The 70,356-nt window shown below is 49.5% G+C and overlaps 3 protein-coding genes and 1 long non-coding RNA gene across 9 annotated transcripts in view; 1 reads left to right on the top strand and 3 right to left on the bottom strand.

The window, feature by feature from the left end:
• Positions 1 to 15,241, top strand: part of CKAP2L (cytoskeleton associated protein 2 like) — a 20,851-nt gene extending 5,610 nt beyond the window's left edge. The window contains exons 4-9 of the mRNA XM_081265375.1: positions 1 to 665; positions 2,777 to 2,984; positions 8,149 to 8,304; positions 11,045 to 11,108; positions 12,418 to 12,604; positions 13,804 to 15,241. The exon at positions 1 to 665 is cut by the window's left edge and continues 552 nt beyond it. Of these exons, the coding sequence (XP_081121501.1) occupies positions 1 to 665; positions 2,777 to 2,984; positions 8,149 to 8,304; positions 11,045 to 11,108; positions 12,418 to 12,604; positions 13,804 to 14,029 (1,506 nt within the window). The 3' untranslated portion in view covers positions 14,030 to 15,241. The remainder of the gene's footprint in view (positions 666 to 2,776; positions 2,985 to 8,148; positions 8,305 to 11,044; positions 11,109 to 12,417; positions 12,605 to 13,803) is intronic.
• Positions 15,242 to 18,796: 3,555 nt separating this feature from the next.
• NT5DC4 (5'-nucleotidase domain containing 4) lies at positions 18,797 to 28,560 on the bottom strand (the record flags this gene model as incomplete). The annotated part of the gene is given in 21 exon segments (XM_081264571.1): positions 18,797 to 18,874; positions 19,762 to 19,839; positions 21,231 to 21,320; positions 22,003 to 22,013; positions 22,583 to 22,633; positions 23,264 to 23,426; positions 23,430 to 23,434; positions 23,540 to 23,606; positions 23,865 to 23,972; positions 24,542 to 24,574; positions 24,756 to 24,839; positions 25,047 to 25,100; positions 25,279 to 25,372; positions 25,685 to 25,736; positions 25,848 to 25,877; positions 25,880 to 25,923; positions 26,033 to 26,140; positions 26,218 to 26,293; positions 26,296 to 26,334; positions 26,427 to 26,500; positions 28,484 to 28,560. Coding segments are annotated over 21 exon segments (1,416 nt in total).
• An 8,697-nt stretch (positions 28,561 to 37,257) lies between these two features.
• On the bottom strand, positions 37,258 to 51,856 carry LOC308633039. The gene is made up of 4 exons (XR_014018689.1): positions 51,502 to 51,856; positions 48,993 to 49,139; positions 48,480 to 48,598; positions 37,258 to 40,964 (listed from the first exon to the last, which is right to left on the bottom strand). It is a non-coding gene; the product is annotated as an uncharacterized lncRNA (long non-coding RNA).
• A 9,041-nt stretch (positions 51,857 to 60,897) lies between these two features.
• SLC20A1 (solute carrier family 20 member 1) overlaps positions 60,898 to 70,356 on the bottom strand; it is a 14,874-nt gene continuing 5,415 nt past the window's right edge. For 3 of the 6 annotated variants that reach the window (XM_081263891.1, XM_081263893.1, XM_081263892.1), the window contains 7 exons: positions 69,225 to 69,321; positions 66,937 to 67,056; positions 65,342 to 65,611; positions 64,675 to 65,233; positions 63,819 to 64,004; positions 62,987 to 63,071; positions 60,898 to 61,802 (listed from right to left, as the gene is read on the bottom strand). In XM_081263891.1, coding sequence (XP_081120017.1) covers positions 61,647 to 61,802; positions 62,987 to 63,071; positions 63,819 to 64,004; positions 64,675 to 65,233; positions 65,342 to 65,611; positions 66,937 to 67,056; positions 69,225 to 69,321 — 1,473 coding nt within the window. In that variant the 3' untranslated portion in view covers positions 60,898 to 61,646. The other 3 variants (XM_081263894.1, XM_081263895.1, XM_081263896.1) reach the window with 3 other exon arrangements.

The following is a 70,356-nucleotide window of genomic DNA, read 5'->3' as shown; positions in this document are numbered from 1 at the left end:
AATAAGCAGTTTGTTAGAAAAAAACACATCAATACTGTACCACTGAAGTCACAGCAGCTCTCTAGGGGAGCAAATCTTGCAAGACCAGGAGAAAAACCCTTGAGGACAGTTTCTTCTCACTTTGTGCAGACCCTTAGTCAGACTCAAGCATCAAAGAAGCCAGTGGTCAAGGACATAAAGAGTGTAAAGGCTGAAAGGGCTAAATACATACGGTCATACTCTGTTAATGAACAGGAAGCAAGACATACCAAACCCAGGGTATACCCCGGCTTACACCAGGGAGAACTTCAACACAGACCTGCAAGCACCAAGCAAGACAGGAAGTCCACACAACCTTGTTCTAGACCTCAGGCACCTTGTGGACTGCACAAAACAAGAGCTGTAAGCCAGAAGCCCCACCTGATAACTGGCAGGCTTAATTCAGTTGTTCCAAGCACTCCCAACATAAGAGCAAATGGAACCAATGACAATAAGTACAAAAACTTTGAACAGAAAGCACGGACTGTGGACTCCAAGTTGAAGAAGGCTTTTCCCCAGAGCCATTTTCTGAACAAGACAGCTCCCAGAACTCAAGCTGGACTCACAGCCATTCGTGGGAGAGAAGTCCCAAGGGGGACCCAAACTAACCCAAACACCCAAAAGAGGGTGACAGCAGAGGACCGAAGGTATGTTATTTTACTTCCAAAATTTTGCAGCTTAAGTGAGAAAATTAGACAATTGACCATCAAGAATACTTGGTCAGCTGGGCATGGTGGGGCATGTCTATGATTCCAGCAGCTCAGGAGGCTGAGGCGGGAAGATCCCAAGTTCAAAGCCAGCCTTAGCAACTCAGTGAGACTCTGTCTGTAAATAAAATATAAAAAAGGGCTGGGGATGTAGCTCAGTGGTTAAACGCCCTTGTGTTCAATCCCCAGTACCAAAAAAAAAAAAAAAAAAAGAATAAAGAGTATTTGGTCAGGAAATAGACCATAAATAATAACTTCTAAGTAATTTGTAGCTACATCCTAAGATGATTTGGAGCAACTATAACAAATATCAAGTCTTGAAAGAACTAGTGATACATACATGTTATTGATCATTCTCTATAATTTTATACATGCTTTAAAATGTTCTTAAAATAGTTGAAACACAGAGAATGGGTAAGAAACAGTTGAAGATGTAAACTCTTCACACAGAAGCACCTGCAGGGACCGAGCAGTTTCAGGCAGCCGGGCTAGTGGGAGCTAGGGTGGCAAGTCCACACAGGCAGAGGGAAGATGGTAGCTCTTTGTTAAAGAGACCCTGGTTGAGTCAGTATGGTTATCAGAGAGGCAGGAACGGCAGCGTCCACGGGTCTGAGCAGATCAGGTTTGGAGAGGGAGCTCAAGCCCAGAGGAGCAGCTGTCAAGTGGAGTTCAGGGGAAAGCCAGGATCTCGAGTTGCTGGGGCTTGGCACTGACATACACGGATGCTAGAAGCTGAGCCAGAGGATTTTGTGCCTTTGTTGCCTAAGACCAGACAGTCTCGGGATGTGGCTGAACCTCCCAAGAGAAGCAATTATGTATATTGGAGCAGAAAGTGAGTAGATTCCTGGCAAGAATGAAAGGAGTGTAGCAGGAGGGTGAGGGCAGGATTTTGTCTTGGGAGACCAGAAGACTCTTTGCCTTCCTGCAGAGACAGAAAATAACACCCTTTAGATAGAAGTGTCAGGGGAGGTACTTTCAGTGGTGACATCTGAGCTGAGACCTAAGGCTGGTGACAGGCAAGCTTTCTGAGCAGAAAGATGAGTGCAAAGATTCTGAGCCAACCAAGGTGCGAGTCAGGGTCCCTGCCCTCAAGCTGCTAGTGCAGATCAGAAAACAGGAGTCATAACAGCAGTCATAAGATTGCATGTGGCATGTTGAATACTTAATCACAAAAGGACCAGAGACTGTGGAAAGTGGGTGAGTCACTCACTGTCTAGGACTCACTGCAGCGGACTAGGCGCCAGGAGAGCGGAGAGCACCCGACTTTGCCCCTAGGGATTCAGCCTCTATCGCTGAGTCCATGGTCAGTGTGAAGGCATAAGGATCAGCTACGCAGTGGGTTTTACAAAAGGGCTGCAGAGAGAGACCTGGGCTGAAAGGTACATTTGCAAATCACAAATACATGGTCATAATTTAAAGAAGCTAGAGACCCTCCATCTAAACACTAGAGTCTACATATGTTGGCACATCCCCAAAAGTACCATATCACCTGCTTAGAAGCAGGAGGGTAGAATGTGAACAGTGGAGGAGAGCGAGGGTTAGGACTCAATGACATCAGAGAACAGCTGCATATAAAGAGTCCTGAAATCACATATCTAGTTCATAAAAGAAAGGGAACTCCGTAGTCAGGAGGGGGCTGAGGACCTGAGGGAAGTGGGGCACTTTGAGCACCAAGACCCTGTTGAGGTACAATTGTTGGTTTGGTCTGGGTTGAGAGACAGCTTAGTGGGGAGAAATGGAGTGCAGAGTCAGGCTCTCAGCTGGAGGATGTCTCAGGAAAGCACGCATCTGAGTTGGTGTGTAGGTAAATGGAAACCCTAGAGAGCAACAATAAGAATCTTAGCATTGAAGACTAAATCCTCATCATCCTGTCATCTGCCTTCTGCTGGCTGGGAGCAGCCAGGTGCTGCCAGTGCTAGGTGTAAACTGTCCCTGACTCCATTCTTCTGACTTTGTAGTCGAAGGCGTAGACAACCTGATCGTATATTCTAGAAGCTAGATGACATTTTGTTTAAATGAAATCATCTCTGTCCCCTTCAATTGCGTAACAGGAAACAACTGGAAGAATGGCAGAAATCTAAGGGAAAAATCTATAAGCGGCCTCCTATGGAACTTAAAACAAAAAGAAAAGTAATAGAAGAAATGAATATTTCATTCTGGAAGAACATTGAAAAAGAAGAGGAAGAAAAGAAAGCCCAGTGGGAGCTGTCCAGGAAAATCAACAGCACTCTGACCCAATGCCTGCAGCTCATCGAGGAGGTGAGTGAGCTCCAGACACAGCAGAGACCCCCTCACCCAAAAGAAACCGAGCTATTCTCTTTAATACTTTAATCCTAGTGGCAGTAACAACAATGAAGAGCACTTAAATGGTGGCTCTTGTGTGCCTGGCTCTTATAAAGCACTTTCCTTATCTTATCTCATAGGATCACCATAAAGACTATTATGATGCCCACTTTGCAAATGACACTGAGGCACAGAAAAGTTAGGATACTAACCCATAACCCAAGCAGCATGGCCCCGGAAGATCCAAAGGAGTTTCAACTCTGCCTTCTCCGGGTATCAAGGTCCAACAGTAAACATTTAATATTTGGACATGCAGCTGAATCAAAGGGGCCAGTTGTGACTAGAGTGTCCTAAACACCCTTGGTAGCTAGAAATGGCATCTGCATGTGTCTTGGGTTCTACAGAGAAAGGTAAAGTAGGTCGCAGGCAAAGGGTATGAGCCTAGGAGGTTCCCTGAAGGGAAGATGTTAATGAAAAACAACAGGGACTGGGGCTGTGGCTCAGTGGCAGAGGTCCCAGGTTCCATCCCTGGTACCAGGGTAAGTACGTGAATGATGACGGGGCTGACTTGTAAACAAAGGTCCCTACCAAAGCAAAGGGACTCTGTCCATTGGTTGGTAATATTGTTACAGGGAGAGGGCTCAGAAAACACTCCAAGACCAAATTTGAAACAAATTAGAGAGTTTTATACCTGACCAGGGAGCTTCTACCATGCCCAAATGGCCTTCTGACAGAAGTGCACCAGGCTGTCTGTGGTTCCAGTATTTAAGGAAGAAAATCACATCCTATGGAATCTGCAAATTGCAAACAAGCAGGGTGCAAGGGCTGAGAAAATCAGTTAGCAGAGCAGAGTCAGACAGCACATCCTGGGTCCAAGTATATTTGCAGGGTACAAAGTGCAGAAAAATAATATTTTTACATTTGAAGAAACTTAATGTAACAATTTTCACATAGGAACCATAAAGATGGAGTCATTATGACTATAGCTGCTTATGCTTGACTACAGTTATTTCTATTTCTTATACTTAACAATTGTCCTACTGGCTTATGCTTATCTGTAATTTAACTTATATTTTATTACCTGTACTATTTCATTAGTCTATATTTTCTAATCTGTAACCTATTTCTTATAGATTAACTCATATCAGCATTTGTAACTCAGACCATAACAATGTTGGGCATTAATAAAAAAGGAAACCTTAAGGTTAGTGTTCTCACAGCACCAGTTCAGCGTTAGCTATTGCTCTTTGTGGAATTAAACTTCAGTTCTTTTTTGTTGTTGTTTTGCTTTTCCTTTCATTATATTTTTTAAAAAATGAGTACATTATTATAATCATTTCAAACAATACTCAGACAAATGACCAGGCCTCCCTGTCACTCTTACACCTGGCAAGCTGCTCCCTGAGCCACCCCACTCCAGTCACCTGTCTGGGCAGCTGTGTGGGTGTGCTTGGTACGGGCGGAGAAACGAAGCTCTAGTTTCTGCAAGTTGCAGTTGCTTTATTTGATATTTTTGTCTTTGTTCTTCGGTCACTTTTCTTTTTCCTAGTCTTAGTATTATGCTGACTTTGTTAGATGAGTCGGGCTTTTCCATTTCTCTCTATGAAAATAGTCTGTACAGGGCTGGATTGACCGAGTGCTTTCTAGCACATGTGAAGCACTGCGTTCAATTCTCAGCATCACATAAAAATAATTAAAATAAAGGTATTGTGTCCATCTACAACTAAAGAAAAAAATTTAAGAAGAAACAGTTTGTACCTGAAATTTCCTTTGAACTTGCCACAGTATCATCTGGACTGTGCTGCTTTGGGTGATAGTCTTTTTTTTTTTTTTTTTTTTTTTTTTTTGTTAATGTCTTTTTACTTTTTTCTGTGGTTATTGGTCTGTTTAGGTTTTGTATTTCTTGAGCCAACTGTAGTAAATTTTGTGCCTTTTTTGAATCAGAGTTGCCAAAGATTTCTCTTGATTTTTTTTTAATATTTGTTTTTTAGTTGTAGGTGGACACATTTATTTTATTTTTATGCGGTGCTGAGGATTGAACCCAGTGCCTCACACATGCCAGGTGAGCACTCTTCCTCTGAGCCACAACCTCAGCCCCTCTGTGATAGTGTGTATTTTGAATTTTTTGATTACTCTTTCTTGAACACCAGTGTTTGCATCTATTGTATTTATTGTCCTTTTTCTAGCTTTTTAAAGTCTAGATAATTTAACTCAGCCTTTATTATTTTTTTACAAATATGTTTAATGCTATGTATTTGCCTCTAAATTTAACTAATACTCCATCAATCAGGGTCAAGTTTCCAAAGCAGAAAACACACCAGATATCTCAATAAAAAGACGTGGGAATCGGAGATACAATATTATCAGTGCATTCCTAGGAGCAGAACCTAAAGGAGGATCAATGTGAAAGTAGCTCAGCAGGAAGATGTTTCCCAGGAAGGGGGCTGGGAGAAAAGGAATGGGAGGGCCACAGTGTGGAATCAGGCTAGCCTTTGGAGGGGAACCTTGGCACTATCTCACAGGAAGCTCTGGCTACAGGGAAAGCCAGGCCTCGGGGTCATCCTGATGGGGTGGAGCGGAGGCTACCCAGGGTCATCCTGATGGGGCAGAGCTGCACTATTAGTACTTGTGTGGCCATCTGTAATGGTAGTCCTGGGGGACACATACAAAAAGGCACAGGGTGGCTGTTGGAAGTAAAACACACTGTGAGCCTGGGTGCCCAGAGCCCTCAGGGCCAGAGGGGATGTGGGTGCTGCCCACAGTGATGTCCTCTGCTACACACAGGGCTGGCAGCAACAGGAGCCTGAGGTGACAGTGGAGTGACTGCAGGAAGCAGCTGGCACCCACTGGCTCCAGGAGAACAAGGAGGTGGAGACTGCAGGGGAAACCAGACAAGGTGCTTTCCCTGCTCTCTCACTCAACAGTCAGCAGAGCAATTTGGGGACCGGACATTGGGATATGTCCTCACACAGCTTGCAGGTACTAGCTCTGCAGCCGACATCAGCTGGCTGGCCTCCAGTTCCCTTCTGAGGCCTTCTCCCTGCAGGTAGCGACACCTCCCACAGTTGGAGAGCTCAGCACTGCAACACTGCTCACCCTGGGCTAATGGAAGCCAGCTGGAGTCAGGGTTCTTATCACTTCTGAGTGGACTAATTTGCTAGAGCAGCTCACAGACCTCAGGGAAATACTTTACTTACTTTATACTTCAGTATTTATACGTAAATATTTAATTCACAATCCTCCTGCCTCCAACTCCTGAGCTGCTGGGATTACAGGCATGCACCACTGCACCCGGCCCCCATGTGTATTATTCTTGATGGAATTTATTAAAATTTTCTTTGTATTCTCATCATTCTTAGTAAATGCTTTAGAGGTGTTTTAAAAGGATATATAGTCTATTTGTTTACTCTATCTGTTGCTTTTTGAAAGAATTGTGCAGAAGTTTCTCTATAATTAGGATTAGTCATTGTCAATTTGTATTTCTGACAACTTTTACTTTCTATTTTTCATGACTATATTGTATGTACATAAAAGATTCATGGCTTGCTTTGATTTCTCTTCTGTCTAATGTCAATCTTGCCATACCTGCTTTTTGCTGCTAGAATTTGTCTAGTAAGTCTTTTTCCACCCCTTTATTTTTAAATCTTTCTGAGTTGATTTATTCTAGAAATGCCTCATGAATGTATACAGCTGAAATTTTTTAACCAGATCAAACACTGTGCTTTTGAAAGCATATTTAGCCCATAGACACCTGTTATGATTACTCACATGTTTAAATTTAGCCTGCCATTTTATTTTGTAATTCAATTTATATAAATCCTTTTTGTTTATTTTTCCCTCGTTTCTGTGTTCAATATGGTTTTATTTCATAAAATAATACATTGAAATCACAAAATAATGTTGTTACTCAAGTCCTAGGCCAGAATCCCAACACTGGGCTCCCCACAAATCAAGTCTGGCTACTCACCCCAGAAACCAAATGGAAAATGTAATGATGAAAAGCAGGAAAGGGACTTCAGTCAAGACAAGGGAGCAGCGTTCCCAAGCCTTGTCTTCCTGACACAGCGTTAGGTCTACCTGAAGGGAGAACTGGGGCGGGAAGAAGAGGCTGTGTAATTGAACACTCTCATCACACTGGTCTGTTGATCATCACTTCAGTTTTAGTCACATGGAGGCCTGCTAACGTCAAGGAGGTTGCTGCTGCTCAGGGAATCTCCACTTGCTTGCAGGGTGTTTACCAGACCTGAGGTCCTGGGGCTGGGAGCGGGGTTGTAATTTGGTACCCATGAGGCTCTTGCTCCTGCTGGGGCAGGGAGCAGCCTCATCCTGGCTCAATCTACTTACAGGTCTCCACTGTTCTCAGAAGGTGTAGAGCAATGGCTGAAGATGTCTAGATGCTGCTGCTGGGGTCTGGACCAGGATCCTGACACAGCTGGCCTGGGCTTCTGGGCATGGCCACTCCCGCCGCCTCCTGGACCCCGTCACTGCCCTGCTCTGGGCACACACCAGAAGCCCACCCCAAAGTTCCATTGTATGGAGTTAACCCCACAAATTCCCCTCACACACACATATACAGCCTGCCCTGTGCCGTCCTTCATGCTGCTGTCAAGAATAATAAGGAAATTCCAGCCACTGTTCACTGCTCATTCTTAGAACTATGTAGGATTACGAATATGTAAGAAATGCTGATTGCAGGAAGGATTGGTTTGGTTTTTGCACTGCCTAAACATGTAGAACATACTCCTTCTCTTCTGCTATGATAAAGGTTTTCTGTCCACTTCGTCTCATGTAACTTAAAATTTAATGATCAATGACAAAAATCACTGAAAATACAGTTTATTTTTTTAATGTATTTTCAGTTGTCAGTGGACCTTTATTTTACTTATTTATATTGGTGCTGAGAATCAAACCCAGTGCCTCACACATGCTAGGCAAGTGCTCTGCCACTGAGCCACAGCCCCAGCCCTAAAAATACATAGATCTCAGTGGCTACACATGTATCCAAAGTATCATACATACATTGTACCTCAGTTAAAAAGTTCAGGAAAAATTAGAGATAAAGCAGACATCTGCAAACCTTCTGTGGTATTAAGAGATGTGAGAGTAACTGAAAATCACCTCAGCATTTTCTGTTTTGCAGGGTGTCTTTTCTAATGAAGTATTTACCATATTATCCAGCATTCCCGAGGCTGAAAAGTTTGCTAAATTCTGGATCTGCAAAGCAAAGCTACTGGCAAGTAAAGGCACCTTTGATGTCATCGGGCTCTACGAAGAGGCCATTAGAAACGGGGCCACGGTGAGTGTCTGTCTTGGGTGGGTGACCTGCTAAGCCTTCTCCTGTGATTTCTGTTTGCAACATGACAGCAGTATAATGTAGTGTTGAACTTCTAACTCACCTCACAAAGTTATAATTAGGGTATGCAGTATAGTGTGTCCTTGATAGACACATTAAATAAAGTGTGTATTTCAGAGAATGCAGAGACACCAATAGAATCAGTTTTCTTATCATGTGACCATGTCTCATTTAATGCTAACTGTAGAAATGAGCAGTTATGGAAACTAATAGCCCAGAAAGTTAAAACATCAATATACAAGGCTTACAAAGAACTTGACCAGAAAGAACCTGAAAGTAAACTTAAATCAGCACATTCAGTGTATAGCAATAATTCAGAGCCATTTCATGAAAAAAAACTTTTGATTCTAAAACCTAGGAAAAGAAAAAACACTATTATATTTTTTTTTAAGACTGCTTCTAATAACCTCATTTCTCTTGTCACTCACTGTCATTTTCCATTTCCTGCCCAGTCTGTAATTCCTATTTCCATGCTGGTTTGGTGTTTCATATGCTCACAGTGTAAACAGTCAAGTAGTTCAGTAAGTTTCGTACAAGACTTCTCTCTCCCTCCCTTCCCGGTTCCTACCTCCCAGGACAAACTGATTATCTTTCTGTTTTTACCTGTGAAGCTTCAGAATCGTGGTTTTCAGGGTTAGGCTTGTGTACTTGCGGCTGTGTGGGACAAGGAACTGGGCACTCTTCACACACTGCAGGGGCCCCCCACACCCACACACTCAGGGCTCTTTGCCGTCCTTCACACTTCCACGAGAGCAGTGTGCAAGCCTCAGGCACTTTAGCGATCACACTGTGATGCACATGTAAGAAGTACCTGACTGTGTGCACCCTGGTTGCTTTGACTCTCAAGCACGACTTCTAGTTTTCCTAGCATTAGTTTTGCTTAGTTTTCAAAGTATTTATTATGTAATTAGTTTTCACACTTCTAATTTTCTAAATTCCTAAATACTTGGAAAACACTGACTAGTCTGTTGGTCTCTTTTCTTAGCGAGCGTCTGTCTCCTCCAGGCTGGATGCGTTGCTCCTCACTCCTGCTTTCACCTGCATCCACTTGGGATCCTCTTCACCGTCCCCTTGTCCTGCCTGCACTGGGCAGAGCTTGTCCTCCCCACCCACCTCTTCTCCAGGGCTTTGCTTTCTCTCTTATGAGTTGAGTTTTATTCTCTCTTGTTCTCAAAGATCTATTCGGACTCTGCTGCAGTGGGGCTGTTTGCACATGTAAGGGCCGGGTTTCATGAGGCAGGGCAGAGTTCTGGATACTTCACCACAGGGTGATGGCTGCATTGATTGGTCAGAGAACCTCAGTATCAGTACCTTAGGTCTTTCTGTTTAAACAGGTCAGATTCTCTAAAGAGGGCTCTTTGTTCTCCTCCCCCAGAGGTAGAAATCTTGTGCCGGTTTTGGGGAGAGTAGAGCCAGGACCCTCAACTCTCAACCTAAAAGCTCCCTTTGTCCCTTATTCAGTGGTCAGGCACCCTGAACCTTGCGTGAAGTCCTCCAGGGACTTGGAAGCTAGATCCCCAGTTTGCTGTCAGGATGAGGTGGTGGTGCAGTCACTAACTTCTTGGAACTCAGGGGTGCAGGGTGGACTTGAGTGGAAGCTCCCTGATCCTCCTGGTCGCCCCACCCCCACCCCCACTCCTGACCTTTCAGAGGCCTGTGGTGTGAATCGTGTTCCCGAAGCTAGCCGCTGGCCCAGGGCAGACTCTTAAGGTGGTCTGGGCTCCTTCTCTTCCTTCCTTCTCCAGCTTCCAGAACCTGGTTACCACTGACTCTTTCCTATTCCTTGTATCAGTTGGCTCTTTTTAACCCCTTTGTTATCATTTTAGCAGTTTCAAAAGAGATTAGAAGTAAATGTGCATCCAGTGTACCACCCTAATCCGAATCCTGCATTCAACGAGTATCATACAATTCAGACTCCTTGCAGTGTATTCTGCATGTTTATTCCTACCTCATTAAGCTTGGCTTACTTCTATTTAGATTTGTAAAAATGTACAGAAAGCTTACTTCCATGCTCTGTTGTAGTATTTTACTTATTATTAATTTGATACACAGTCCCATGTTTTTATGAAAAAGTACAGTTCATTTTATGACTTTCTGCTTCGTGGAAAAATGTTTTCATTTGAAAAAAAATTAAAGCTATCCCAGGAAGTCACTTTTCTATAAAGGTTTTTTGGTTTTTATATTTTTTTTTAAGTATGTTGTTTTGCCAAATTTTAAAAAAAGAAAACAAAGGCAGGGGAAAGTTGCCCAAAATGCTAGCAAACGCTGTCTTTGGGTGACGGGAGCAGGAGTGGGCTCACCCTTAGCTCCAGTTCTCTGGAATGAGGCGTGGGACTTCATGAGGAAGACAAGCCTCAAGCCAAGGCAGCACTAGGAATGTGCGCTGCATTTTCTCTGTCTGTGGTTAGAGTCTTCAGTGGTGTGATGCATGTTCAGGGGAAAATAGCACTTGGTTCATAGAGAAGGTCAAGTGTGCCGGCACTTAACCAGCATTCTCTCCATTCCTTCATTTTTCTCAGGAAGTTTTAAAACAAACTTTGTAGGTGTTATCTATAGCTAGACAAGAAGATTTTAAAGGAAACATTTTGATTATAGAAAGTTTATTTGATGTTGTCTAAAGTTCCTTAGCTCATTTTTTCTGAGTATGTTTGACAGTATTCATTTATTTTCTTCTTCCTTCCAGCCAATACAAGAGTTGCGGGAAGTTGTTCTTAATATTTTACAAGAATCAGCCAGAACCACAGAAGGTACTATTACTTCTGCATTTAAATTCATTTCCTCTAGCTGTACAATTGCCATCCAGGAGCACATAGGAATAGAGCTTCGTGGTCCCCTGAAACCTCTCCCTTCTGCCTCTGCACGGCCTGCCCTTCTCAGCATCGTCATCAGCTGGTTGGTTTCTGTTTTCACAAGCAGATGCTTGCCTCGTACTGAGCAAAGGTGGTTCCCACCAGAGAACCAAGATGAATTGCCCTGCTTCCTGAGGCCCCAGGTCAGGGAGACAGAGGGCAAAAGGGAGAAGGCCCTGGGTTTCAGTCACAGGGTCAGTGCTAATGAACCCACCACCGCTCAGTCATCCAAATTCATGTTATCTCTTCAAAAATGGGCATCTCAACATCTCTTCACTTCTTCACTTAGCTGTCCATTCACAGGACCTTCTGTGTAAACCATTGTGCCAAACACAGTGAATATAATTGCTTATAATACTTGTTATGTGAATGGAAAGAAAAAGCATATCTTTCTTATTATCTCAGAAGGTAAAAAAATTTTCTTTAAGAGTGGATTTTTTTTTTTTTTTTTTTTTGATGGTTCTGGGGATTGGACCCAGGGCCTTGTGCATACAAGGCAAGCTCTCTACCAGCTGAGCCATATCCCCAGCCCCAAGAGTGGATTGAACTGGCGACCACCAAGTGGAATGACAGTGAAGTAGCCTACTACTTTAGGAAATAGAGTAAATACACTCAGTAGGAGCCCAGGAGGGACGCCAGGCAGCGTCCTCCCAAGTAGTAGAAAGAGGGAGCAGGACTCAGTGCCCCTGTTGCCTGCAACTTCTCTCCAGGCTCAGCCAGGCTCAGCATCTGCTGTCCCAGGCTGAGGGACCTCTCTGTGTTGATCGTGGTGACTGGGTATCTGAGAATTCCACAGAGACAAGACAGTTCTTGCTCACAGTCTAAGGTAACAGCCTTGTGGCAGTCCTGGGTAGGAGAGGTCAGGGGCTGAGAGAGCTAGCTAGCATCAGTGAATCGAGAAAACTGATCTGGGGTGGTGTTGGGTGGAAAAGCAGGAGCAGTCCCGAGAGAGCTCTCCTAGAGTGGCTAAGAGGTTGGAAATGTATGTGGTCAGGGTTGAAAAGGTCTCGAAGTGGCAGAAATCCACAGCTGGCTAGGTGTCACAGGGTATGGCTGTGGGGCTCAGCAGGAAAAACTAGTCAGAAGACCTCTTCGGATCAGTCACAGCTTGTTGAACACATGGAGTCCACGAGGACCAGGGGGCATCATGGTATATATTAGTGTCCAGCTGCCAAGTCTCACTTTCCTCCCTGACCCTCATACACAGGTGTTAGCTCTGATGCTTTAGTTGCTGAAACTAATATCACTTCAGTGGAAGAGCTGGTCAACAAGATGGATCCTGGACAGCCCTTTCCTGCAGAAGAGAGGGACCAGGCCACGGCAGCACCCCCAATACCCCAGGCAGAGCAGCATGGTCACGCTGGCATCAAATTACAGATCGCCCCCATCCCAAGGTATGCCCTCCAGAGCAGGCCCAGGGTCACAGACCCCACCACCTGGGTCACTTCACCTCCACCAGGCTGGATACCTCTGTCTCACCCGAGGTCCAGCCACCCACTGATGGAGGGTCTGGTCTTTCTCTACACATACCATGCCCCCACCCCTGCTGAGATGCACCTTGCACAGGGGAGCGCACTGCCGGTCGGGAGGGTACAGGAATGGAATCTCCCCTTCCCAGGACAAGCCTACCTCTTCTCTCCCCTGCCCAGCATTTGGGGGTCCTTCCTACCTTCCCACTAGCCTGGTGCAATTGTGGGGAGGTGGGTGGCCCAGGGTCCAGGCAGAGGCAACTCTAGAGCCGTGTAAGAGGCACTGAATAGCCCACTGAGAACCGGAGGGCAATTGAGTGGCCCCACTGGAGCCCGCCAGAGTAGTTTGCTATTTTAACAAGTCTGTGAAGGGTCCGTGTCGGGGTATCGACTTCACTTCCTAAAGAGAAAGCCCAGCATCATTCCTCTCCTCACAGTCTTGAGAGAATCCCAAGCAAGAGCACCAGGGCCACAGTGCTTGCCTTAGTTCCCTGGAAAGCATCACTGGGCCTCCACCTGGCCTAACCTACTCTCCTGGACACAGTCTCCCGACCGCTGCCCACTCATGGTGGATAGCAGATGATCTGAAAGCCACCCGTTGCTGGTTCAGAACTCACTATGAAAACCTAAAATAATGTGATCAGTCTCTGTGAAAGGACCTCCGCGCCCTGTCCTTGGGTGCTGCTCACTAGAGCACACTCACAGGAGTACAAGAAAAATGCCCGTTTGTTTCTCTTTCAGTTTGTAGTTTGGCCACCATCCTAAAAATTGTTTTTTGAATAATTTACTGTCAAAGCTAGAAAGAATCTTAAAATATATCAGACCAACCGAGTTTGGTGTTAAGCTCTTTCCTTGAAACCTGGTGACTCTTTTGAAAGTTCGTGGGGTAAACAACAGCCCCTGCAGAGTGGTTCCCATCAGCCGGGCCACACTGCGCCCTTAGTCCCCTAACGCCCAGTGCTCACTTCACCCAAGAGCAGGTGGCACCAGAGGCCCTGGAAGTCAGGAAGAGCCCCTGTAGAAGGAGAGCTGCTCTGGAAGCGTCTGTTTTGTTATGGAGCAGGAAGCACAGGAGAGCAGCGGGGTTCTTTTAAAGGTTTTGACAACATCTCTTGCTCTCGCAGAATAAACGGGATGCCCGAAGTACAGGACATGAAGCTCATCACTCCCGTGCGACGGTCAGCCAGGATCGAGCGCGCCATCTCCCGCTACCCAGAGATGCTGCAGGACCATGACCTGGTGGTGGCTTCTCTGGACGAGCTGCTGGACGTGGAAGAAACAGAGTGCTTTATATTCCGTAAAAATGAGGCTTTGCCTGTGACATTAGGGTTCGAGATGCTTGACTCATAATTTCTTGACTTTTTTTAAAAAAAGGTATGTCAGAACCTCCATGAGATAAGAAATGTCCTTGTCCAGATGACCTGAAAAAAATGTATGATGGTGAGACATCATGATGGTGCAGATCGTGGCCTCTCGGAGCCGGGAGTAGCACCTGCCTTACTCTCAACTTCATATCCTCCAGGAAGGTCTGGGGTGTTAGGTGCCCTGAAGCACGTGAGTTTTAACTCTATTTGCCACCATTTTGCAGCATACATAAGGTTCACAATGTTGAATGCTGGTTACTCTACAAGTGTTGAGAGCCATAGCCTAGTCGGAATGGCCCCTGGCATTTTTCCAGAAGTAATGGTTGAGAGGTGAGCCATTAAGATGATATTGGATTGAAACAGGCTATGTATTCAATTGTATATAGACCCCTGCTGTCCGACTGGGACGCTTTGGAGAACTTTGGAGTTCTCGCGGGGATTCCTGGGGAGTTCGAGTTGGTTGGTGAGGTTCCAGTGGAGGGAGTTCCAGTTGGTATGTGGTGTCGCTGGAAGGACCACGTGGGTGGCGTTCAGGGGAGTTCAGAAATAAAGTTTGTTCCTGCTTGAGTGGCTCGTGATTTGTGCTCAGCCAGACTGCAGCATACAAGTGTGGAAAAAGTTTGCACTTTACCAGTCTACTTTAACCCTTGTAGTTACTTTTATCTCAAGGGTCAATGCCACAGTGTGGTGGACTTGCCCTTTGGTGTCCACCTCAGCAGGGAGGGCAAGTTCTTGCAGGTGGAAACTGAGCTTTGAAGCTTGCTGGCCAGGCTGGACAGCCGGGTCCCCTGATGCTGCAGATGAATTTAAAACAGGACGCTGTACCTGTGCTTAGAGACCCTAAGAGGCCTCTGTGGGTGAGCCTCCACTTCCCCACCTGTTCCTGCGGCCAAGGGCAGTTCTTGTCCTTTCTGTGCCAGGTCTCCTCAAAGAAAGCACAGTCCTGGGTGAGTGGACATCTAGCTTTTTATACCCAAACCTAATTTTGCATTTGTTCTTCAGATGCTTCAAGTGAAAACGGTGTGGGGGGGACACTTATTTCTGCACTCAGCTTTTGCTCTGCCGTGGACGGCTGGCTGGAGGAGGCAGTATACAATTCCAGAGAGACTGTACAATTCGCTTTTTCTTCCCCTGGGCAACTGACCTGGGGAAAGTAGAATCAGAGTCATTATGTAAATATAATGTATAGAAAAACCTATCGGCGCGTTTTAAATTTTAGCTTTCTTGATATTTAATTATCTCTAACAAAAAAATGAAATTGTTTATTCTTGCTTATTTATTAATCTTATTTATTGTAGAAAACGTATGGAGGCTTGGGAGGAAGATTGGAGGTGGTCTGGGGAACACCCACTCAGCTGGCCTGGGGCGGGAGGTGGACATTTGCTGCCCTGACCAAGGGGCTGACCGTCAGCCTCAGCAGGACTGGGTTTCTTCATTGGAGGGAAGCAGACCTCTCTCTGAGGTCAGGTGTGTAAACTGGGCCGTGAAACCCCATGCCATCAGACTGGCTTTCAGTGAGAGGTAAATTGTCACCACCACTGAGGTTCAGGAACCCCATGGCCTGGCTTGGCTGACCTCATGACATGTGGCTGTGCCTGTGAGGCCAGGAACGCTCAGCAGGTGTCCAGGCACACAGACCTGCACAGGGCCCAGAGGAGCGGAATGCCCCAAGCCTCCGGGCTCTCGGAGTCTGAGGAGCCTACTTGCTGGTGCAATTCTTCATGTGTGGCTCCTGGAAGGTTTGTCCTTGCTGCCAGGGACCCACTGCCTGCTGGTTTCGCGTCGCCTCAGAAGCAGTCTTGCTATTAAAGCTCATTTCAGAAAAGCGGCTCCCTCTTCACTGCCAGCTCCTTGCAAGATGTCCCTTGCCCCTCCCTGGTGCTCACTGGCAGTGTAGGTGGAACTGTTGGCATCTAATAGGGTCCAGATCCCAACGTGACAGGTTGGAGACTGAACAGCCTGACCAGACGGGGTCGTCTTCTACCAAAGGATGTGGAGATGGCTGGTGCCTCAGCAACCGCAGGGGACCGCACCTTGCTCTCGGCTGCTCATTGGGGAGGGTCATGGGGAGAGGCTCATGGGAATGTGTGCCTGTGCTGAGTGCCAGTCTCGTGTTGTCTAGGGTGGTAGTTTAGAAGAGGTGAGTGTAAAGTGAATTCTAAAAGGTGATGACCAGGATGGTTATGGGCAGCATTGCCATTCAGAGTGACCATGAAGACACGAGGAGGTGTGCAGCAGCCCTCCTGTTAGCATCCTGCACGGCGGGCACTGAGTCTACCCTCCCCAAGCTGCTCCTCGTGAGAGCACTGGCTCCCTCAGGACCACCTCCCACACAGGCCAGGCATTTTCAGAGGAAGGGGCTGTGGTCAGGGGGGGCATGTGACCAAGCCTGGACAGCCAGAGCCCACATCTCCCCAGCCAGGAGCATGGACTGGAGGTGGGCAGGTCTAGTGAGAACCCGTGAGGCCTCACGTCCCTAGCATTCGGTGGAAAGGATCCTTGGTAGAGTTGCCGACAAGATGGTAGCCTTGAGTTGGGATTAGCCATCTGATGACCACATGACAGGACAAAACCTGCCGGAAAATAACTAGCTTCCACACAGGGTCAACTGCGAGCCGGAGAGTGAGCTTGTCAATGACATAAATTGGCTGACTGTTCCTGGAACTGGGGACCCTGCATTTTTCTATTACACAAGCCAGTAAATCCCCTTTTTTCTTAAGACCATTCCATTTAGTCTAATTTTTCATTAGGTGACAATGAAAACTCCTGACTAAAGACACATACACACACCTTACACACTCCACGGATGTCTCCACATTCTCTCAACACCTTGGTGACAGAGAGGGAAACTAGCCAGACAGTGAACGCCAAGGTGATGACTTCAAACTTGAGGCTGCTAAGTCCAGAGCTTTTAGCTCCTGCGCAAGGACGTGAGAATGGGCAATGGGGCATGGAGATCTGAGAGACCGTCACTACTCCCCTTTGGCCAAGCAGGAGTCATACAGTGGCCTGGTCACCTCCTACCATGGGATCATGACCCAGAGTCACTCCCAGACTGCTGGGAACTTGAGGCTGGAATTGTATACTGGTTCAGCTGCTGAAGCCAGCCCCCTGTGGAAATGTACCTCCCAGCAGCAGCAGGAGTGATGCAGTCAGGGCTGCAGTGCCAGGCTGGGTCACATGTCCTGTGGCTCTGCCCTCCCTAGGATGCAACCAGTCCATATGGCCAGAAGCGGCTGCCCACCAGCTCACTCACAGGCATGGAGTGGGGAGAAAGGAGGGGGAAGGTGCACCTCTCCTAAGGCCACAACTTGGAAGCCTGACACATCATTTCTGCTGCGATGGAGGGGCCAACATTTGGTCACATGTCCCCAGCCATCTTAAAATATAGCTTGGAATTGTGTATCAGGTGGCCTGTTAAAAATCCTTCCAGAAATGGGGAAGCCACACACACCTTATTAACTAAGGGATAGAAAAATGGGATATAAATGTGACATCAGATTTCATAAAGAAAACCTCCATCAAATGAGTGGCCCCACATGGAAGTGCCTGTCCCACTCTCCCGCCCTCTCTTGTCCCAGACAGGTTCCCAGGAGCTGAGAATTCTAAGCCAGAGCTCCTTGAACTTCCCCCACCCCTTCCCACAGTTCTCCAAGCAGACCCCGAGTGGTGAACTAGGTACTTCTTCATTCAAGAAAATGTGCAGCACCCTATGGGTGCCAGTGATAAGTGGTGAGCCAGAAGGGCCTGACCCCAGGAGTCTAGTGGGGACTCAAATTCACAAATGTAAACAGTCAAGTCCTGAGAAAGGTCAGTGGGCCAGGGGAGAGCAGGTATAGCCCAAGAGAGGCAGGGACCCTCCCCTCCTCTAGTCTCCTCCCTCAGTTCTCCTTCTTTCTCCTCCTCTCCTCTCCCCCTCCTCCTCCTTATTCCTTCTCTTCCCTTCTCTCTCCCCCTCCCTTCCTGTCCCCCAAGTCTCATCTGCTGACTATCCCTCAGTCCTCTTCTGTATTCCCTCTACTCAGGGCAGGAATTCTAAGGGTGGATTTTCGTAGTATTGGCTCCTGGACACTTCAGGAAAGACCTGAACTGAGAGCTGTGCAATGTTCCTGCTCAAATGCCCTCCTCCAGCCCCCCAAGAGGATCTAGTGTTTGAAGACACAAGGCCAGAGCCGCCTGGTCCTGGCCGCAGAACCTTGGCCCGCCAGACCTGCACCCCTCTTAATGCACAGGACCTGCTCAGAGGGGACACACGGCGCTGGCATGTCTGAGGACAGCAGCGCTCCCACTGCAAGAGAGACTAGGGAACAGCAGCACGAGACGCCTCCACCCCCGCGCGCCCCCGCGCGCCCCCGCCTCGAGGTGCGCCCAGCAATTCCCAACACGGAGGTCCATGCTGAGCCTCAGGGGACGCAGCCCACAGCACCCGGGACAGAGCCACAGTAGGAGCGAAGTGCAACCAGTCAAGGGCACAGAGCAGTGAAGCAGTCAGGGCTCCTCCGCGTTTCCAGACCCCGGCACCGCGAACTGGCCGTCTGGAGCGGGGCTGGGGGAAGGTCACGGAGGCAATCTTCAGCCAGTCCGGTTTTATTCTCATTATGTGACAGTCGAAGTGATAGAGACACTATTTTAAAAAAGAAATAAAGACGCTGGCCGGGCCCCGCAGCTCAGGGCTGAGCCAGACAGGTCTCCACGGTCTAAAACTGCCCGTGGGGAGGCTTCGACCAACTGCCCCTCCCGCTGTAACTCCCGGCTATCTGGACAGCAGCTCAAGCCCTCGTCCAGGACGGGGTCGCCGTCGCCGCCCGCCGGTCCGCGGCGCCCTCTTGGCCTGCAGCCTTGCAGGAAGAAGAGAGCGGCCGTGGACCTTTCCGCCCAGTGGCCCCAGCCAGGGCTAAGGGGCCGGAGGGACCGCAGCCCGTGCTCCCACCGCCCGAGAGCTCGGGACTGGTAGCCGGGAGCGGGTCTGGAGAGCTTTTTGACACACTGATTACAGAGCGCATGCGCTGGGCTGGGCTTGAGCAGGCAGGATACCGCTCCCCAGACCTCTCTCCATGCCTCTCTGCCTTCTGGCCATCAGGGGGCGCTCGAAACACGCGGGTGAAAGAACACATTTTTAAGATGTCACCTTTAAGCCGGGTACCGCCCAGCTTAAAGGTGACATTTTAAAAATCAAGCTGGACAGCTGGGCTGGCAGCAAGGACCCTGCACAGGGTTCGGGACCACGACTGCCCCTCATGATAGCGGTTGTCTCGGCCCATACATCAAATGATCTGAAATACGGGTCCTCCCTGTCCCCAAAGGCCGCCTGGAGCACCTGAGGGAAAGGTTTGTGGGGGGATGGGCCAGCAGCTGTCTGCAGAGGTGCAGGGCACCAACATCAGCTCAGCCCTCTTGGGCAGAACCTGTGGCCTGTCGTCCTAATGCCCCATTTTGAAAGTCAATATTTAAATTTCCCCCCTTTTCTAGTCTAAATTGAAATTCATAAATAATTATCTCCACAATTTCAAATTATCAATTTAATGCTCTAACTATAATAAATGAAAAGAAAATCCATTTATAATAATATGTATTTCTACACAAGTATTCAAGAATGACTCCAGTTGGAAACCAAAAAAGCCCCTGTAGATTTCTCAATGCTCCAGCCCTTGGTAGCCCCAGGCCTCTGAGGTCCTCAGCCCAGCAAGGCAGCACCCCCCACCACTCCCGGCCACTCACCCTCTGCCTACAGGAGAGCAAGCAGAAGGCAGGGTCCAGACTGGCCTGTTCTTGCTCCATGATGGTCTCATGAGGCATCTGTAGGGACAAACACAGGTGGAGATGGAGCAACTCCCTCAGTGGGAAGGTGCCCAGGATTCCTCAGGTATGCAGAGTCCCCAGCCCACAGCTGCAAAAGGAGCCCAGGAGGGTCAGCAGGGGGAGGAGGGTTCTGACCACTGAACCTGACTATTTCAAGCCAGCACCATCAAGGTCAGAGTTCTTTAAATGACTCACCTGGCTACTCGGGGGCGCCCTTTCTTCTCTCTGGTCTCTATTATGCTAACAGCACAGGTGGTTACACCTGGGAACCCCCAACCCTGTGTTGCCAGTGGGAGCCCTCCAGCCCAGCCCTTCTGGGAGACACAGCCCAGTGCAGGGGACGGAAGAGTTGGACAGCCCTGGATTCAAATCCAAGCCCTGTGGTCTCTCTGGGTGATAGCAAGTGTTGTAGATCTGCTCTTTGATTTCACCAGTGGTATAATGAGGATGATAAGACTCTCTTTGCCGGGATTTGGGGGCAGGGGGTGCTATGGATTGAACTCAGAGGCACTCAGCCACAGAGCCACATCCCCAGCCCTATTTTGTATTGTATTTAGAGATAGGGTCTCATAGTTGCTTAGCGCCTCCCTTTTGCTGGGACTGGCTTTGAACTCATGATCCTCCTGTCTCAGACTCCCGGGCCGCTGGGTTTACAGGTGTGCTCCACTGCACCCAGCTGCTGGGATATATTGAGCAGAATATTTGAAGAGTACCCAGCCCAGGGCAGGAAATATAGCCAATTCCCAGTAAATGGTCCCATCTTAAACATCTGGAAGGCAACTGGGGAAAGAAGGGATAGGGAATCCCGAAGACCACTCTGCAGTCCAGATCCTTAGCCACAGACTCTGCATCTTAGAAGAGGGAAGCATGATGGCTGGTTGGGAGACTGACATGTGTGCGCTCCCTCACTGCTCAGCTCCTGCCCACTGCCGCTAGCCACCCCTGCTTCCCGGAATTTAGCCCAGGGGCATGCTTGGTCTGGGGGTGGTCGGGGGAGTTGCAGCCTCTACTGTACTACCTGCTGCCTGCTCCTTGGAGGCCACCCTATGCTTCCGGGGGTGGAAGCAGATCTTCCTCCCTGTGACTGGCAGCATTACTACCAAGGGACTGGTGAGGAGGTGGGTCTCCATTTAAAGCAGGGGTTGAGGTTGGGCCTGAGGAGGAGGCTCTCCCCAGCAGAGTCAACTTCTAGGCAAACTTAAATCTTGTGTTTTGTTTTGTTTTTTGTTTTTTTAGTTGCAAACAGCTATCTGCAAGGTTTTGAATAAGGTTTCCCTTATGTCTGGAAGATGGGGACTGAGTCTGGGGAAACTTGCACACTCATGGCAGGGCTAGGGGGACCAATGGGTTCTTCCCAGGAGGACCGGGAAGATTCGGCAGAGACCTACCAGTTCCGGGACGGCCCTAAACAGCGAGTTGAGTGGGAACCGCAGGACATTGAGGCAGGTAGCAGTGTAGAGGTCCCCGTAGCGCATCAGCTGGCCAGAGAAGAGGGTCGGGCGGAAGCCAGAGTGGAACAGGCTGCCTATGGTGCCCTAGCACAGGTCCAGCTCCTGGGTGAACCTCTGGCCAGAGGCAGCACATGAATGAAGACCCCAGTTCACCTTGACCTGCACCCCCATGGCACTGGGTGCCCACCCTCAGGGCAAGCACCCCTGCTCAGACCAGGCCCTCTCTCACTCTCTTTTCCTCCCTTCTCTTTTCCCAGGACCCATCAGCTCACTGGTACTAAATCACATTTTCTCACACCCCATCTCTGGCCAACAGCAGACTTGGATCATAACTGGGGAGGTGGCCACATGAAGACCCAGCCCAGCAGGCAGGCTCTCCTAGAGAAGGGGCTGAAAAAATGGCAGGACAGAGAGCAGAAACAAGCCTGTGGACTGAGCCCTCCTCAAGAGCACGCCACTGTCGTTTCAGTATTGGCCAGCAGGGGATGCGCTGGACAGCAAGGCCAGATGGCACTGGACAAGGTTGAGGAGACTCAGACAATTGGGCTCCTGGGACTCCTCCCCTACTGGGCTGGTCCCCCTCACTCACCACCCAGCGCTTACTTGAATCTCCTTCTTGATGGAGTTGATGTTTTGCAGCCCACAGATGCTTCCATACATATGCCTGGTACAGAGATGGCCATGTGACCTGTGGAGGAGGGGAACATACCTCCCTGGCAGCTGTGGAGGGGCAAGGATACCCACAGGCATCCAGTGGGGGTGCAGGGATGGGGTGTGCACGTTTGTGAGTCCATGCTGGGTAGGTTGGGAAAGGCCTAGAGTGTTAGGGTCTGTAAACAAGTCAGGATGGCGCCTGGCATTTTGCCAGAGGGAGTGGTTTGTGAAGTAACACCAGGGAGCCATTAAGTGTGGAGATTCCTTATTGGTTGACTGCTGTATCTAGTTTCTGTTAATTAAGATAAGCTGTGTGGAATGTATAAATACCCCTCGGTCCTACAATAAACGGCTCCCACTCCTGCTGTATCAATGTACACAAGTTGTTCGTCACCCCCCCCCCCCCCGGTTATTTTGCTGCAGCCGGACTGCGGCACTAGAGGTCTCAGAAGATGAGTATCTCAAGGGGTCAGCAGGTCCCATAGTCCAGTCTACTAGGGAAGCCCAGCCTGAAACACAGTTGGTTTTCCAGAGCCCTTGGCTCACACGTCACTGCCAGGCCTGGGCATGGGACCCTAGCTCTCCACCCCTCTCCTCCCAGCCTCCCACACCCCCAGAGAGGCCAGGGCTCTTACTGGTACAGATCAGCAGGTGTGTGTCCAGGCTCTTCAGCTGCTCTGACCTCTCTGAAAACCAGACAGGGAGCAGTAGGGTGAGTGACAGCCGGGGTCTGCCAGGCCCCAGCCAGGGGTCTCTGCTCCCCCACCTGTAATATCATGACCCCTTAAGTCAGATTAAGATTTTGCCCAGAGCAAAATAGGGATGACACAGACTCCGTAGGACAGGTGATCAAGACATCCAGGGAGTCAGGTGACCTTCATGAAGTCACAGGGCAATGACTCAAACCCAGCAAGGCTCAGAACAACAGAACAAACCTTGTCTTGCTCACAGCACCCCTGCCCCAGGGTGACTTCAAGTACTTCCTGGGTGGGAAAGCCTGTGCCTTCTAAACCCAAAGGCCTCGGGCAGAGGGAGGGCGGTGTGAGGAAGGAAGTCCCAGCTCCGGAAAAGCCTCACGGATCTGGAGCAAGAAGATGAGGAATGAGTCTCAGCTTGGTGCCCACCACCTGGGTGACCTTGAGCAACCTGCTTTACCTCTCTGGTCTGTTTCCTTGTTTTTAAATAGATTCACCTTCATAAACCACAGAGTGGACAAGATTCCTGGTCGCCACCAACCCCCCAGAGGAAAAGGGGGAAGGAGGTTGGGCAGCGTGGATGACCAGCACCCTCTGCTGGTACTGGTCTCTGTGGCTCACCCTTCTCTCGGGCCCAGATGCCCAGCTCTCGGGACAGCTCAGGAACCACCAGGCAAGTCCGCCAGCCCTGCTGCTTCTTGGATTTGACGATGTCCCCAGAGATGTGGTCCCCAATGTACAGGATGTCCTTCCCCCGCACCCCAAGTAGCTCGCACACCACGTCTCACGAGCCTGCCCCACAGAGGGAGGACACAGCTCCTTCCCTGCTGAGGCAGCTTGGGAGATGGACCCTGGCCAGGGTGTGCCTGTGGGCCATGGGCACCGCGAGAGCTGTACCTCCAGAGTGGGCAGCACAGTGCTGGGGGGGCCCAGTGTAAGTGCCCACGCGGAGCTTCCCTGAGTCCTAGAGGACAGAGGTGGGCCTGAGCCAAGGAACCACAGCCCCTGTGCCGGTCAGGAGGACTGAGCAGAGCTGGCAGGAGCAGCCTCGGGGGCAAGGGCAAGGGAGGAAGGATGCTGTGGGGCCCTGAAGTACTTCCGTGCCTTCAGGGACAGACAGGGCAGCAGAGGGCAGTGGACACATACAGGTCACATCTAAGAGTGGGCAGTCTCCCCTCCAACCACCTGTCAAGGTAGACAGGACTTCAGCACCTGCCATTATCATGTTGACCTGTCTCAGGACCATCCCCTCTGCAAAGAAGCAGGGCTTCTGTGTGTCCACCACAATCTGGTTGAAGTAGGACCTCCAGGGCAGGGCAGGGGGCGAGGCCTGTGCAAACCCAGGGGACACACACAGCCTGGGAAACTGGACCCTGCCAATCCCCCATGGGAGCCTCAGGCAAGATGAGACATCTGTGGGCCCAGGAACCAGGAGACCTTCCCTTACCCAGCACCCAACCAAGCTGGGCTTCAGGAGGGGGGCCAACCGGTGCCCTTGGAGGTGGGCATTGGGCATTGTGGGGGTCTTAGATTAGCCTCCAGGGCTCCTCACAGAGCAAACAGAGAGGCCCAGGGACATGTCCCACACAGAGAGACGCATACACAGCAAGGCCCAGCCACACCCGTGTCCAGGGTTTGAACTGGTTTCCCTCCCCTGGCCCTCCTTACTCTCACCTCACCTGCCCTAGCCCCCCCCCCAAGACCTCCCCAAACACCTGACTGCCTCTTTATGACCCCCAGGGAGCCGAGAATAATCCTGCCCTCACCCACCGGGAAGCTCCAGCAAGGCCAGCCATGGATATGACCACTCACTTGTCTGCCCCTACTCGGAGGAGGCTGGACAGAGGGGAGGCCTGCCCCCCCCTCGCCCAGCCCCCTAGCCCAGCCCAGGATACTCACCTCACCAGCAGCAAACAGGTAAGTCATGATGGCCTGGCAGGGGCAGGCCATGGTCAGGGCACAAGCTTGGGCGGAGCCAGGGGGCCACACCTGCCTCTCCCCTCACCTCACTGTGGCCTCCTGGGGCCACGGGTAAGAGACAGTGGGATTGTTCATTCCTCCGAGGTCGTGACTCGGGCCCGAGGTGCCAGTGGGAGTGGGACAGCACACTCACATCCGTGTACTGGTAGCTGCCGTTGGTGGCCAAAAACACCCTCCCAACCTCCTTTATCTTGCCGAGCAGGACAGGGATCCGCACCTGGCAAAGATGGACGCCTTTCTAGGGTTTCAGCCCCCGGGAGCTGAACAGCCCACTCTCCCAGAGCAGGTGGGCTCCAGGCCGGGGGACCCTGAGCAGCAGCAGATCAGAGCTCCGTGTAACCTCTAGGGAGATGACCAGGGTTGGGCGGCATGCGCCCTGGAAAAGCAGGAGGGCAGCCGCAGCCCCAGACCTGTGGCCACTCACATCCTGCTCCACGTATTTCTCCAGGTTGTCCAGGGTCCTCTCTTTGAGACAGCCCTGCAGGAGGCGCAGAGCTTCCATACAGCCTGCCCGTCTCCACGTCTGCAGGAGGGGCTGGGACCAGGCCACCGTCCTCAGTGGGGGGAGGGCAAAGGCGGCGGAGACTGGGGGCCCCGAGGTTGCCCAGGAAAGCCAAGGGAGGCAGGCAGAGGTCCTGGGGTGCTGGGCCACTCACCGACTGGTGGACGCTATTCATAGCTTCAGTCACATCCTGGAAGAGGCTTCGGAAGGACACGAAGAGGTTCCCATGCTGATAGCCAGTGTCACAGCTGGGACAGGCCAAGAGAGGACAGGGGAGGCTGGTAAGCAGGCCCGAGGAGACCACCAACACTGACCCTGAGTGGCCCCGCACTGGGCTTACGTCCCAGCCGTTCTGAAGGGACCACTGTGCTGAGCTCCCCTGGGGCAACACAGGCCACAGGCTTGGGTGCCCCCTGCATGGGCCTTCCTCCTAAGCTCCCAGAGTCCCCCAAGCCCTCAGAAGGGCCTCTGCCCCTTGTGGGGCCCCCTTTGGGGTTTGGCTGCTGGGCAGCAGCAGTGTCCTACTGGTCACCCCAGGGCTGGGCAGGGCAGGGACACACTTGGTGTATCGGGAGCAGCCAGCGAAATAGTCCACCAGGCAGGCATAGGTTTCTGGGACGGAGAAGCCAGTCACTCCCGGCCCAGGGAGTGAGGCAGCCGCCCCCAGGCCAGAGCTGGCAAGGACGCGCGCCCCCCCCCCCCCACACTCCCAGCAGCTCTCACCAGGCAGGTTGAAGAGCATGTTGTGGACGTGAAGCGCTGACGGTCATCCCTTTGTATGAACTTGCTGGGGTCAAAGCTTAGACCTGGGGAGGAGGGGGCTGGGTGCAGCCAACGCTCCCTCCCGGTACCTCCCAGAGGGTGGCCTGGGCCCTGGCCATCCCTTCTATACCTCCAGCCACCCCCACCCCGTCCCTTTCTCTGAGAGGAAGGTGAAGCTATGAGCAGCCACCAGCATGTCCCCATGGCCATGCACCTTCAGCAGCTTCCCATAGAGTGCCTCAAACACCAGTCCCCTGGGGAGACGGCATGGGGACTGTGGGAGGGGGTGCCAGGGCTGGCCACAGCCTCCCACCTGGCCAAGCTCCCTCACCTGGTGGGGAAGGAGGGGTCGTAGGAGTAGCGCAGGACCTCATGTGGGTACCCAGTGCAAACCAGGCGCTCCAGCACAGCTCAAAGGCCAGCGCCTTGCAGGCGGGGGACTGGTAGGCTACAGAGGACCCGGGCAGACCCGACGGTTGGTGCCTGGCTGCCTGCCCCTCTGCCCAGGCCTCAGGTATCCTGTGCTCCAGCCCCTCCTACCAGCCAGGGTGCAGTCCATGACGAGGCCGAGGCACCGGATCTTCCTCAGCGCCAGGCTGTGGTGGACAAAAATCCTGGAGGGGGAAGGGTATGTTGGGATTCACCCAAGAGTCCCTCAGAGTCCCCGACCCTGCTGGTGGAAACCCATCAGAGGGCCCCGATACCCCTGCAGTGGCAGAAATAAGGGGGAGGTGGGTCAAACCGGCTAGGGCTCCTTGGGCCCAGAGTGTCCTAGGGCAGGCCAAGCGTGTGAAAGCAGGCCGGAGCACGTGCCCATGGGTCCAGATGTGAGCAGGGAGCCATGCTGCTGCTTCCCATGGAGGACACGTCATGCTCCCCCACTCCCAGGGGTGAGGACACACAGCTGTCAGTGTGGGAGCGTGTCACCTCCGGGACTGGAGCCACTGTGTCCAAGGTCAACAGGTTTGGTCAGGGGTGAAGGACAAAGGCCCCTGTGGAGGCAGGAAGAGGTGGGGACTCCCTGTGGGGTGTCTTGTCAGTTTCCGCCTGACAGGGGAACTGCTGGGACCTCTGGAAGGTCTGTCTGTGGGGGTCTCTTCCCACCTGTGAGCTTAGAGGAGCCACTGTGCCACTCTGCCCTGTGGGGGTCCCAGGCCCAGGCCCCCACCAGCCCCTCCCAGTGCCCATCTCACCTCTGGTACCAGTTCTACATCGGGTCTGGAGAGGCCAGGCCCTTGGAGCCCTGGCTGGGCTCCTGCGGCTCTCCCCTGGCCACAGCGTCTACAGCAGCCATGACCCTGAGGCAGAGGCAGAGGTCCCTCCCCAGCCTCCCGCACACTATCAGCGGGGCCCAGCCGCTGCCCTGTCCCTCAGAAGCCTCGGACCCCACTGACCAGCCAGTCCCACTCTGTGCTCCCAGACCCCTGCCCTCCTCGAAGGGAGGAGCCAGCCAGACAGGAGGGTATCTCCTCTGCTCTGGAGGGTGCAAGAGGGACCAAGGAAGGACAGCTACTCCAGGCGGGCCACCCTGCATGTCTGGGGCTCATGTGACCAGAGACCTCAATGGCCTGGAAAGTTGAGGCATGTTACAAATAAGGCCGAGGAGTTAGGAGGCAGGACCTGCCGTCACCCCAGACCCCACGACGAGCTCGGACTCTTGTTTCCACAAAATTGTGACACATCTGGTAATCAACTCCAAGCTCAAGGCCAAGGCCACTTCAGAAGAAGTGGCTTCTAGAAGCACGAGGAGGGCTTCAGAAGTGGCCGGACTGCTATCTCAGCATCAAGGAAGCAGGGCCAGAGGAGGCGGGGAGGCAGAGTCCCAGACAGCCCCAAGGCCCCCAGCACCACCTGCCAACAAAGCAGCCAGTCCACCCCCAGCTTCAGCGTCCAGAGGCCTGGGTGGGGAGAAGGGAGGCAGCCGGGCGTGTTTCTCCCTCCAAGATGGCCACACTGCGGGAAGTGAGGCACTGTGAATGGATAAAAGTCATGGGGTGGTCTGCAGGACGGCCCTCCTCGACAGTGGCAGGCCAGCAGCTGCCAGGCTGGGAGGGAAGATCTGGCGGCCGGAGACCGGGCCACTGGGCAGGTGCCTGCATGGGTGGACTCAGGCAAGCAAGGAGGGAGAGACGGATGGATGGATGGACGGCAGGCTGTACGTGGCAGCCTTCCCTGGGAAGAAACAAGCTTCAGAATCCGAGGGACCGTGGAGTCCCTTCCACCCCGATTCTGTGCCGATTGCCCACTCCTGCTTCCTCTTTCAGAGCCTTTCCCACGCTGCACAGTTCCTCTTCGTGTCAGAAAAGAGACAGAAGAGGGACGTGTGGTTACAGGTCACCAAGCAGTCCTGGCCCCACTGCGACAAAACAGCAGGTGTGACAAGTACAACCTGCTTCTCCTGTCGCTGGACTTGGGGTGTCCCTGGGACCCTCCATGCACCTGAGGGCAAGGAAGCCATGCCCTGGTGTTGAAGGACACACTGTCCCTCAGTGTTCCTCAGGACACTTCTCCAGGGACTCCCTGGGTTGTACCAGCCATGCTGGGAGTTGGGAAGGGCGTCACTCGGGGCCTGGAGTGACCTGCATGGGCACTCCCACCACTCCTCCCGGTGTCGCCGGTCGTCACAGTGGCTGAGTCTCCACTGGGTCGTCACTGGCACAGTCTCTGCTGCCATCTATGAATACGGCAGACTGCAGAGTCCCTTGAGTAACTGAGGGTGGCCAGGGAGGACCCTGAGCTGTCACAAGGCCATCTCTGAGGCACGGCCACAGGTGTGGGGCTTGCTGAGCTGGACACTCTCGGGGGGCGGGGGGCAGAGCAGGACTGAGCCCAGGCAGTGGGGGCGACTTTACCAACTAGGCAAGCCCTGCTCTGCCCACGGCCCTGTGGGGAGCCATTCTGACATGTGATTGGGTGACTCCCGTTAAGGGCCTGAGGCACTCTGGCTGTGTCGGAGTTATCCCGACCCTTTCCTGATGAGAGAGCCCATCCGTGTGGGGGTGTGCGTAACCACTGACCCTGGAGACCCAATCACTGACCCTGACCTTGGAGTACAGCCCCCCCTCAACCTTCATTGGATGGAATTCTCCCCTGAATCTCTTGTCCCCCCAAATAAAAGGCTACTCCCCGGCGTGTTCGCTCTCTCTCTCTCCTGCTAGCCCAGAGTAATCCTCGCTGCCCTGCTGGGCGGCTTGAGGCGGGGACCAGGGAGGCGAGCTGTCTCGGACCTAGCAATATAAAATAAGGTACTGTCTGTGTGTTTTATTTTGATCTCTTCTAACTAACTTAATGCCAGAACCTCATTAATGAAACCACTGCGCAGGACGCGTGGTAGAGGCCCCTCACAGAAGTCCTTGGACTCCTCAGGGTTGTGAAAGACAACGGGAGCTGGGGAGTGCCCTGGATCAAAGGAGCCATGACAGAGGAGTCCAGCAGCCATACCCGCCCCAAACCACAGCCAGTGGGCAGGGGGCAGCACCGGCTCTGCACACGGGGCAGGAACAGGGAGGATCAGGCGAGGGACCCCACCGCTGTGGCAGTGCGAGAGGCATCCCTGTTCTTGGGCCACAGTCACCAAAGGACTAGGGTAAATGTCACCATGTGTGTCACTCACCTTCAGGTGGTTCAGGACAAATGATCCTGCATACCCACACATGCACATGTGCACACCTGTGGGGTATGTGTGCACACACGTGTGTGTGTGCATATGGGCTGAGGGTGAATGGTCAAACAGGACAAAATTAACTCACAAACTTTGGTCAAGGATATAAGAATGTCTCTCTGCAATTTTTATTTTACAACTTTTCATAACTTTGAAATTATTTTCAAATTTAAACACTTTAAAGAGAGTCTGTGTTCCAAGAAACCCCTTGCCCCCCATCACTGGAGCTCCTCCCTCCCCAGTCCCCACTCTGAGCTCCTGGTGCAGCAGCTCTCTCTGCTGAGGGCAGGGGGACACAGGACCAGCCTGCCCAACTCCTCGGACTCCCCCGCGGGGACTGTGCCTGAGAAGTGCCGGGTCCAGCGTGCGCTGCCTCTGCACCCAGCTACCTGCACTGAGAGAGGTCTCCAGATCAGGGAGCAGGTTTGGGCACGGCTGTCACCCCACGCACGTCCTCCAGCTCATCCACGGCAGCCTAGCAAAAGGGGACCTTGTCCAGGGGCTGGAGGGGGCTTCAATCCCCTTGAGCTTGGAGAAGCAGAAGCATCCCCAGGAACTGTCTTCCAGCCTCCTGACCCAGGGACAGCTGGCACAGGGAGACTGAGGTGGGGACCACCACGAGGTGGGGACACCAGGAAGTCTACCAGAGGAGCGGCTTCGACGAGGTTCATGGGGATTTCCCGTAGCCAGCAACGGAGCCAGGGCACTGAGGCAGAAGGACCGGGACCGCAGGGGACAGCAAGCAGGGGCTGGCTTCTGGGGCCTGGTCTTACATCTTCCCCTCTGGTGTGGCCACATCACCAAGTGCATGTTCTGGGGGACAGAGAGGGGCAGGCACAGGGTGACCAGAGGTGAATTCCACTAGCTGGGAAGGGCCTGGAGCCAAGTCAAGGCCACGGGGCACCCTGTCCCAGAAACAATTCTGCCCCGCCCAGGGCCAAGGTTGCCCCCTGTGTGGGTGGGGCTGGACACGGAGGGAGAGATCCAGCGAACCGTGCTGGGGTTGCCATGTGAGCTTAAGTGTGCGTGGGATGGGGTGGGGTGTGCACGCACATGTGTGAGCATGGATCTATGTGTGTGCAAGTGTGCACGTGCTGTGTGAGGGTGCAGGTGGGCACGCTGGCCTGGGGGGCAGAGGGCCTGCTGGTCAGGCTGGAGCCCTGGGGCCTGCCACCTTGGTAAAGGTGGGGTAAACAGGGGACAAGGATGCCACCCACACAGCCTATCCCTGCTATCCTAGGAGAACACAGATTGGGGACAGGGAGGACAAGGCTGCCCTCAGGCCATCACCCCTGGGCTGCCCCCACCCCATCACCTTTCTCTTTTGGGAGAAATTGCCCCCTCCCCAGATCTGGGGCCTTATTCATCCCTGGCTGGGAATCAGAATAGCCTGTGGTCAGCGGCTACTCCACCCAGACTGGCAGTCTGGGGGCCTCAGGACAGGCCTGAGGGCATCAGAGAGGCAGCCTGTCTGGACCTGGAGGAATGTGTCAGTCTGGCCCAGGCGGGCAGAGGGCAGGAAGCTGCAGGAAAGCCCAAGGCAAGGTCTGGGCCAAAAAGAAAGGCCATAGCAAACCTGCCGGGCACCCCTTAGGCCTCGCCAAGGCAGGGACATCTCCCAACAGAGACCCCCAACTCACCTCCCTGTAATTGGGGGCACACAGCTCCGTGCCAGGATTCCAGGGTTGGGCAAGGCGAGCACAGGCCAGAGCACATGGTCCCAGGCAAAGTGACGCTGCATGGGAGTCCGGGAGACTGTGGACAGGCCATATCAGAAGAGCTGCTGAAGAGCCTGACCTTGACTCTGCAGGTGGTGGAGGGTGTGAGGACCTAGTGTGCTGTTGGGAAAGGCGCCTCTGGTGTGGGTAGGAGGGACTGGGGGCCAGCTCTGGCAGGAGCATGGAGAGCTTGAATGAATGCCCAGAATGGAGGGCATCTGGGCAGAGTCCTTGGGTTAATCAGGACTTGGGGAGGCTAGAGAGGGAAGAGGCTAGGGTGCCGAGGAGCCCGAGTCTGAGGCCACAGCCCAGACACACCAGCAGGAAGGAAGGGGCCTGGGTAGCAGAAGGCACTGCTCCCGAGCTGGGGAGGCCTGGGCTGGGCAGAATTGGGAGACGCAGTGCTAAGATCCCCGATCTGAAACTTTGGGACAAGATATGTCTCAGAATCCAGCATTTGCTAAGTGTAAGAAGTACCAAGATCTGCTGTATGAGTGTGTGACCACACCCTTCACAGTGCAGCCCTGCCACTCCACAGCCAGGGGATGAAGACTCGTGCCTGACACTGAGGGTCACACACAGCCAATAAAGACCTCATGTCCGGGGCAAGCGAGGTTTGCCACCAGGGAGCCTGGAAGACCTCCCGGTTTGGGGATCTCAGTATTGAGGATGAGGGATATTGCATTGGCACCTCTGGTCGCCAAAGACCCTACAACAGGAGGCCCTTTGGGAGAGAGAGAGCAGGAGATGAGGACAGAGCCTGCGAGTGACCAGGTTGGAGTGGGGCGGGGCAGGACAGGTCCAGGAGGAGAGAGACCAGGCAGGGGCACAGGACAGAAAGAGCAGGAGGGTCACCACCCCAGGAGCAGGGGCGAGTGCTGCAGAAAGGCCAAATAGGAAAAGGCCCAGATGACCCCCTCATGTGGCCACAGGGGACATGGGGTGAGGAGGGGCAGGAGTCAAGGAGGAAGAAGAGAACAGCAAAGTGGTAGCAACCCATGAAAGGTCCACCTCTCAGGAGTCTCAGCAGGAAAGAGCCCAGGAGGTAGCCAGAATGACAGGCGAGGCACCCAGCAGGTCTGTGACTGGGACCTCAGTGAGGCCCAGAGGCTGCAGGAAAGACTGTGGTGACAGGGGACGGTCACACACTCATGACGTCTTCACTCACAATCATCCCCCGGGGGACAACCTAAAGGCCCACCAGCCCCAGAACAGTAAAGCACTAGAGAAGAGCATGCGCTGTGGGGTGACAGGGTCCAAGGGGGCCCTGTGGGGGACGGGTGGCCAAGGCAGGGCAAGGCAGTGATGGAGAAGGGACAAGCCCGGTGTGCTCCAAAGGCCATGTGGTGCCACTCAGGGTTCACAATGACGATGGTAAATGGCGAGTTTTGAAAGTGCAGGGTGCCAAACTTTTGTCCACAGGTCTATTTCTATCAGCCCCTCCCCGACTGTCCCCAGTTCCTTCCCCTCACTCCGCTGCAACTCCCTGTCCAACACTGAGGAGGCTCCTGCACTTGAACATACCACGCCCCGCCCCCAGGGCCAACCTGGACAGACTGGAGGGAAGCCACTCGGTCACACCCGCACAGCCACGCCAGACTCCTTTCCCCGGAGGCTCTCCAGGTGCTTGTGCAAATTCAACTTCTGAGAATGCTCCCTGTCCTTCCCTGCTCACCAGCCACTCTTGGGGGTGAATATGTGTGAAACAGGACATACCCACCGAGAGCCTGGCACAGCAGAACCAATCATGAGCTAATGAACTGTTATGGTTCCCAAATGGCTAAGATGTCTCCTTCACAAACTTCATTTTCTCTTCAAGAGAACAGACATGCTTCAAGGACCTTGTGAAAGAGCATGGGGATGGCAGCGCACAGGTTTCTCAGACTCACACTGCGCTGGAGCAGCCCGTGCCTGCCTGCTAGCCTCAGAGGACCAGACGGGGAGTCTCCCGGGCCCTCAGCAGCTCAGGCCCAGCCCTTTGCCAAGATTCTAGGTCGGCAGGAGGCTGACCTAATTAAACACTCAGGCTTATTCCTGGACCAGGAGTCCCAGTTAAGGCCCCTGGGCAGCTACCGCACAGAGGCACAGCCCCAGAGGTGACCGAAGTGATTCTTAGTTTTTAAATAGCAGTTGCTTATTCCTGATTATAAAAGCAGTACATATTCATCATAGAATGTTTGGAAAATATGAAAAATACAGAAAAGAAAATGCCAACCAAAGATAATCGCTATTTTTGCTTATTTCCTCCTGGTCTTCTTCCTTTTTGTACATATTGATATATTTGACAACTGAGGGGGTGTTCATTCACACAAGGGAGGGAAAATAAACCAACTTACAAACTGCAAAACCCTGAGTTTGTTATATGAATTTGGACCATCACATATATATAGTCCCATATCCTGTTTATTTCACTAATATTTAATGACTTCATAATATCCACCATATGGAATGTGGCATAAAATATTTCCCCTGTGGGCTGGGGATGTGGCTCAAGGGCTGGGGATGTGGCTCAAGCAGTAGCGCGCTCGCCTGGCATGCGTGCGGCCCGGGGTTCGATCCTCAGCACCACATACAAACAAAGATGTTGTGTCCGCCGAGAACTAAGAAAAAATAAATAAATATTAAAATTCATTCTCTCTCTCTCTCTCTCTCTCTCTCTCTCTCTCTCTCTCTCCCCCCCCTCACTCTCTCTTTAAAAAAAAAAAAATATATTTCCCCTGCCATGGGACATTTAGGTACTTTCCAGAGTTTCAAATAACTCTATGAACAACCTCTCTCTTTATCTTTGATTCTCTTGAGCTAGATTTCTACAAATAAAGTTGTTGAGGACACTTTTCATACATTACCAAATGGCCTTCCAAGAGCTCGTGGAAATCAACTAACCAGGTGTGGGACACCCCAGGCCCACGTGTGATCCTGTCCTAACAACCAGAGCTTCTTTACCAAGCAGGTGGTAGATCCGGACCAATTACAGAGGCAACTGTTGGAAGGTAAGCCAATCCTCAGAGCCATCTGGGACTTGTGACTAAGCAGAGCTTGGCACTGTCTGTCAGCATTAGTCAGCCTTCACTAGGTTAGGCTGCTGCAACAGACAGTCCCAGGTTAGGGGGTTACACATAAGGTTCATTTCTCAACCACATTGCTCAGAAGATATGAGTCAACTGTGACTTTTATTCCATGTCTTCTTCTGAGGCCCAAGCTGAAGGAAAAGCCCAGCACCTACCTACCTCATTCTCAAGGTCAAGGTCAGTTACAAACTAGAAGCCTCACTGGCCCTCGAGACTTTCACTTGAAAGTAGCACACTGGGCTGGGGACGTGGCTCAAGCGGTAGCGCGCTCGCCTGGCATGCGTGCGGCCCGGGTTCGAACCTCAGCACCACATACCAACAAAGATGTTGTGTCCGCCGAGAACTAAAAAACAAATATTAAAAATTCTCTCTCTCTCTCTCCCCTCTCTCACTCTCTCTTAAAAAAAAAAGAAAGTGGCACACATCATTCCCCTCTCTTCCCATTGCCCAAGAGAGTCAGGCCTGAGGCACAGCAGTGTGGGGAGGGAATACAGGCCTCCCACAGGGAGGTGCTGCAGGTCACATGGTGTGGCTCAGTGGTAGAGTGCTTGCCCAGCACACCAGAGGTCCTGGGTTCATCCCCATCACCAGCAAGGAAATCAGAATGCTCTCACCAAGCGGCCCAATAACACCCGGGAACAAACGCACAACCAACCAACCACAGCTACCAACCAACCACAGTGGGAAACAAGGCTTGGTGTCCTGGTACCAAGCCTGACACCAGGAATGCTGGCAACCACAATCTCTCTCCATGCTGGACGATCCCATGCACCGGAAACCTCTTTAGCCCCTGGGCAAGGGGACTGCCCAGGCTTTCCCTTCATGTGAATACATTTTTAAAAAATGCATGAGATGTGTGTGTTTATGAGCATATATTTACAAGTAGCTCCATCAAAAATGGGAAAGGATGGCTGGGCGCGGTGGCGCACGCCTGTAATCTCAGGGGCTTGGGAGGCTGAGGCAGGAGGATCTCAAGTTCAAAGCCATTCTCAGCAACTTATTGAGACCCTGTCTAAATAAAAATTAAAAAGGACTGGGGATGTGCTCGATGGTTAAGCACCCCTAGGTTCAATCCCCTGTACCAAACATATATTAACAGATAAAAATATGTTAAATATTTTAAAAGGCAAAAGTAAAGCTTTGTGTATAATGGGCCACCATTTACTATTAAAAGGGGAGACTACATATACACATATATACATATGAGGCTTATTTGTTTGTAGATGTTTCCCAAAAGACCAGAAAGAAAGCTGGAGACAGCGCCTGTTTTAGGGAAGAGAACCAGGGAGGAGGGGCTGACTTCCCACCAGGCACTCTGCTTTATAGCTCATGATATTGTTACCTTTCCCAAAAAAAGTTCTTTTTAATTTAAATTCTTTTAATTGTCCTTTCCCACTGATGTCCTGTGGTCTATTTTTTCTCCATTGCTCCCAGATTGGGACATGCCCTGATTCCCATACCTAGAGCCTGAGGAAGCAGAGTTTCCAGAAAGCCCTGGAAAACGCAAGAAGAACTACCAACAATTGCAAAGCAAAAAGAAAGCTCCATCTGCCAGGTACGGTGGACACCCCGTGATTCCAGTGGTTCAGGAGGCTGAGGAAGGAGGATTGTGAGTTCAAAGCCAGCCTTGGCAACTTAGGGAGGCCCTAAGCAACTGAGCAAGACCCTGTCTCTAAATAAACTCTAAAATAGGGCTGGGGATGTGGCTCAGTGGTTAAGCATCCCTGGGTTCAATCCCTTGTACCAAAAAAAAAAAAAAAAAGCAAGCAAGCTCTGTCAGGCCAAGCCACCACACATGGTGCACACACTGGCTCCCGCCTGCAGGACAGGCCGCTCTGGGTAAGGGGAGGTGGAGGGAGGGGCTGGCTCACTCTTGCATGAGTCAGTCTCATCCCTAGGAGGAGGTGGAGAGAAGGGTGGCCAGGAGGGACAGAGGGATGGCAGCAACATGCCAAAGGGGGCCAGTGCTGGGGACCAGGACCCTCCACACACGGGCCGCCCCCTGAGCCATTCATACCAGACCCCTCCCCTTATCCCCCCTCCGCCACACCTTCAAAAGAGTCTCCCAACCCCCCCCCCCCAGTGGGAAGGGGGCGGTGGGCAGCTCCCTTTGCAGAAACCCAGAGGGCTGCCACTTGCCATCTGCAGGTGAGGAACAGGGACAGCACTGTGGGCAGGAGCTGGAGGCCACACTCCTCAGAAGACGTTGGGGATACCGGGGAGCGCCTCAGGTTTCTAGAGACATGGATCAGGGTTTCAGCCCGGGCGGGCCTCCAGGTCTAGGCCCACAGTGGTCACTGGGTGTCGTATGGGGAGTGTCCTCATCTAAGTGGCTGCACCGTCAGCACCCTGCTGCAGGGACAGCTGGGGACACTGGCGTCCTTGGAGGCCTCGTACAAACCCTTGCCAGAACCAAGAGGCTTGGGGAAACGTGTGGCACAGCCCACTGGGCACTCCGTCACCAAGGCATTGATCTGGGCAAGCAGCAGGGTCACCTGTTGGAGTGCACAGGGGAAGAGCCATGCGCAGAGGGACAGGCCCAGGTCACATCGCCAGAACTTGAGGTCAGGGAAGGCTCAGTGAAACAAAGACCATAGCACTGGGTTTGGTGAACTCAGTGGGAACGCAGGACCTCTAGGGGCTTTAATGTCCTCACACACATCATGAATCCCCTCCCGGGAAACACAGTGGAGGGCATCTCTCAAATTCCCTGGACGACAGAATCGTTCATTTCAGATCCGTTTCCAGATCTAGCCTGGGCTCCAAAGTCTGCCCCCAGCTGTTAACTGTGGAGCCCCGGGCAGCAGGACTCAGGGCTGAGGGTCCGTCACATCCTACTTCACAATCTTTCATTTCATGTCTTTAAAACAACAAGTGTGCATCCCTTTTTAGATTCACAAACCTGTGGTAGACAGGACCCTTTGGGGACAGACTTGAGAGAAGAGGCATCTTAGTTGTCTTGTTGGATATTGTACCCACAATGCCCATAGTGACTGGCACGTGGTGGGTGCTCACTGAACGTTAGTCAGATGAACCAGCTCTGAGAAGAAGACAGAGATAGAGACGGAAAGACGACTCAAACTGAAAGGACTAGCCAGCACAAGGAAGAACAGGCTCATGCTTTTAAAACTGAAGAGAAAAGAGGCGCTGAGTAGAGCTTTAAAGTGATGAATTAAACAGCGACATATGGGCTGGGGCTGGGGCCAGAGGCAGAGCGCTCGCCTGGCATGCAGAGGCACTGGGTTCAGTCCTCACAACCACATGAATGTAAAATACAGATATGTGTCCACCTAAAACTAAAAAAATAAAGAAAGAAAAAGAAAACGCCAGGGCCAGGGGAGACCAGGCCAAGAGGTCAGAGCCAAGCCCAGGCCCAGGAAGACCACTGACCAGGACCGCCATCCAGAACCCACCGGGGACTCTTAACCCAGCAGCCAGCTCTAAAGTGGGCAGCAGGCATGATGGACACCTGCCAGACCCGAGGAGCCGCGCAGGTGGGCGCAAAGGCCTGAACACCACAGGCCAAGGAAAGCCAGCCAGAGGTAGGCAGCAAAAAACACTGGCACGGGACGCCCCTGCCTGCGGGCAGCTTCCAAAAGGAGGCCAACAAGCCCCGGCAAGGGCGTGAGCCCCAGGGCCAGGGCTTGGGAGCCCCCCTGCCCGCCCCAGGGGCTGCTCAGGAAAACCCACCAGCCGGCAAAGCCCCACCTGACATGCTGGCTGCGGAGCCCAGTGGGCGCTAACCCGTCCGTCTCCGTTGGCAGAGCACGGAGCCCCTCAGAGGCAGCCTCAGCTCTGACTCCAGACAACCTGGAAGACAGGCTGCGCGGCAGCACAGCACCGTTCACACCTTTCCCAGCAGCAACACAAGTAGTGGGAGCCAAGGCAGCAGGGCGGGGCAGGGCGGGGCAGGAGCGCCCCCCCCCCATGGAACACCGAGCACACGCACACACACTGCGCACGCACCATGCACACACCACACACCACCACGTGCATACCATGCACACACCACCACACCACACACCACCACGTGCATACCATGCACACACACCATGCACACGCCACCATGCACTCGCAACCGTGTGCACACCATGCACACAACACCACACACACGCCACTGCGTGCACACCATGCACACACCCACCATGCACACACCATGCACTCACCACCACACACATGCCACCGCGTGCACACCATGCACATGCACACCAGGCACACACAGAAACTATACAAAGGACCATGTCTGGATTACAGTGGGTTCACAGTGGAAATAATTTCATTTTCTCAAGAGTCAAATATCCTGTTCAAAATTAACCCAGGCTGGTGAAAGGGGTCTTGCTAAGTGGGGAGAACTTTCTGGAATCCCCAACTCAAAGTCCCAGCATTCACTAACTGAGCCATCAGGCTCACGTTCACTTCTTTCCTGGGCACTTCCATCATCCCTCCAGTGACCCACCCTCCCTCTACCTTCCCCTCTCTGACATGCCCATTCACTGCCCACCCAGGCAGAATCACAGGACCAGCCTGGCGTGGTGGCTCACGCCTGTGATCCCAGCAAGTCGGAGGCTGAGGCGGGAGGATCCAAATTCAAGGTCACAGCAGGGCAGGATGCCTCTCAGAGGTAGAATGCTCCTGGGTCCATCCCTGGTACCAGAAAGGAAGGGAAAGGAACCACAGGACCCGAGAGAGATGAACCACATCACTCAGGGCTGAATGGTTCTGGCATCTTCTGAATGACACTCAGAGACTGGGGATCTGAAGAGATAGCAAAGCAGTTTCAGGCAGGGGAATGGCAGGTCTGGGCTGGCTCTGGTCACAGTCTCCAGATAAGTGCAGGGGAGAGGGAGGCCTGGGACAGGCCGAGTGGGCCTGCTGCTGGGGTGAGCATCTATGAAGCAGCTAGGCAGCAGCCGAGGTGGCCCAAGGCAGGGGCTGTGCACAGCAGGCCCCGAGATGGCCCCAGGCAGGGAGTATGCACAGCAGGCCCCGTGGTGGCCTAAGGCAGGGGGTGTGCAGAGCTGGTCCTGCAGTGGCCCAAGGCAGGGGGGTGTGCACAGCAGGCCCGGAGGACCTGGGAAGTGGCTCCTGTGCTCACAGTTGCTGCCTGGTTGCTGCAGAAGCCAGAGACCAAGTCCAGGCTTGCTGGTCCCTAGCAACATGAGCTCTGCCGCACCAGTCCAGCCACAGGAACTGGCTGGTGTGCGTCAGGTGTCTCTGGAATGTGTGGGCGTGGGCCATGCTTCTCTGGCTCCAGCCTCACGCCGCACCATCAAGTCCAGCAGAGCCCAAGTCCTCTGACCTGGAACAGGCAATTCAGCAGGAGGAAGGTGAGTAGGTTCTGGGAGCTCAGAGGACAAACACCTTCTCTCCAGTCCAGTAGCGAAAGGACTGACCTCCAAGCCTGTTGCTAGCAATGTGATTTGAATTGCTCAGTCGTTTTTTAAGTGGCTAAAAGATATTGTGCCACACTGTTAAGTTCCCAGCACCATTTCCTCGAATTTAGCCATTTGTGGGTTCCACCAAGGCTCCCAGCTCCCAGGAATGGCTAGTCACAGCGGCACAGGACGTGGAGAGCCCTAGGGACATGGTTCCTGTTTGTTGGACATTTCTCATGACAGATCTCTTGCCGAGCCTCATTCTGCACGTCCACCCATGAGGCACGTGGGACTCGGCAGGAAGCAGCCCCTGGGAGGCCACCCAGTCCACTAGGCCTCCCACCAAGGTGTCAGGGACAGGAACTCTTCTCCAGTTGGGCTGAGCAATATCCCCTCTTACACAGTGAGAGGACACAGCACTGTTGGAGTTCCTAAAGCCCACGGGAGAAGACGTTCTTGAGAAGTCACCGTCTGTTCACCGTCAGCCGTCAAGACAAGAAGGCAGAGTGCTGGTGTGCAGGATGGACTTGGCTCCTATCGACCTTCAGAGCAAGGGGACAGCCATTGTGCACTCACGGAAAACACGCATGTCTTGGTCCCTCTCATGTGTATACATGGCGGGGACAGAATCATTAAACCCAACAGCCGGGTTTCTTCACCACCTCCTGGGGAGGAAGGGCATTTCACAGGGGACAGAGCCTGATGGGAACCTAGAAGAGAGAGAGAGACTTTGGAGACACCCAAGGGACGGCATTTTTGAGGAGTTTGCGGAGTGTATCTCAGAAGGTGATTTTCATCATTTAGGGACACCCAGCAGCTGAAGCCCTGTCTGAGGAACCCATCTTCAGGAGTCAAGAGGTCCTCGCAGCTGGCACCCAGGATTCAGAGCAGCTACTGCGGGCTGCAGCTACCGGCACTGTGCCCTTCTAACCAGACCCCTGGACCTCGGGGCGTGGGGCTGCTCTTGCCTGCAGAGCCTCGTGACTGTGAGCAGCCAGGGTCTGCGAGCACCCATGTTGTCCAGCAGGAAATACCTCGACCATGGACATGAGCTGCACGCTCTCCTTGGCACTCTCAGGGGACCTTCACGGAGACCCGGGGAGACTAGGCCAGTTTGGAAGTGGGGCCAGGTCATTTCCTCTGGCCATGTCACTGTGCTCAGGCAAGAACAGGAAGCCAGGTTTTACTCAGATTACAGACGACCTATGTCTTGGGCGTTGTGACCATGGAAGGAGACTTGTTCCCAGAGGCTGTCCCTGAGAAAAGAGGAGGATGGAGAGAAGAAGGCATTTTGCTTTGAATTTTTTCTTTGAATTCTTTTTAACCATATTCATGTATTATTTTTTCCAAAGTTTAAAAATACTTATTTAAAAAAAGAAATGTAATGTCTACAAGCATATCAGTGTCTACGTAAAAGATAAAGTAAAATATTCATTTTGGCAAAAAGCAGAGCCTTTGGAAGAGGCAGGTGGTAAGGACTTGGTAGTCTGCTAACATCAGCTGGGAATCTTAATTTGGTGAGCTCTCGGGACCACGTGCATGGCTTTTTGTGTATTTTTTCCCCTTATTTGGCATGTCTTGAGGTTGTTCTATGATACTTATGTGATAAATGATTACTTTTAAGTAATATTAGACAACAGCAGAAGAGGTCCTCTGCTCTGCTCTTCAGCAAGGATGGGGTGGGGAAAAGCCCCAGTCAGCAGGGAGAGGCAGGAACTAGAAAACCCAGCACGTTCCTAGACCTCCAACGGCCCTGAGGGTCATGCCATTGGTTTAAAAGACCATCTGTTGCAAGGACAAACATAAGAGAGACATTGAAAAACTGTGCAGCCTGGGAAACTTGGCAAGACCACGTCTCAAAATGAAAAGGGTTGGAAATATCATTGGTAGAACACCCCAGGTTCAGCCCCCAGGACCACACACACCAAAAAACCCCAAATGTGGTATGCCCATACGATGAAATGTTATTCACCAACCAAAAGGGAAATACTCAGTGCCCTGGGCTTACTCTCCAGTAAAAGAAAGGGAGAGAGAGAGAGGAAAAGGAGGGGGGAAGAAGGAGCGGCAGAAGCAGAGAGGGATGACAAGAGCAGAGGGAAGCTGGGGAGTGATGAAACTTTCTCCTGATTGTGCTGAGGTTTACAATTTTTAGTCAGAATGGAAGTACTTTATTGTACGTGAAGTGTACCTCCATAAAGTTGATGTTAGAAAATAATGGAAGAGCACGATATTGGCACATTATATTGTTATATTGGGTGCATGCAAATATGTGGCAACAAATCCCATCATCATGGACAACTATAATGCTCCAATAAAAAAAGTGTGGAAAGAAAAAAAAATAAGTAAGTAAGTGGAGGAAGGGTTTTGAGTGGGAGCCTGGCGTCAGGTTCACTCAGTGTGCAAGCTCAGTGGCACTGAGGAGTGGTGCAGCCGGGTGACCCTCGTTGGGCCAGCTGGATCCAGGACACACTAGACTGAGGGCCACTCCTAGCATCCGAGAGAAGAGCAAACACAGCTTCTGTCCATCTGTCTCCCCACAGCCTTGGTGCGGGCACCCAAGGAGCCCAGGCCAGCTGGGCAGGTGATGTCACTCTCCTCTCTCAGCCCCGAATGCAGGTCCCAGGCAGCTGGGAAAGGGGGTGACATGCTCACCTTGATCCCTGAGGAATGTCCACTGCCTGTCACAGAGCCTCGTCACTAGAGAGCCAGCTGTGTGGGCCGTCCAGGGGTCCACTGCTTCAGATTCAATGTCTGTCGCCACAGCAAGATGTAGGGGACAGCAGGTGACATGGGAAGCTGGCCAGCCCTGGGCAGTGGGAGCAGAGTCCTGCCTGTTCCCGGCTCTGGGTGGGGAGAGAGGCCAGTGAGGCCCTTCACTCACTGTGTCGCGCCTCACCCTCGGGCAGCAGTGGAGAGGGAAGCCAGGCCCCATGCACCACTGATCACAGGAGCCTGGGATGAAAGACCATGCAGCCCACCCCAACCACCACGAGCACTTACTTCAAAAGGCAGGAGAGGCCCTGAGCAGAGGATGAGAAGGCACTGAGGAACCCCCAACCCTGGTACAAAATGCAAATTAGTCCAGAGGGGATGCATACAGCAAGCTCCAGCTGCTTCCGCCCAAGGGGGTTCACATGTGTCGGACTAAGAAGGGGGCTCTGGGCTGAGGACGGATAATATTTTATCCAGGGAATTGAAAACAGCAAGGGCAGCTAGGTATGGTGGTGCACGTAATCCCAGCAGCTTGGGAGGCTGAGGCAGGAGGATCTCAAGTTCAAAGCCAGCCTCGGCAACTTATCGAGGCCCTAAGCAACTCAGCAAGACCCTGTCTATAAATAAAAAATAAAAAGGCCTGGAGATGTGGCTCAGTGGTTAAGTGCCCCTGGATGCAATCCCTAGTACCAAAACCAAAAAACAAACCAGTAAGGGCGCTGGGTGAGAAGAGTCTCAGAATCTCCAAAGACGAATATCGGTTGCAGCTGGGTCAAAAGAAAATGAGTAATGAGTACTCTGATCAGTCAGAAACATGTCCCGCATGTATGTGTCGCCTCCTGTGTTTAAACTCAAACACTTAACCTTCACAGTGACCTCAAAGATAAGAAGCACACTATCCAGGCTCAAGTTCAGCTGGAAAACCTTACGCCCATTCAGAAAAGCACTTTAAATACAATCCATCCATTAATACTGCCTGACAGTGTTAGAACTGGCTGTGCTACTAAAATGTCTTTGTGATGTTTGCGGAGATGTCCTCCGAGTTGCTGTGCTGCTGGGACTCCATTGCCAGTCCCTCCCCAGCGGCTCAGCAGCAGGCTGTTCAGGTGTACGTGACCCTGGGCTTACAATTTTGTCTATGAAGCTGAGAGTTGATGGTTGGGCAGAATCTTCTTCTGTAAAAGCTGATGAAATTCATGATCACCTGGAGGAGGTGGCTGGTCCAGGGAGGACTGTGGCCTGTCAGCCTTCCACAACGGGAGCTGTGACTGTGGGCAATGGGAGGGCCTCAGAAACACAGCCCCACCCTGCAAGCAGGAGGACGGAAGCTGCAGAGGCAGAAGTGAAGGGCATGCTCCAAAGACTGAAAACCGAGACTGCCTCAGACTTCTTCCTTTGAAATCTTAGAAGAGCATTCTTTTCTTATCACAAAGCAGCATCTTCTAGAAATTTCCAAAAATTGCAGAAAAACAGCAAACAACAGCCCACGATGTCCCCAACTAGAGAGAAGTCTACCAACTGACTACCCTTTCCTAAAGAGTCCTTTTTCCATTCCTGTGAACATATTCCACACTTTTTTCCTCTTACAAAAATGTGACACTATTACAATGTCTTCTAATTTGTTTTTCCTCTTCTGAATAAATTGCAAGCATTCTTCCAAGGCAGGTGCCCCTCCGCACTTTGATGACAGTGTCATTAATGCCTCGAGCTATTCCATTAAGTGGACGTGTGACCAATCCCTGGTTCTGGGGCACTTAGGTTTTTCTCCAGTCTTTCTGGGTTGACAATGCTACACTGATCCCTCTTGAAGGGGTTTGGTTTGGCCTTTGGGGGTTTTGTTTGTTTTCACTTTCATGATTATTTCCTTTTTAAGGCTGTGATATCGACAACCACTCTTCCAGATGTTCTACCTTGATACCACCCACCAATACACAGGGTAGCCATTTCTTCAACCCACCCTTACATAGAGGTGATTTCATATTTTTTTCTTTTCCAGTTTAATAGGTAACATTTCTGATTATCTGCTTACCAGAGAAAATTGAACATGTTCATGGCTGGCTTGCCATATATATTTGTTTTAATAATCTTCCTAGTTGTGCATTTCCTTTGTTCATTTTCTTATTGCACAGTTTTCTTAATTATTTATAACAGCTCTTTGCATTGAGAAAATTAATCCATTGTCTCACAGGTTATAGCCCTGGCTGGTTTTTTATATTGCCTGTATTGTCCTTTTGCATAGTTACGGAGTAAATTCTGTTAGTATTTCCCTCATCATTTCTTTTTTTTAGTTGTCAATGGACACAGTGTCTTTATTAATTCTTGTGTGGTGCTGGGATCAAACCCAGGGCTCACACGGGAGTAAGCACTCTCCTCTGAGCCCCAGCCCAGCCCCTCCCTCCTCCTTTCTGCACACCATGAGGATAAAAATGTGTATTTTCTTCCAAATCTCTTTAAAGACCTTAAGGATTCCACTTATTAAAGTGTATTTTTAATAACTTGAATCATTTTAGCTGCAGAGGGTTCTGAGGCCTTTCCTCCTCTGAGGTGATTCACCAGCTCTCGATTCCTCCCAGGGTCCCTCAGAGTGGCATGCTTGCCATGGGGCTGGGTGGCACTGTTGTGGGTGTCTGTGCATCGCAGGGGGTAGCAGCACCCTGGTCTCCATCACACCTGCTGTATCCCCCGGCTGTAACAACCAAACCACCCCACCCTTGAGCCACGTGTCCCCAAGGAGGCAAAAGATGCCCCCATTGAGACCACTGACTGGAAATGCCACTCACCCCACAGTACATTCTTAGACATAAGGTATGCTTGGTTCTGTTCCAGAACTTTCTACTCAGTTCCAATAAGATGACGCCTACTCTTGAACTCGTAGTTCCAAACAGTTTTTATTGTGTGGTTTTGTATTAACTTTTAAATCAGTTTACATTCTTGTTTTCCCAGCCGCTCTTTCTTTTCTAATCCTCCACAGAGTAGACTTAATCTCATGGAACCTGGGTGGGGTGGGGGCACCTTTGTGTCCCTGCTGCTGGCGGGTGGGCTGTGCACATGGGAGGGGCTGGCAGGACAGCTGCTGGAGGCTGATAGAAGGGAGGGCACCGGACAGGGCCTGGGAACCCTGCCCAGGATCATCCAGTGAGACCAGAGGAAGGAGGACAGAACAAGAGCAGGACGAGGGCTAGGGCTCTGAACCTTGGTATAGGTGGGAAGGGGAGACAGGCGGGGAGGACAGGACACCTGTGACCATCCACAGGTGCTTAGCCTTCTGTCGTCCCTAGGGCCTCACACAGCCCTCTAGGGAAGCAACCTTTAAGCCCCAGTAAGTAGCACGACTGCTCGATCCCCGGGCACAGGGAACATAGGTCCCATCTCTGCCAGGGAGAGCAAGATGAACGGGTCAGGGCTACCTCCCCAGGCCCACGCCCAGGGCTGGCACTGGGATAGTCTTCCCAGGAGGGCCTGGGCCTGGGGACTGACTTGTCTTCTTTAGTGTCAGGGTTTTGTCTCTGTTAAACAGCCCAGGTCCAAGTAGTGACCTCATCCCAGGAGTACCAGTTAGGATGGTTTCAGCTGCAAGCAACAGAAAACACAAACCTGCTTAAACAATAAAAGATATTTATAGGCCCATATGACAGAAGAGCCCCCAGGGAGGCTTCATCCAGCAGTTTAAAGAGATTACAGGGCTCACTTCTTTCCATGGCTCCTTGGCAAAGGCTGGGACTCTGTGCTTCTCAGATGGATATAAAAGTGGCCGCAAATTCTTTGCTCCAGAATCCCAGCAAAGGAAGGCGCAGGGGAGGCTGAGGCAGGAGGATTGCAAGTTCAAGATCAGCCTCAGCAAATAAATGAGGCCCTAAGCAACTTAGTGAGACCCTGTCTCAAAATCAAAAGTTAAAAAAAAAAAAAGGGCTAGGGATGTGGCTCAGTGGTTGAGCACCCCTGTGTTCAATCCCCAGTTGAAAAATAAGAAAAGAAAGTAAAAAAAATAGAATCCCAGCCAAAATCCAGCGAGTCACCCTGGGCAGACCAGAGTTGTTCACACATCCATCCTGGAGGACAGAAGCACTTGTCACAGAGCTGGAGTCACTGAAGTGCCACTAGAATTGCATCTGCTGAGAAAGGAAGGAAGGGATGTCCCGCACCAGACTTGGTGAAGGTACACAACGGAAACACGCTGGAAATACTTGTGTCATTGGAGACAGTGCCTGCTTTGTCTTCAGTAGATTCACAACATCATGTGTCCTTACAACATCTTTATAACTTCTTTCCAATCTCAGGTTCCAAAGGCCCCATCAGTCCTGGGGCAATGCTAACAGGTGGAGGCAGAGCAGATATATGTGACCTACATCAGGAACTGGAGCCCCAAAGCCAGGCCAGGCCAGGTTCCAGCAGTGCGTTCTGGCCAGCCCTTCAGTGCTCTGAGGGGCAGAGGTCATGAAACAATGTTTTGTCTAGGAAACAATTTATAGCTATTATAGAAAAAAGTACCCTGGTGACACCAGCTGGCCTGCATAGCCCTGCCCTTCCTGAGCTGCTTGGCAGCTCCAGGTGCCAGGACGAGGCTCAGAAGGGAAGGAGGAAGGAAACAAGCCCTCAGCCTGTGTCAGCCCAGGGGCTTTGCAAAGGCAGTACCTGGAACCGCCTCCCTATCTCTCTACAACACGCATTGCATCTGCGAGTCCCAGCCCCTTCTAGTCACCCTCCCTCATCAAGTAGATTAGTCACTGGCAGAAAGTTCTGTACGGTTGTGGGGGTGGGGTGCTAGGGCAGATGAGCCCCCTCTTACACAGGCTGGGGACCCCAGACTTGGGACCCCAGGCTTGGTGCTGGGCTCCACGTGCCCTGGGTTCCCTGCACGATCAGGGTGGACGGCACTGCCACAGCACAGGGTGGCCCAGGGAAGCCAGCACTGCAGGCCAGGTGCTCAGAAAACAGCAGCTTGTCACCCTTAAAGCCATGCTTGCAAATCGGGCTCTTGAGTCCATCACCCTTGGTTCACTCATATAGAAAATCTTAAAAGCACAAGACTCCAGCAAAGAAACCCCAGAAATAAGGGGTAGAGAGACATTGCTACCAAGGACAAAGCAAGACTAAGCTCTTGGGCTTTGTTTTCATCTTCCATCACCCCCTTATTTCTATTGGCTTTGAAGACCCCAAAGCACAGGCCACCAGTTCCACGGGAGGGACGCCCTCCTCTGTGCACACAAAGTGTCTCAATGGTCTTCTCTGTCCCTGTGGCGTCTGGATCTTCTGCTGGCTGCTGGCTTTACTGGAGGAGCCGTTGCCCAGGCGCATACTGAGTTGTCCCCTGGTCCTGAAATGGTCTCCAGGCTCACTCTGGGAGGGCGCTGCACTTGGCACTGCAGGCTTATTTTTCTAGGGCTTGGAAATGCTCCTGCTTGGCTGGCTGACTGGCTCTGGAATGGACGCCAGACGGACGGTCCCTGCTTTGCTTCCACTTTCTCCACCAGCATGAGGCCGTCCCCTAGCGTGCAGGCTGTGTGACCTTGGATTGCCTTCCCAACCTCTAGCATGCCCGAGTCTTCTCATCCTCAAGATGTGAGTCCCTGCGCTGCTGAGGAGTGCGGGAGGTGAAGCGTGTGGGCCCCATTAATGCCACTCACGACTAATTTGCAGCACCCTAATTACTGTCTGATTTCCCTTTGGCCAAACCATCTAAAAATTACATGGAACAGGAAATCTAAATTGCATCTACCTGTTCCATAATTACATATTTAATTATGAATTAAATATGCACTCCAGAGAAGAACACGAAAAAATGAAAACTGTGGTCTGGGACCCGTGAGCTGGTGACTTCTAATGGACTGTTTTATAACATGGGGAGAGCGCACTCAAAGAGTTGTCATAGGTGGATTTAAAACTTTGAAATGCATGAAATACACCTATTTCGTGACATCTGTGAGGATCCAAGCGTCTTCCCTTCTGCTTGGGCCTTAATTAGACCTCCACCGGTTGTTACATAAGCAAGCATTTACTTTTGCCCACATGGAGGACCAGCAACTTGGGAAGGGCCCGGCTCAGCACCCTTCTCTGCTCACCTGGCGCAAGGTGAGTCTCGCCTGGAGCCGAAGCGTCAACTTCTAAGCTGGCACTCTACACACTGGTGAGTGGAGCTGGCTGCTGGCTGGAGAGAGGAGGGTGGGACCTTGGCTCCTCCCTGGTGATGAGCAGGGACAGTCAGATCTCTACGATAACTACCTCTCCCCAGAGCCAGCATTTATGAGAAGGGAAATGAGAACTGCCACTCCTAGGGCCTGGACTTGGAAACTGGCAGTCACTTCTGCCAAACTCTAGGAAGCAAAGCATCGGGAACCTATCTAGCTGTAAGAGAGGAGGCCAGATCCCCTCTGTGGAAAGAAGGTCAAAGCGTCCTGAACCTGCCTGGCATCCTCCCACACCGGTCTGGCATATGCAGTGCCACTGACACGCCATTACCAGCCCTTCTCGCCTCGGGCACTTTCTCATATTCTTCTTGCCCAGCACCCATATTCCTTCCTAGGCCTGGTCCTCAGCCCACCTCCCACCCACTCCCACCCACTCATCCCTGTCACCAGTTTGGAAGCTCTCCAGTCCTCAGTGGCTCCACCGTCACCGAGAGCTGCAGGATCCAGCAAGCCCAGGTCAGAACCAGCCCTCTGTAGTGTCTGCTGTGGCCAGGAGCGATGAGCTGTTTGATTCCTGACACTCAGTTTCTGCACCTGAAATGAAAAGGCCGCCTCAGAGATGGCTGAGCAATGACTTTTGGCAAAACTGTTAAAGTCTGTCAATACCAAATGTTGGCAAAGGCACAGAACTGAGACTTACTCACAGAGGACAAGGGCAGCGACTGGGTGAAGTCTCAGATGGATTTTGCAATATTCAAGATTAAAGATGAGCATGTGCCATGGTATGCAAAGCTGCTCCTAGATCACTCTCACTGGTGCCCACGGTGACCCACTAGGAATGCTAATGGAGGGGCCCCGGGCAGCTCAGCGGTAGAGCAGTAGCCCAGCATGCAGGAGGCCCTGGGAGGCCTGGGTTCAGTCCTCAGCAGGGGGAAATGCGAAGGAAGCAGTCTTTGTAATTGCCTACAACTGGAAACCATCTACATGTTGGCAACAGATAACCAAGAGCCCTGCGGTCATGTTGAGCCAGAGCCCCAGGTGATGACACAGAGGAGACTCACAAGTACAGAGTGAAGCCAAAAGAAAGCCATGTGCAAGACATGATTCACGTGTGGCTTCAAGTCTTGCACAATGTCATAGGTTATTGACGGGTAGGTGTACATGTGTCCAGTCAAGAGAAAAAATAATGAACACCAAACTCAGTCTGAAATTGGACAAGGGGAAAGCAATCCAGACCCTAAAATCTGAAGTTGTATCGTGGGTACAGAGTCTGTGTTATTTATTCCTTTAATTTGCTTTCGACTTCTTGTTTGGTTGGTGCTGGGGATTAAAGCCAGGCACTCTTGCATGCTAAGCATGTACTACTGGCCACATCCCCAGCCCTCCTTATTCTCTGTACCTTTCCTATGTCTGAAAGATTTCACAACAAAAAGTTTTGGGTTTTTTGTTTTGTTTTGAGAGAGAGAGAGAGAGAGAGAGAGAGAGAGAGAGAGAGAGAGAAATTTTTAATATTTATTTTTCAGTTTTCGGCAGACACAACATCTTTGTATGTGGTGCTGAGGATCGAACCTGGGCTGCACGCATGCCACGCGAGCGCGCTATCGCTTGAGCCACATCCCCAGCCCAACAAAAAGTTATAAAGACCTACTTTTTTTTTTTTAGCAGTGTTACAGCTTTTTTTTTTTTTTATTTTTTTATTGGTTGTTCACAACATTACAAAGCTCTTGACATATCATATTTCATACATTAGATTGAAGTGGGTTATGAACCCCCAATTTTACCCCAAATGCAGATTGCAGAATCACGTCGGTTACACATCCACAATTTTACATAATGCCCTATTAGTAATTGTTGTATTCTGCTACCTTTCCTATCCCCTACTATCCCCCCTCCCCTCCCCTCCCATCTTCTCTCTCTACCCCATCTACTGTAATCCATTTCTCTCCTTGTTTATTTTCCCATTCCCCTCACAACCTCTTATATGTAATTTTGTATAGCAATGAGGGTCTCCCTTCATTTCCATGCAATTTCCCTTTTCTCTCCCTTTCCCTCCCATCTCATGTCTCTGTTTAATGTTACTCTTTTCTTCCTACTCTTCCTCCCTGCTCTGTTCACAGTTGCTCTCATTATATCAAAGAAGACATTTGGTATTTGTTTTTTAGGGATTGGCTAGCTTCACTAAGCATAATCTGCTCTAGTGCCATCCATTTCCCTGCAAATTCTATGATTTTGTCATTTTTTATTGCTGCATAGTACTCCATTGTGTATAGATACCACATTTTTTTTATCCATTCATCTATTGAAGGGCATCTGGGTTGGTTCCACAGTCTAGCTATTGTGAATTGTGCTGCTATGAACATCGATGTGGCAGTATCCCTGTAGCATGCTCTTTTAAGGTCTTCAGGGAATAGTCCGAGAAGGGCAATAGCAGGGTCAAATGGTGGTTCCATTCCCATCTTTCCCAGGAATCTCCAAACTGCTTTCCAAATTGGCCGCACCAATTTGCAGTCCCACCAGCAATGTACAAGAGTACCCTTTTCTCCACATCCTCACCAGCACTTGTTGTTGTTTGACTTCATAGTGGCTGCCAATCTTACTGGAGTGAGATGGTATCTTAGGGTGGTTTTGATTTGCATTTCTCTGACTGCTAGAGATGGAGAGCATTTTTTCATGTACTTGTTGATTGATTGTATGTCCTCCTCTGAGAAGTGTCTGTTCAGGTCCTTGGCCCATTTGTTGATTGGGTTATTTGTTATCTTATTGTCTAATTTTTTGAGTTCTTTGTATACTCTGGATATTAGGGCTCTATCTGAAGTGTGAGGAGTAAAAATTTGTTCCCAGGATGTAGGCTCCCTATTTACCTCTCTTATTGTTTCTCTTGCTGAGAAAAAACTTTTAAGTTTAATTAAGTCCCATTTGTTGATTCTTGTTATTAACTAAAAGACCTACTTTTTACCTAGTATGTAGCACAGTGCTTAAAAGGTGGCAGAGGCTCATGGAAATTGTGATGTTGTCCCTTTACTCAGACTGTCCACACCTTGCTATCGTCTCATCTTCAGGGTTCTCTCCTTCATTCCATCCTTCAGACGGAAAGAGGCGTTTCCCTTTTTACCAAGCTCAAACAAGCTGTGACCAAAGTCGTGGAAAGCACCTTGAACTTGGTTATCTGTCTGAACCAGGAGAATTCAATTAGGCGTTGAGAATAGTCATTAATTTTGAAGGTGAGAAATAAACCTATAAACTAGGCTTGTGGTCAAACACCAACAGTGGATGGGCTTGGAGGTGCCGATTTGAAAGCAGGTCTTACCACATCCCCAGCTCTACTCCCTCCTTCCTGGCCAGTGGATCCGCCCCATGTGACCATCCGGGCTCCTGTTTCAGGGTTCTCCACCCTGGAAGCACACTGTTCCCCACTGGAGCTTTTAAAATCTTTTTACACCCAGGCCACACCTACACCAATCAAGTCATGGGGCCCTGGGTGGGAGCCAGGCCTGAGCGACACAGGGGGGGTCCCTTGTGCAGCCCAGGCTGAGAACCACTGGCCCACCTGGTCATTTGGAGAGTGGGCAACGGCATCCATAGGATGATCACACAGGCTCTGAGTGTCATGCGTCATTGCACAGGGCAAAAGATGATTTCAGTGGAGGGACCTGCCAGGAGCTGCCCCCACACAGCTTCCAAGCCGGCCTTCCAACTCTGCTGTTGATGCTGGGCAAGGCTCTCTTGGTGCCAGCTGCTGCCAAGGAGGAGTGAGACCGCAGGGCTGGAGGAAGGAAAAGTGCACCCTTCACCGGCTCCTGTTTGGAAAAGCTAGTCTCGCAATGTCGCCTCGCCTAGGAGTGACAGTTTCCCAGCATGGGGGTCACTGTGAGTCTTGTGTGCAGTTTCTCAGTTCTCACAGAACCAGCCTGTTGGCCCCTCATCACCTCCCCTGGGGCAGCGCCCTGCCATGGGCTGGCCCAGGCCTACAGGCCTCCACCGAGCCCTTCACAGGGGCCCAGCTCAGCCTCACGTTTCTCCAAGCTGCCCAAGTCTTGATTCCAGCCTCTGCACTTGGTGACCACAACATTCATGCCTGAGCGGTTATTTCTTGCCACTTCAGTGACCTGGTCATGCCTAGTTAACAAGCAGCATTCTAAACTCTAATGTTTAGCTAAAACATCTGACTTCTACCTCCCGACTGGATCCTGGCACAGAAACGGGTGCTGGGAGTGGGGTTTGCACTACTCTGGCTGTACACAGCACTTGAGGACAAGCTGTTTCCTGCCCGCCTGGGTAGCACGATGTGGTCAGACCAATAATACATTGACCCCTTGGGTCCTGCTCTCTGTTTTTGTTTGTTTGTTTTTTAAAGAGAGAGAGAGAGAATTTTTTAATATTTATTTTTTAGTTTTCAGTGGACATAACATCTTTGTTTGTATGTGGTGCTGAGGATTGAACCTGGGCCACACGCATACCAGGTGAGCGCGCTACCTCTTGAGCCACATCCCCAGCCCCGGTCCTGCTCTCTGAAGGTGCCACCACAGGCTGAGGCTGGAATAGGCAGGAAGAGCCCCCTAGCTGGGTGCATGGCACATGCCTGTAGTCCCAGTGGCATAGGAGGCTGAGGCAGGAGGATCAAAGCCAGCCTCAGCAACTTAGCGAAGCTCTAAGTAACTTAGCGAGACCCCACGTCCAACAAAACATAAAAAAGGGCCGGGGATATGGCTCAGTGGTGAAGCACCCTGGGTTCAATCCTAGTACCAAATAACTAAAATAATTTAAAAAAGAAAGAAAGAAAGGAGAGCCTCTTTGTACTGTGGTGGTCAGGGAGCCATCAGAACAGCACGGGGCTTCTTGTATCTGTGAGAGAAAGTTCCTCTTTGTTCTTGAAGTTTTTTGTCACTCCCAGTTTAAGGTAATCTGAATTAATACAGGGTCATACACTCTGGTTTTCAAAGCAATCTGCCAAAATTAAATCTTTCATTTCAGACTTAAGATATGAAGTTATAGTTTAGGAAAATTACTTGTCACACGGGTCAGGAAAGACACCTTAGGGCATCAATGACAAGTGGAATACTACCATGTCAAGAAAAGTAACATGCCTCTATTTGAAGAATGAGGACAGTTAATACACACCTTTGAAGAGGTGTTCAAAAAGGCACTGTACACATCACATGCATCATTTTATTTAATCCTCATGAAGTCCTGTGACATGAGCACTGTTATTTATCATCACCAATCTTTAAATGAGAGAACAGAGGCTTAGAAAGGTCAAACAACTCAAAGTGCTGGAGCTGGAATTGGAACTCTGGCTCCAAAGTGCATGCTCCTCACTACGCCGCGACATCGACATGGGAGGCAACCCACTGACTCCTAAGATCTCTGCTTCCAGGGGAAACAGACTTCACAGCCTGTCTCTGTGTAGACAGTGATGGGGTAGAACGTAGCAGAACCACTCCAGGAAACCCCAAGGCTCTAACACAAGTGTCACTCACCCTATGATCCCACGCAGGAGTACTTTCAAAAACCCAGGAAGGCCACCCACACTAGTCTGATGGGAACCCTGCCAGAAGTCAGGACTTCAGCTAAAAGACAAGAACCTTGCTTGCAAATCACAAGGCCTGGCCTGCACAGCCACCAACGGGCTTGCTGGCGAACGTCCCAGCATCTGGCCCTCCAAGAAAACAGAACTAAAATCCAGTTCAATAAATATTCCTGGGAGAAGAGATGGGGTCAACAGAGACTGTCCAACAGGGCTGAAGTCAGCTCTCCATGGACCTTGCACCCCGCATGGGCTGCCCGGAGAGTTCCAAAGACCCGCTCGTTACCCTTGGTGCGAAACTCTGAAGTACTATTCACTTGAGGAACAGAACTGACAACTCAGCTGCCAACTATTATTTTGCAAGCAGGACACGACTAGTCGAAAATGATATTTTTCCAATTAGCACAGTGGGAAACATGCGGAGCCATCCAGCAGCCTGCAATTAGAGAGCTTTCGCTTGCTTCTAGAAATAGAACCAACGGGAAGCGGAGACCTGCTATCTAGGTCTTTAGCAATAATACCCTGAGAGGACAGATCTTGCTACCGTCTCAGCCATTCCCAGGAAACAACCTTCTTGCTCCTTTTAATGAGTAGTGTTCTGCACCATATCAGTGTTCTGAAGAGATTAGGAACTACCTCTATGTGGGGCTGGGGCGCAGCGATAGCGCACCTACCTAGCACGCATGAGGCACTGGTCCGATTCTTAGCACTGCATATAAATAAATAAAGGTCTATCAACAACTAAAAATATATTTAAAAAAAAAAAAAAGATCTGAATAGAAGGGGCTTTCACAAAAGCCCAGTCATCAGAAAGGCGAGCTCTACCGCCAAGGCACAGCTCCGGTGCTGTGCTATAGTATGCACCTAGACTCTGTTAATAAAGTCTCCAAAGTCTCCTCTGCCATGAAACCTAGTTTGGTATGACCACCTCTGCCATCTCCAGCTCCCGGACTCTTTCCTGCTCTTCATATGTCTTGCTGTCTCAGGTGGATGGAAGGTTAAAGACTTCAGATCTCGGGAATAAGTTCAGTAACCTTGAGAAACTTGGAGCTAAACAGGATTTGATAAGAGCCAAGAGAAAACCACTGGCATTAAGATATTTGCTGATGTTCTGTACTCCACACAAACATGACAGCAGAAAGCAGCTTTGATGAGCCAGGCACCCCACACACCAGGTTGTACAGGGAGCACCATCACCCGGCTTCAGAGCAGTCTTACCTGTCACCTTTGGTCTTTAATCAGCTTTCTATTGCCTGAAGGTAAAAGGGGGAGGCAGAGTCTGAGAGAAGATCCTTTTATTTCCTGACAATCTGGAAATGTACTATTGAAAGCACTCTCTTGGCCCAGTTTAGCCCAGCCTGCAACATCTAGAGCAACTTGCAAGTAAGAAGTGCATGACTGTGACACCCACGGAGGCTCAGCTACCACATCGGGCGAACCAGGTGACTCAACACTGACACGCTCTAGGAGTAGAACCATCTAGCTTCTGGACACAAGGGGGCTTTCCCACTGAATACAGGCTTCATCTTTCAGAAAGAAAGAACCTGCAAGTCTGAGTGTGCACATTCAGCATAGGCCAAACTCCTGGGATGTCCAAACTCTTCAGAATGTCTCCTTTGGTACTAAGGCTGGGCAGGAGGGAGGGCCAGCAGTGTTCCTTCATTCTCTACTTCCTACACCCAACTGTTAGAGGTTTTTTCCAACATAAACATTCCAATAAATTTTATTTATTTATTTATTTTTTAGTTTTCGGCAGACATCTTTGTTTGTATGTGGTGCTGAGGATCAAACCCGGGTCGCACGCATGCCAGGCGAGCGCGCTACCGCTTGAGCCACATCCCCAGCCCTCCAATAAGTTTTCTATAAATATTACTAAAACATCCATAGTCAAGAATTCCTGGGTAAGACAGATTGGAACTCTGACCTTCCCTCTCTCTCAAACACCACCAAAATGGCAGGAGGGAACATGGCAGAGGCATAGTGAACAGCAAAGGGGCAAAATCACAAAGCTAGACAGGTTGGAAGCAAACTAGTCAGACCGGGGAGACTGAGGCCATGCTGGTCACTGGCTCAGCAATGGGAGACCCAGGTGGAAGAGATGATGGAAGGTGGAAGCAGGAAGGACAGGCAGGGTGCTTGCTCATTATCAGACAAGTGCTTTTAATGGATGCAATATTTTTTTTGGCGGGGCAGGTACCAGGGATTGAACTCAGGAGTACTCTGAGTTCAATCACTGAGCCACATCCCAGCCCTGTTTTGTATTTTATTTAGACAGGGTCTCACTGAGTTGCTTAGCACCTCACTTTTGCTGAGGCTGGCTTTGAACTTGTGATCCTCCTGCCTAAGCCTCCAGAGCCCAGGAGAGGACAGGCATGTACCATCTAACTTCTGGACACAAGGGGGCTTTCCCACTGAATAAAGGCTTCATCTTTCAGAAAGCACCTGGCCAATAATGTTTTAAAACACTTTTAGACATATTCTGAAGAATCTTATAGGCAAGAAATCTGGGCTGGGGCTGTAGCTCAGTGGCAGAGCACCTGCCTTGCGCATGTGAGACACTAGGTTTGATCCTCGGCACTACATAAAAATAAACAAATAACATAAAGGCATGTTGTCTGCCTACAACTACAAAAAAAAAATTTTTTTTTAAAATCTGGAATTTGCTTTAAAATAATCTAAGTGTGTGAGGTGGAGGAAATGGATGAAACAAGAATAAAGTTGATTTTCCTTGGGAGCCTGTACTATGTGGGGGTCATTATATTCTTCTGCCTTTGTGTGTACTTGGAACATCTCCATAATGAATCTTTCCTAAAGCAACAGCAGTCAAGCCCTGGTATCCCCAACCTCAAACATGTCTCCCATGAGCGTTCAAGTTTACTTTATAAGGGTACAAGAGTAGGTCCCTCATTGGAAAACAGCAGATGGAGCTGAGGAACACACAGGCCTCCCCACTTTATGAGGAAAGTTGGGGCCCAAGAAAATGACCATGTAAAAGCTAAAGCCTGGGGGCTGGGGATGTGGCTCAAGCGGTAGCACGCTCGCCTGGCATGCGTGCGGCCCGGGTTCGATCCTCAGCACCACATACCAACAAAGATGTTGTGTCCGCCGAGAACTAAAAAAAATAAAAAATAAAAAAAATATTAAAAATTCTCTAAAAAAAAAAGCTAAAGCCTGCAAAGGGATCGCTAACAGGAGAAAAAGCATGGCTTTACAGTGAACATAATATTTTTGTTAAAACATTAAAAACCATATAGGGAAATGAAGAAATAGTAAAACTATTTAGTCCCCTGTATTTAAGACAATGTAAATACTGGCATCCAGTGTTTCTGGGTCAGCTCCCAGCATTCTGCCCTTGGAGCGCTCAGTGTTGTGCAGGATCTCCAGGCCCATTGCCGCCAATGGACACACTCCCTGCTTCACACCCACTTCCTGTATGGGGGGCAAGCCTACCTTCCCCCGAGTTCCCCTGGCTGCTTACCTGGAATTTCCCCAACAGCAGCCTCATCTGTCTGCATGCACAGCTCAACCTACTGTGATTTGACTCCTACAGTCAGGAGTGTGGTGTTTCTGCCACACTGTTAATTTCTGCCGTGACCAGTTAGAGAAATTCAGAGATCTCTAGACACAGCATCAATTCCCTATCCCAAAGTCCCTGTAAGGCAGAGTTTGCAGCTGGGTGTGATGGCAGCTGCTGGGGTCCAAGCTATCAGGAGGCTGAGGCAAGAGAATCCTGTGAGTCCACAAGTTCCAGGCCAGCATGGGCGACATGGAAAGAGCACAACTCAAAAAAACCAATAGTAACAATCATAAGTTTTAAAAAGTGAAATAAACTTTATCCATTGGCTGGCCTGATAAAAAGTTGTGTTTAATGGTTTAAAAAAAAGTTTTCACCTTTTCATTCAAAACATTTGTATCCATGAAAGTGATACAAGCATGCTATTTAGATACGTAGTAGCAAATGCAAAACCGAAAGAGGTCTCCTCAGGAAAGGGAAATAGCACCAAGAGACCTTGGGAGTTTTTGATAATAGCCTTATCAAACTCCTCTTTTAATATACAAGAGACCTTGATTTTTTTTTTCTTTTTTGAATCAAGGGAACATCTATGTTCCCCCAAAACACAAAGAGGACTGTATCCTTACTAGCATGTGTCCCTGCCTCATTGTTGACATTCCTAAATATGGAAATAAACTCCCCTCTGACCACTTTCTAGCTTTAGAGGTTCCTCTTGCCAGGTCCAGCTGCCCTTCCTAGAGAAACACCTGTTAGAGTATTTTTCTTCTGAGCTAAGAGGAAAATGTTAGAGAGGGTACTGTTCTCCATTTAAATCACAGGGCTCTAGAAAGATTGGGGCCAACTGAGCTTCTTTTGTTTTTGTTTTTTGAAAGCCACATGTGGTAAGAAACTTACCACATTCTTTGTAATATCAAAGCTAGAAATAAATGCCACATTTTTTTATCCATTCGTCTATTGAAGGGCATCTAGGTTGCTTCCACAGTCTTGCTATTGTGAATTGTACTGCTATGAACATCGATGTAGCAGTGTCCCTGTAGCATGCTGTTTTTAGGTCTTTAGGGAATAGACCCAGAAGGGGAATAGCTGGATCAAATGGTGGTTCCATTCCCAGCTTTCCAAGAAATCTCCATACTGCTTTCCAAATTGGTTGCACCAATTTGCAGTCCCACCAACAATGTACAAGTGTACCCTTTTCCCCACATCCTCGCCAGCACTTGTTGTTTGACTTCATAATGGCTGCCAATCTTACTGGAGTGAGATGATATCTTAGGGTGGTTTTGATTTGCATTTCTCTGACTGCTAGAGATGGTGAGCATTTTTTCAGGTACTTGTCTGTTCAGGTCCTTGGCCCATTTGTTGATTGGGTTATTTGTTATCTTATTGTCTAATTTTTTGAGTCCTTTACAATGGAGTATTACTCTGCATTAAAAAATGACAAATTATAGAATTTGGAGGGAAATGGATGGCATTAGAGCAGATTATGCTAAGTGAAGCTAGCCAATCCCTAAAAAACAAATGCCAAATGTCTTCTTTGATATAAGGAGAGTAACTAAGAACAGAGTAGGGAAGAAGAGCATGAGAAGATGACTAACATTAAACAGGGATGAGAGGTGGGAGGGACAGGGAGAGAGAAGGGAAATTGCTTGGAAATGGAAGGAGACCCTTAGGGTTATACAAAATTACATACAAGAGGAAGTGAGGGGAAAGGGAAAAATAATACAAGGGGGAGAAATGAATTACAGTAGAGGGGGTAGAGAGAGAAGAGGGGAGGGGAGGGGAGGGGGGATAGTAGAGGATAGGAAAGGCAGCAGAATACAACAGACATGAGTATGTCAATATGTAAATCAGTGGAAGTGTAACTGATGCGACTCTGCAATCTGTATACGGGGTAAAAATGGGAGTTCATAACCCACTTGAATCAAAGTGTGAAATATGATATATCAAGAACTATGTAATGTTTTGAACAACCAATAAAAAAATTTAAAAAAAAAAAGCTAGAAATAATCTACAAGTTAAAAAATAGTCCATTCAAAGCAAGCAAGAGGGAAGCTAGCACTGAAACCCTCAGCTTGGGGTTTAATGCTCAGCTGCCCCTCCCTCAAGCCTGCCCTCCTTCCTCAAATAAAAGTAATAAAGCTATTTTCAGCCAGCCCCAAAGCTAATGTCCATTCTCTGCTAACATGTTGTACAAAAGGAGGGTAAGACCTAGCACAAAAGTAAGAGGAATATATAAACAGCTTATACTGAGAGGTAAACACTTCCTGAGAACCTGGAGACCATTAGATGAACACGAGGATACAATGGCATATATCCAACCAGAAGTCTAACTTCTTAGGGACAAGCCACATGAGGGACAGCCTTATCCTGTTACGGGTCTCACTGCTGGTTTCTAGTGAAACACAACAAGCAAACTCAAAAATTCACAAGCATTGTCCCACAACTTTTTAAGGACAGGAACCATTACCACAACAGTGTTTATTTACTTATTGTTCTGATAATGCGTTTCAAGATAAAATAACCGGCCAGGAATGGTGCTGCACACCTGTAATTCCAGCAACTTGGCAGGCTGAGGTGGGAGGATTACAAGTTCAAGGTCAGCCAAGGCAGTTTAGTTGAGAGCCTGTCTCAAAATGGGCTAGGGCTATAGTTAAGTAGTAGGACACCCCTAGGTTCAATATCTGGCACAAGAGTTAAAAGCCTAGTTTTTTTTTTTTTTTAAAGAGAGTGAGAGAGGAGGGAGAGGGATAGGGAGGGAGAGAGAGAGAGAGAGAGAAAGAGAGAGAGAGAGAGAGCATTTTTTTAATATTTATTTTTTAGTTCTCGGCGGACACAACATCTTTGTTGGTATGTGGTGCTGAGGATCGAACCCGGGCCGCACACATGCAAGGCGAGCGCGCTACCACATCCCCAGCCCCAAAAGCCTAGAGTTTTTAAGTGAAGCTGAGCTATATGTACACACGAAACTTACCATTCTTTGTAATATCAAAGCTAGAAATAATCTACAAGTTAAAAAATAGTCCACTGAAACAGGAAAAAACTTAGGCTGTTAAAGACAATGTATAGATGTACATGCGCTAACACAAAAATGTCTAGGTTATGCTATTAAAAGATGCCAAGATGCTACCATGGTCCCTACAGAGCAATGTCATGTAAATTCTGGGATCACAGAAACCTAAGAGTGAGGGATGGTGAAGCTGGAAAGGAGCTTTGACTTGTGAAGATATTTACATGCTCCTCAGAATTACATAAGGCTAACTGACCAGGAGCCAGATGATCCAAGTATGTCAAACAAACACCAAGACAACACGTTTTCTAAAAATTGTAGGCTTTTTTTATTCAGTTAAGAGGTAGACAGATGAACATGGAAGGCTGTCCCATTTAACTTACCCAAAGTACATATTCCACTTCATTCATGCATCCCACACCACCAGAAATCTTAATAACCAAGATTGCCAGAAGGCTTTTCTTCCTACTTCTAAGCAATAATGGTCAAAGAAGTCACTAATAAATGTTCACTGTGTCCAAAGAACCCTCTAAGAAGTTCCCACACACACGGGGAGAACCTGCCACAGCGACAGGAGGCAGAGTGCCAATGACTACTTCTCTAGGAGGAGACTACAGGGGAAGCTTCAGATAACTGGTTTGCTGTTAGATCCCTGTGCGTGTTAGGGCAAAAGCTGGTGAAGCCAAAGAAGCAGAGGATGCTCTGCAGGATGGCTCTGCGTGGTTCTCTCACTCTCTCTCACTCTCTCTCATACACACACACACACACACACACACACACACACACACACACACACACATTATCTTCAGAAGACAACATTAAAACATAATGGAATTGAAGCCTGATACAAAAAGTAGAGAAATATGTACAGGAATTCACAGCCCAAAAGGAAAGGGGACCTCAGAAGAAACCAGTGGAAACCTGGCTATTTTACATAGCTAATTTTGAGACAAGTCATATTTAGCACAAAAGCAATTATAGCATAATTAACACTTCCCTCCCATAGCTCCCAAACTTTAAAAAGACTCTCGTCAGTCTTCGGTAACACTGGAATCATTCTTAAAGGATGACATAATAGAAGACTGCCATGATAGCAGCACTGATGACGCCAGAAATCGGGACCGTAACAAACCAGGCCATAAAAATGTTGCGAAAGAGCCGCCAGTCAACAGCCTTCTTGGACCGGAGCCAACCAACAGAGACAACAGAGCCCACCTAGGAGAGAGACAGGGGAAGGAAACTGGTTAACATGCCCAACATATTTTGGCAAAGACACCCAGACAATTGGACAAGACCAACTTCATAAAAGCTAGATCCAAATACATTAAGATTACTACTCATGAGAAGATGAAGACAGTATGAGAATCCAATCAATGAATCAGTGTTAACTACCCTAAAACATGGTCTGAAAACAACACTTCCTCTTCTCTCCTGAACTACAAGAATCTAATGAACTCACACTGCTTTTAGATTTTCTAAAGACCTTCTAGAGGGTGAAACACTATAAGCAAACTTGAAAATTCACAAGCATTGTCCCACAACGTTTTAAAGACAGGAACCATCACAACAGTGTTTTTTATGTATTGTTCTGATAATGCGTTTCAAGATTGAATAACCCGCCGGGAACGGGGCTCACACCAGCAACTTTGCAGGTTGAAGAAGGAGGATTGCAAGTTCAAGGTCAGCTAAGGCAGTTTAGTGAGAGCCTGTCTCAAAATGGGCTGCCCCCATACACCCCACTAGAGAAGGATGACTTGGCAGGTTCCACATAGCACCAGCCTCCATTCCTCTGGAGAAGCCCTGTTCTTCCTTTTCCCGCAGTTACAGTCACTCAAAAACTTTCAGACTCACCAAGCTTCTCCACACTGCAGCTCTGAGGGCCCTGATGTGTGCTTTCTGTAAGAAAACTGCCCAAAAGCCCAGCAAGGATCCCAGGCTTCTTATAACCAGGGCATCAGCCTCCACGCAAAAGCCCCCCCAGCCCCAGCTATCCGGCAGGCCATTCTACTAAAACACATCCAAATTACTGTGAACGGCTTCCCCACAGAGAAGGAACATACGGTGCTCAGAGATACCAAAAAAAAAAAAAAACTATAGACTGCCATGATGGAGGATTAAGTAACAAAGAGGTCAGGAGCCAGAGGTCACAGCTAGCACCACAGAAGAGAAATTTTCCATTATTTGAGGAAAACACATATTTAACTGCTTAAAAAAGTAAGAATAGGCAAGAAATTATAAAATGTAAGCCTATATTCTTATAGTTATCTGTTCTAATTTGTGAACTCTTCAAGACTCCAACTGCACAAAACTTACTAAATCAAAATATCAGAAGTGAAATAAAACACCCTACACACTAATAGAAACACCTGGAAGATGTACTGAATTCACTCCACACTTACTTTGCAATGTGTTGTGCTGATGGGAAGGCCAATATTTGAAGCGATCACCACAGTGAGGGCAGACGCCAGCTCAATACTGAAGCCACTGCAAACACAAAAAGACTGTCACAAATTCAGCTAAAACTTCAAGATAGCAATGTGCTTTGTTCTACTGAGTGATAACCCTCCCCGGCCCCCCAACATCATTTTAGCCAATATCCATCATCCACTTTAAATTGGGTCATGGGGACTCCCACTTTCCCAATCCTGTAATGACTGAGAGTTTAAGTTCTTTGGGAATTTGTGTGTGCGCGTCAGGGATGAAACCCACGGCCTTACACATGCTTGGCAAATACCCTGCCACTGAGCCTCATCCCCACCCCACCCCTAAATTCCATTATTAAAGTTTTTAATTTTGTTTTGAAGAATTTGGTAAATATCAGTCTTAGCTCCCAAGTAAAAACAAATAAATAAAATCCAGGTATACACAGCCATCCACCATTAGCATAACACATCTTCCTCTGAAATTTTGTTAGATCATTGAAGGTGAGTAAATAAATATTCAACCAACAGTAAGTAAATCTAAAAGGTTCACACCAACAATGAGAATACCATCAAAAAAATCACACAAACTTGGTTAGTCTCATGTTAGCAACATATAGTATTACATGTCTTTTCTTTTTCTAGTTGGACACAATACCTTAATTTGTTTTTATGTGGTACTGAGGATCGAACCCAGGGCCTTGCACATGCCAGGTGAATGCTTTACCGCTGAGCCACAGCCCCAGCCCCAGTACTACATGTCTTAAGAAATAAATACTAGCCTCTCTTAAGACCTGCTTTTTCTGCTTACCTAGAGGGTGTGATTGGTGTCAGATCCTTCCCCATGGTCTGGATAACTCTCCTTCCCCAAACCCACAGTCCAGTGCAGATGCCAACACCACCATAAAGTAGAAGCCATATTGGTACTGCCTCTTCCGAAGAAACATCCCCGGTGACATATATCAGATACAGAGCAACCAAAGGACCAATGGCATTGCTGGAAGAAAAAAGGGGCACAGATGACTCTTAAGGCAGAACTAGATCTGACTTACTAGGTTGACTAAGGTCATTCATCAAGCCCATTTAGCAAATCAACCTTTTTTTCGAAGAAAACCAATGGAACACCAACATACACACAGAAGAAAATGAAATCTGTGATGGGGGAGGTGCCGTGCGGCTGGTGGCCTCCTCCCTCCCACAGGTAGCTCTCAGGTTCCAATGAACTTTATAACCACAGAACTAAGGCTCACCCACCCAGAATTCCATTCAACAGGGGAGGGATTTTAAATTTTTCATCTTACATCCATAATTTACTAAAAATCTACATCCTATCTGGACAGATAAAGGTCTCTCTGTGAAACACATCTGTATTTATCACATACAGAACAATTAAAAACATTCTCTCTGAAGAGCAAAACTTCCTTGTTTTATTAAGTCAATGATTGCCGCCGCCTCATCTGATGCAGTCTACTCAGCATCTTGCGCGTGGCAGAAGTACCACCCCAAGGTCGTAAAAAGGACAAGACAGGTTTTTTTTTTCTTTTTCTGATGCTGGGGATTGAACCCAGGGCCTTGTGCATGTGAGGCAAGCTCTCTACCAGCTGAGCTACATCCCCAGCCCTAAGACAGTTTTAAAATAGAGGTGGTAAGACTCAAAGTGGACTGACCTGACGTCATTGCCACCATGGGCAAACGACCCGAAGCAAGCTGTGAGGATCTGTAGGAACTGGAAGAGGATAGAGACTTCAGGCTTGTCCTGGTCAGACCATTCTTCCAGAGAGCCACTACTTCCTTTTCTGTCGCCCAGACCCATCTCAGCCTTGACACTCAAGTCCATCTCAGATGCCGAGTGGAGGTCAGACACAGCATTGCAGTAACTGGTATAACTATCCATTCGAATACGCTTCTTGGTGTCTGCATTAGGCCACGTCAGCTTCTCCATTTCTTCACCCTTCTGTTCACCTTCTTTGGCACGGAATGAATCCAGGGGCATGCCACAAATTGCCATGGTGTAGGAAGTGTAGCTGTTATTGCGCCTCAAGGGCTTGTCTCCAGAATCTCCCATGCAGTCTCCTACCTTGGCCAGATGCAATTTATGGAGCAGCTCTTTATACAAGCCAGAATCTTTATGCACAGTGTGATACTGGTAGTGGCCACTGGAGTTTATCTGGTTGCTGACGGCGTGACTAAACTGAACGAGGTTCCCATTAGGCAGCTGCACTGTGCCTAGCCAAGACCAAAAAAGGTGACATTCATTACCAAAAGCACCAGGTCTAGACCAGCAAGCCTGCTCACCTGTGCAGATAACTGCAGAACTCTGGAAGGTGGACTCACCATTCATGGTGCCGTCAATGCTGGTCTCCTCCTTCAGGTCCATGCTGGGGAGCCTCTCCCGCTCTGGAGCCTCCTCCAGATCCCCAAGTTTGAAGGACACTGTTCTCTCTTCCACCACGGTCCGGAGGGGCACAGTGGCAGGCCCCACCTCAGACACGGGATTCCTATTTTCGACATCACTGAGAGACAGCTTTCTTTCTTCATGGTCTTCTTTCAAGCTATTCTTTTTTTCCATTAAAGGGCTTTCAGAAGGACTAGACTTTATTTCTCCTAGGAGAAAAAAACGGGTCAGGGTTAGCTTGGTATTGACCATACTACCTTCTTCCAAACCCCCATTCTTCCACCCCCAAAAACTTATCTCACAATAAGAACATGCATAAAGTTTTGTTAAAACACAGGTTAACTGTCCTGCCTGCTTTACTGTCTGCCAGGAACTCAACTTTCACTTGGGATGGAGCTAGCCATGCAGTACTCCCTCTAGCAGGAGTCCCAAATTTTTGCTGTAAAGGACCAGGTATTAAATATTTTAGGTTTTACATAAGGTTCCACTCCACACTCATGGTCTTTAATTTTACAACCTTTCACAAATGTAAAATACTTCTTCACTCCTTCAGTGGAAGGTAGCTCGAGCTTGAGCTGAAGATCAAATGAAAAGACTGCCCCCAATTCATGTTCTTTTTTGTGTGTGTACCAGGGATTGAACTCAGGGGCACTCAACCACTGAGTCACATCCCCAGCCCTTTTTTGTATTTTATTTAGAGACAGGGTCTCACTGAGTTGCTTAGCACCTTGCTTTTGGTGAAGCTGGCTTTGAACTTGTGATCCTCCTGCCTCAGCCTCCCAAGGTGCTGGGATTACAGGTGTGTACCACTGTGCCCAGCCTAATTCATGTTCTTTATTTAAAAAAAAAAAAATTCCCCAAATTTCAGTTTGAGTTCAAGCAAAGTGACACAGCTCAATGCAGGAAACTAAAGATGACACCTTTCACAGATACCTGCATAAAACAGAGATGTGCCTATGATTCTAAATCCCACAGCCAGACAGGAACACTTCCTGTCCAACACTTGGCTCAGGCATCTCGGTCAAACCAGACTAGTGGTAAAGCAAGATCTGTCTCATCTTCTCCCAGACTGAGGAAAAATGAGGTCAGGGAGTCCTGAAAGCCTCGCTGCCTGCCGCACAGCCGAGAAGCAGAGCCTCTCAGAGGCTCCGGAGTTCGGCTGCAGTGACACAGCAATCTTCCCAGTCACCGCAGTCTGTGCACCCCTTGCTGCAAAGGACAGCACTCACATCAGGAATGCAGCATTTGTAAAGATGGAAGGGCAGAATATAATTTTTAAAAGATCACAGCCCATAAGGAAGATTTAAAAAGGACTGATACTAATCAAAATTTACTCAGTAATTAGCAGCAATAGTGTGTTATAATGGCCACTAAAATGATTCCTGCATGGGACACCTGGAAATGTTTACTATAGAATTTTCCATTTAAAATCTCTTACTTTGCCAATACTATCCAAATAGTAGGTTATAACAAGTGGTTTAAAAAAAAAACACAATATTACTAGTTAAACTTTTCTGTTACAATTATTACTTACGTTCAATTTTTCTCTTCATCCTGGGACATACAAAGAACCAGACGATAAGGGCACAGAAAACTGCACATCCCACCGAGATGAGGATGGTACCCCACAGAGGAAGTTTGTCAAAGCCCAGCACTAGGAGATAAAATGGTGCATCTTGAAAACCCCAGGGCAACAGCCCCTGCAATAACGTGCAAACCCTCCTGTGGGACAGAGGCTTCCCCAAGCCAGCCCGTCACCCTGGACAGCTGCAGCTAGCTTTAATTCCAGAGCTTATTATGCCTTGGCTACGTGAATCTGGGAGAAAACTCCAATGACCATCTTAACACCACACCAGTTTTGGCCCAAACACCAGCAGACTCAGCTTTTCAAATACTGCCTTTTTCTTCTTTTTCTTGGCTTTCCTCTGACGACCTGTGACTAGCTATGAAACAGAAGCACTCTACTCCCCACACCTCATTCCTGAAGTCCACCTGCAACACGGTTCATCTGCACACACAGATTACACGGTTTAGAAAAAAGGGGGCTGGCACCCACACATATCATGCTGAAATAACTCTGGGAAAGTCACCACGTCTACTGTACAGGCCTTGAGAAAAGCCTGATCAACTCTCTGAAAACATCATCAAGCTAAAGAAAAACAGGGACATCTACCTACAACAATCGGTTCAAGAATATTTTAAATAACTTTTTTCACAAAGGAAAAGTCTAGTAACAATTTCACTAACGAGCCGTACCTGAGAGAGAATTGCCACCAATACTTTGCATGTGGCTCAAGGATCAGTAACCCGAGTCCTCACCTGCTTTTCACTTGCATACCAACAGGCTCCAAGCAACTAGCCTCTACTAGAGAGGGAAGGGTGGCCCAGTAACAGCACTGCTCAAATCCGAGACATGCTATGAGAACCTACATGCAGCTCAGACAACAGCTCAGTGACTGTGCTTGGTTTGTGTCACTTTGCTCATTAGGTATTAAATTACTCTTAAAATGGAAATTCTATTGTCCCCCCCAACAATTAGCCTTTTAAAAATCAGATATAAATTTAAGTGCCTTCACAACTAAAGTTCTATGGTGGCAGTAAGACTGCATGCATTTTAATCCTGCTTTCAGTTTTCCTTGCACTTCAGCACACAAACTAAAACATATGAGCCTCATGGGAGATTTTTTGGTTTTACATGAAGAACTCCATGCGTAACGGAATGGAAATTCAGCATGCAACCCTTTCTTCATCTGCAGTATTTAGTAAGGAGTCTTGTATTCTCCAAGATCAATAGTCTCATAAAGTTATCTATTTCTTTACTGATATTCCAAGAATAAAGGCAAGGTTAAAAATACTGTTCGTTCCATGTTTTGGTCAGTGACTTATTACTTCAGTGAGACTTTAAAAAGCAAGTCACAACCCATTAGTCTTAGTAAGACACAATAAGCATTTAAAAAAATTTTAAAGGATATCAAGGTAACAATAAATGGCTTCACACTGTTTTAGCTGTCTCTCTCTCTACAATTACATATACATGCAGGTGCCCCCGGCGGCAACAGTGTTTTTCTTCCAGTGGGTCACAGTCGAAATATTAAAAGCCACAACTTACAACAGAGTCATGAATCCTGCAGCCAAGTAAGCCTAGATGCCAAAGCTACTCTCCTGCCTGACAAGGTCTAAGTTACCAGCTTCTTGGAGTTGCTAATTAAACAGGAGCACCATAAGTTAACTCATGCCTTGCCTCAGTCCCATATAAAAGCACCCGTTTCGACCTTTACGCTCTCACATATTATTACTTTTCCTCTGAGCTGCTGGGATTCTTCTTCCAAGTGTACTTAGACCAGGTGTTAAGCATCCCAACTCTTCTCATTCAAGCAGATTCAGGGGAGTAAATTTAGCACTTAGAAACAAAAGTGGCTCCACTCGGGAGAGAAAAACGATATCCAGCAGGCCAGTCCTAAATGACTGATTATTGAAGAACAGATATAACTAGTGACTCTTCAGTGGTTGAGGTATCAATTCCAGCATTTTTAGCATAGATAAGAAAAAGGGAGGGAGAAGGTCATATATTATCGGTGGATCCTGTGAAGACTAAAGAGGAAAGGTCTGTAGTGATTTAGAATCTGAGCAGGTCTCTTTTGGTTGAAAAACTATCTAGGTTAACTCAGCATACACTAGCCTGCAGCCTTCTGAAATGGGCGCAGGCCAGCCACCTTCTAGGAGATTTCAGCCCTGTAAAGCAAAAAGGGGTAAATTGGGCATTTAATGCAAGTTTTGTAAATAACTTTAAATTCACATTTAAGTATTTTGATATGTACTTACACGGTGCCCCAGTATACATGATGGAAAAGAGGTTTATTCCAACTGTGCAGGCATAAAAAACTGGCAAAGCTCGCAAACCATTGGGAACTGGGTCTGCCTATAAAACATTAAGATCAGTATCTTACAAGTTGTACAAGTTAACCCATTTCCACAGAATCGTTAACAGGGCAGCTTCCACTGTAATTCCCAAGGCCAGCTGGGCTTTCCTGCCCTTGCTCCTGGAAGTCTCTATAAGATAAAGTCAATTCCATCTTCTGCTCCAAAATGGCCATTTTTCTGCTATTTTTAATAACAAATCTACCTCCACTAGTGACTGCTAACATCCTGAATCATCAGTTCCAACACTTATGTTTCTAAAGCCTTGAAGTCCACATGTAAACCCAAGCCATGCCTAAAGACGCACTCCACCTAAGAGCTAAAAGAGAGCTACAATGTTAGAATACTGCCCCCCCCCACTTTACCTTCAATACTAAAAACTAAAACAGGGGGCTGGGCTGGGGCTCAGTGGTAGAGCACTTGCCTAGCATGTGAGGCACTGGGTTCGATTCTCAGCACCACTTATAAAAAAAGGTCCGTCAACAACTAATAAAGTATTTTAAAAATTAAAAAATAAAAAATAAAACAGGTAGAATACCTGCAATAACCACCTTATCTAAATATCTGATACAGCATAATTAACATTTCCAAAGTGGAAAGATAAATGTCAACTGTGCACTACTCATCCTAGTTGAGTCTACAACTATTCTGGGCTGGCGTGGTGGCACCCCACTGGAATCCCAGTGACTCAGGAGGCTGAGGCAGGAGGATCGCAAGTTTGAAGCCAGCCTCAGCAACTCGGCATGTTCCTTTCTCAAAATAAAAAATAAAAATGATTGGGAATGTAGCTCAGTGGTAAAGCACAGCTGGGTTCAATCCCAAAAACCTGTTCTGAGCACTGAAATACCGGAAGAAGTAAGACCAAAAGCCTGTCCTCAAAGAAGAGACATTCATAGTCTAGTACAGAATACTGCACCACACTAGCAAACGCAGTGTAGAAAAAAATAAAAGATAAAATAAGAGGACAAGACAGGAGGAGGAGCACATTTCATTTGAAGGGGGCAGGGAGTGAGCCTCAGCTGAGTTTCAGGGTATG

The sequence above is a fragment of the Spermophilus citellus genome (genome assembly GCF_964194105.1).
Source record: "Spermophilus citellus genome assembly, chromosome: 13".
Classification (NCBI taxonomy): domain Eukaryota; kingdom Metazoa; phylum Chordata; class Mammalia; order Rodentia; family Sciuridae; genus Spermophilus; species Spermophilus citellus.
Note: the sequence above shows the minus strand (reverse complement) of the source record. Positions and strands in the feature narration are given on the sequence as shown.